Below are 72,089 nucleotides of genomic sequence, written 5' to 3'. Positions count from 1 at the left end.
GTGGCAGGGAGCCCACCAGTTAATGATCTGCCTTTCTGCTTTATACAGATCCATACTGCTCCTCATTGTCATTGCAATGACATATAGCCACACTCACTCATGTACACACAGTGAGCAGTGAGAGCTGCAGACATGGAGGTCAAAGAACACCTCACCAGTTTTTAAGAGAGCAACCATTCATTTTTCATTGAATGACGTGAGGATGTGAACAGCATAAGCACCTTCATGAAGTCCCCTTCAGTTTAATCAGCACCTGCTCCTTCATCCTGCAGGACGGGAAATGAGGACAAGCAGCTTTGACCTGTAGGAGCAGCTTTAAAGTGTTTCACCATGTACTCAGATAAATTCCACCTATAGGAAGACTAATATCAAAAGCAAGGGATTTGCTTCTTTTGTTTTTTCATTATAATTGAAATAAAAACTATGATGTTTGATTAAAAGAAAATAAAGAAGAATGACACACAGAAGAGTAAAGACATTTTTAGGCACCTTTGTTTCACCCTGAAAAGATTAAAAACAAACTCCTGCAAGCAAAACCGTTCTGGAGACTAATTGATGGTGACAGTTCATTGGGAAACTTTCCCAAGAACTAAATAAGATTAAGGCCTTTTTGTTCTTGCATTTGCACAACCAAGAAGAATTCTGAAGTGATGTAACAGCTTGCAAGCGAGTAGCATAAAGTCACATTTGAGTAGTGTTTGCTTCATTTCATTGAGGTTCAGCAGAACCTGGATCTTAGTGTCGGTTCATTAGCTTTTTTAATGGCAGATCCAAAGGGCTTTCTTCCATTGTTTGACAAATCTGTGTACACTCATGTCCAGACTATCATTGTACACAAGGTTACTGGTTACGCTTGTGCATATAGAGTACTTACTTTGAGATAGGAGCTAAATTAAGAACCACAATTTTCCTGATTCTTAGCAGTTCTCACAGAAAATATTGTGTTTTTATTCAAGGCCTTTCAAAAAAAGTTCTATTTTGGTCCAAATGTGCTTTATTATTGCCCAAGTTTGCAAAGTATAAATACAGAGAGGGCTCATGTGAGAAAGTGAGTGGGTATCCCTACCAAGATGAAATGTTGCTGAACTCCATCACCTTTTCACGCTTGAGCTGTCAATCTGGTTGCGCAGGAAAACATAATATTAGCAGTATGACTTCTCAAGACCCCATTATGTGGTGAACCCATCTAAAGTGTTATTATATGTCAGTGGCACAGGAATAAACAAGCTTCTTCTCCATGGACTTGGTTACCAGGCTGACAGATCCAGTCAAGAAGCAACAGTAAACACACCACCACTCCTGTGATTATGTTGGAGAGATCCAAAATGTATTTCTTTCTGGACATTATTAGGATTTCTTTCAAAGCTAAACCAAAGTATTTTTGTCTAAACACAAGCTGAATGTAAAATAAAATCTATTTACCTTGAGCGAACAAGGCAGCACTCAAATTATCTCAGAAAACATCTTGTAAAAGATTAAATTTAAAGGCAAAATCGGTTTTTCATCAAGCAGATTTAATGGAAAATATGTGTAAAAGACAACTTCGCCATCCCTCTAAATATGTAAACGAGGGTTATAGATGTAAGGTTAAAAACATCTACAAGAAAATGTCTATTGATGTCTAATGTGGTTGATGCTAAGGCATTAGCAGGCATTAGCAGACAGACCAACTGGTCCCGACACACCACTACATGTCCCCAAACACATGCTGCTTGGACCTCACCTCTGTGTACCAGTATTCATATTATTTTTGACTTAAAGATCTTATAAGAATCTCATAAGAGCAAATATGTGTTGTTTGGTCAACTATAAACTCAGGAAACAAGAAGAAAGCAACTAAAAAGGAGGATAAAGTGATTTCTCAGCGGGATATTTTTGCAATTTTTGTGTCCTGTGGTCACTAAAATATATATTGTCCCAAAATTATTTGTTAAAAAGCAAGTTTCCCCTTGAACCGCCACCTTAACGTGGTGGAGGGGTTTGAGTGCTCAAATGATCGTAGAGGCTATGTTGTCTGGGGCCTAATTGTCCCTGGTAGGGTCTCCCATGACAAACAGGCTCTAGGTGATGGGTCAGACAAAGAGTGGTTCAAGAATCCCTCATGCAGAACAAAATATCGAGGCACGTGACGTCGCCCGGTACGGTGGAGCCGGGGTCCCACCCTGGAGCCAGGCCTGGGGTCGGGACTCGTCGGAGAGCGCCTGGTGGCCGGGTTGCTCCTCGCGGGACCCGGCCGGGCCAAGCCCGAACGAGAGACGCGAGGCCATCCCCCAGTGGGCCCACCACCTGCAGGGGGAACCGTGAGGGACCAGTGCAAAGAGGATTGGGTGGCGGACGAAGGTGGAGACCTCAGCGGCCCGATCCCCGGATGCTTAGGCTGGCTCTAGGGACGTGGAATGTCACCTCGCTGGGGGGGAAGGAGCCTGAGCTTGTGCGGGAGGTCGAGAGATATCGACTAGAAATAGTTGGGCTCGCCTCCACGCACAGCGTGGGCTCTGGAACCCATCTCCTTGAAAGGGGTTGGACTTTCTTCTACTCTGGAGTGGCCCACGGGGAGAGGCGGTGGGCTGGTGTGGGTTTGCTTGTTGCCCCCAAGCTCAGCCGTCTCGTGTTGGGGTTTACCCCAGTGGATGAGAGGGTCGTATCCCTGCGCCTTCGGGTTGGGGAGAGGTCTCTGACTATCATTTCAGCCTACGGGCCGAGTGGTAGTGCAGAGTACCCGGCCTTCTTGGCGTTTCTGTCGGGGGTGCTGGATAGTGCCCTTCCCGGGGACTCCATTATTCTGCTGGGGGACTTCAACGCCCACGTGGGGAACAACAGTGACACCTGGAGAGGCGTGATCGGGAGGAATGGCCTCCCCGATATGAATCCGAGTGGTGTTTTGTTATTGGACTTCTGTGCTAGTCACGGATTGTCCATAATGAACACCATGTTCAAGCATAAGGGTGTTCATCAGTGCACTTGGCACCAGGACACCCTAGGCAGGAGGTCGATGATCGACTTTGTTGTCATATCATCAGACCTTCAGCCACATGTTTCGGACACTCGGGTGAAGAGAGGGGCTGAGCTGTCCACTGATCACCACCTGGTGGTGAGTTGGATCTGCTGGAGGAGGAGAAAGCCGGACAGACTTGGCAGGCCCAAGCGCATAGTGAGGGTCCGCTGGGAACGCCTGGCGGAGCCCTCGGCCAGGGATGTATTCAACTCCCACCTCCGGGAGAGCTTCGACCAGATCCCGGGGGATGTTGGAGAGATAGAGTCCGAGTGGACCATGTTCTCCGCATCTATTGTCGATGCTGCTGCCCGTAGCTGCGGCCGTAAGGTCTGCGGTGCCTGTTGCGGCGGCAATCCCAGAACCCGGTGGTGGACACCGGCAGTAAGGGATGCTGTCAAGCTGAAGAAGGAGTCCTATCGGCTGTGGTTGGCTTGTGGGACGCCTGAGGCGGCTGACGGGTACCGTGAGGCCAAGCGTGCTGCGGCCCGGGCTGTGGCAGAGGCAAAAACTCGGGCCTGCGAGGAGTTCGGTGAGGCCATGGAGAAGGACTACCGGTTGGCCTTGAAGCGATTCTAGCAAACCGCCCGGCGCCTCAGGAGGGGGAAGCAGTGCTTCGCCAACACTGTTTATAGTGGGGGCGGGAGACTGCTGACCTCGACTGAGGACATTATCGGGCGGTGGAAGGAGTACTTCGAGGATCTCCTCAATCCTGCCATCACGCATTCCGTGGTGGAAGCAGAGGCTGGGGACTCGGGGTTGGACTCTTTCATCACCCAGGCTGAAGTTACTGAGGTAGTTAAAAAGCTCCGTGGTGGCAAGGCTTCGGGGGTGGATGAGATCCGCCTTGAGTACCTCAAGTCTCTGGATGTTGTAGGGCTGTCATGGTTGACACGCCTCTTCAACATTGCGTGGCGGTCAGGGACAGTGTCTCTGGACTGGCAGACTGGGGTGGTGGTCCCCCTTCATAAGAAGGGGGACCGGAGGGTGTGTTCCAACTACAGGGGGATCACACTCCTCAGCCTCCCTGGTAAGGCCTACGCCAGGGTATTGGAGAGGAGAGTCCGACCGATAGTTGAACCTCGGCTTCAGGAGAAGCAGTGTGGTTTTCGTCCCGCCGTGGAACACTGGACCAGCTCTATACCCTCTACAGGGTACTCGAGGGTTCATGGGAGTTTGCCCAACCGGTTCACATGTTGTTTTGTGGACCTGGAGAAGGCATTCGACTGTGTCCCTCGTGATGCCCTGTGGGGGGTGCTCCAGGAGTATGGAATCGGGGGCCCTTTATTAGGGGCCATCCGGTCCCTGTACGAGCGGAGCAGGAGTTTGGTCCGCATTGCCGGGACTAAGTCGGACCTGTTCCCGGTGCATGTTGGACTGCGGCAGGGCTTCCCTTTGTCACCGGTCCTGTTCATAACTTTTATGGACAGGATTTCAAGACACAGCCAAGGGCCGGAGGGGGTCTGGTTTGGGGACCAGTGGATTTCGTCTCTTCTTTTTGCGGATGACGTGGTCCTGCTGACCCCCTCTAGCCAAGACCTACAGCATGCGCTGTGGCAGTTCGCAGCCGAGTGTGAAGCGGCTGGGATGAGGATCAGCTCCTCCAAGTCCGAGGCCATGGTACTCGACCGGAAAAGGGTGGCTTGTCCTCTTCAGGTTGGAGGGGAGTTCCTGCCTCAAGTGGAGGAGTTTAAGTATCTCGGGGTCTTGTTCACGAGTGAGGGAAGAATGGAGCGGGAGATCGACAGACGGATCAGTGCGGCTGCCACATTAATGGGGGCGCTGTGCCGGTCCATCGTGGTGAAGAGAGAGGTGAGCCGAAAAGCAAAGCTCTCAATTTACCGGTCGGTTTACGTTCCTACCCTCAACTATGGCCATGAACTTTGGGTCATGACCGAAAGAACGAGATCCCGGATACAAGCGGTTGAAATGAGCTTCCTCTGTAGGGTGGCCGAGCACTCCCTTAGAGATAGGGTGAGGAGCTCGGCCATCCGGGAGGGGCTCGGAGTAGAGCCGCTGCTCCTCCACATCGAGAGGAGCCAGTTGAGGTGGCTCGGGCATCTATACCGGATGCCTCCTGGACGCCTTCCTCGTGAGGTGTTCCAGGCACATCCCACCGGGAGGAGGCCCAGGGGATGGCCCAGGACACGCTGGAGGGACTATGTCTCTCGGCTGGCTTGGGAACGCCTTGGGCTCCCCCTGGAGGAACTGGAGGAGGTGTCTGGAGAGAGGGACGTCTGGGCGTCTCTGCGGAGTCCGCTGCCCCCGCAACCCGGTCCCGGATAAGCGGAAGACGACGAGTACGAGTACGAGTACGAGTACGAGCAAGTTTCATTGCAGTTTTTGGTGCCACTCGAATAAGCTACTGTATATTGTTCATGTCAGTGCACACAGTCCATCCAGTCACAAAAATCCAGACTACACATGGACAACTGTGGACTCTGGAGGTCAGGTTCACAGTTAACGAAATTTACTTTGCACTGTTTGGTGGTTGAATGGAGAGATGGGGGGTATGACTTCATCTTGAGACAGATTTTCATTGTCTAGTTTTGGTAGAGATACATGCTACACAAAGTCTAAAAACAGTTAGCCCAGGTCCTAAATAGTTTATTTTCATAAGATAAATTATTGTGAATCAAACAAACAAAGGTTTAAACAAAGGTTTAGTAATTTTACTTGGTTTTATTTTTTTTTGCTAGTAGTTTAAGTAAAGGATGGAGAGAAATGAAGTTTAAGATTGATAAAAAACATTTTGCTGAAGCAGATAATAACACATTTTGTAACATTTCAAAAAATCTGAATTTCTGCTCAGTCCATTTGGAAAAAGTTGTTCTTAAAGACGGAGAAAATGTGTTTACTCTTTTCTCATCTACGTAAATTAACTTTTTAAATTTTACACTCTCATCAAATTATTCTACTCCTGAGGCTAAATGGTCTTAATTTCTTACATTTCAAAAAGGAAACTGGTACAAAGTTTATTTTCATAAATCTTCGTAAATTGCTAGGATCCCAAAAACACACTTATTTATTTTAATTATGATGAAAGCTTTCCAAAGATTTTTCTAATTTTATTCTCTAAATATGTTCCTTCTTTCACGAACCTGTTCTGTTTTACTGCCATCTTTCCAGACCTTCATTCCACTTGGGCTTGCCAAAAATAATAAATAAGCTATTTTACCACATAACGTCTATTGTTCTCCACTGAGCATGTGAGTTTTCAGTGCCGTCTTTATTATTAAACACTTTCTGTAGAGAAAAAAAAGTGTTTAAAATATAACATGGAGCCTCATTCTGGACCCTTCTTGTGCTCTCATTTTTCTTCCTGTTATCAGTACTCATATTACAGCAATTAATAAATAAATATATACATAAAGTGGTATGTATGTATTAACTTGAGTAAAACTGTATCCTTGTTTTATCAGTTTAGTTTATGTATTATTACATACTACATGTATTATTTAGAAAAATAAAATACTTAACTAATTAATGGTACACTTGTGATTAATTGCTATGAATTATGTCTCATTAATACTGCAGCTTTAAACATGCCAGAGCTGTATGTTTAGAATCAGCACAGAAAATCTGAATTAGAAGATGGAGGCTTACTTTTGCACTTACTTTTGGTTTCTTGAGCAACACTTTTCTCTGTCTACATGTAGAACTGGACAGGCTGCAGCAATGAGATGCAATGTGTTGATCTGAAGGACTTTATAATACCTTTAGGATTTGCTTTAATTTTGATTAAAATAAAGGACTCGATATTTTTCACATCACGATTCAAATCCAGCTTAAAGCTCACAAAGAGGGTTGCTTTTGTTTCCTATCACACCCTGGCCATTTAAACTTAACTGTAGCTCAGGTGAAAGTCCTTCTACTCTATGTTCCTCATCATGACCCTGATGATGCTCATAAGTAAACCTCCACCTCATGTCTTGCTGGCTGGATAAGTGATTAGCTGTAATTTACAATTAGCTCATTCTAAGCCAGCATTCTGGGTTTACCACTAACTTCAGCCTGGTTATGTCGCTCTGCTTCCACCCATTCCTGTGCGTACACACACACCAGGCACGTGAACATTGTTGGCTCTGTGGCTGGTCTGAAATGGGCCGTGTCCCCAATTGTAGTTGTTTTTGAGGTGCTCAGTGTAACTTTACAGGTAATGAACGAAGCAGGCTGACGACTCTGGACTGAACAACCAGTCTGGACTTCTCCAGAATGGACAAACTGCCAGTCCGTCTCTGCATAGAGATGCGCAATCATGGTGCTGTGTTTGTGCAAACATTTTTTGTCTTCTTTTTCTTTAGACTCTTTGTCAGGTTAGGTGGAGTAAATATATGGAATACAGTAGAAATAAATATGATTATATTTAAATAAAAATGTGAAGTCTAATGTCATTTTGGGCCTTAATGCATCTTTTAACAGACATATGTACTTCTAAATGTTTTCTTTCATGAGATTCGGGACTGTTCAGAAAACATCTGGATCTTCAGCCCCGGAGGCCCAGGTGACTGGTTTAACAATGTAGCTCTGAGCTAGCCTAAACACATGCACCAGCATTTAAAACGTGTCTGCGTGTGCAGGCGTGTGAGAGTGGGGTAGAGTATAAGGTATAAGGGGTTGTTGTCGCCCAACAGTGAAAGGTGGCGCTCTTTTCATGTTTTCAAAGTATAGAGGCGGTGTTACGTTAACAGACTATTAAACATGATGGTTTTTTGCTTGCAAATGAAAATAAAGAAAGAAAGTCAACAAGTTATTCATGCATGATATTTTTGTAAATTGAATAAATGTGATTTTATTGAAAAAACTACAAAACATGCATTTTTCCCAACCTCACCTTTATGGACTACCTTGTATAGGTGTAATCACATAAAATCCAGATGACATACATTGAACTTTGTGATTATTATATGAAAAAATTTGAAAAAGTTCAAGAATACTTTAGAAAGGCATTTTATCCATGGAAAGATGTGAATTGATGCTCTGTCTGAAGGGAACGATGTAGCACTGAAAGTGAACCACTTCCTCAGTTTAACAAGTACAAGGATTTTGGTTTAATTGCGATTTTCTTATCTTTCATATTAGATGTACATGACATGGCAGTATTCACACAGTGATTGTGCATAGCTTTATACGTTTCAGCATTGTACCGGTTTTAGATTTCTGCCACCTCTTGGTGGTAGGAAAATATATATCGCAAACAACTTGAAATGTCGCCGGATTTCTATGGCTGTTCTGTTGTTGTTTGTCATTTTCCATGGTTAAGTACCCTGATGCAAGTCACATGCAAATAACAAATGCCAATGAGGCATTTCTTGCATGTGATGCACTTGTATAGTTTCTAATTCTTTGTAAATAGTTCACAAACTGACTTTTCAACCAGGCAGGCAGATAAAGCCCCTACTGCAATAGACATCTGTTTGATGTCTAAAAGCAATCAGTCAAGAAATCAGTTTTACGTTCAGCCAAATAAGTCATCCCAGAGTCTTGCCGTTTTCCCTCCAGACTAGCCTTTAACCACAATTAAATAATCAAAGAAATCCCTGATTCATTGCTGAATGCGCATCTGAGTCTCAGACAATCACCCTTTAAGCTGCACTGCTGTGTGTGCTGCCAGAGTCGATGCGAGTCTGGGGAAAAATTCAGGCTGAGACGAGCAAAGCACACCTCAGATCACTGAAGTGCCTTCCTTTCTCCAAACATTGATCTGATAAGATAGCAGCAAACCCCACCAGGAATTTATTTTCACCGATTTTGTAGTAAGGAGCTGATGATAGGAAAGACACATGGCAAAAGGGAGCTTCTTCAGCTCTGTCTCAAGACACAGCCAGAGAAATCCACCAGAGAGGAGACAGTTGGTTTTGGGCCTCCAGCCTGAGTCAGAGAAATCAAAACATCTGCTTCTCCTATTTGATGGGGAAGTAACAACATGGACCGGGCAGCAGCTGAGCACCTCATGACCCAAGGACAGACTTCAGAAAGATATTAGGACTGCTTCGATTCAACCACTCGTTGACGGGAGTGGATTCAATTAAACCCAGCTGAAGGTCAGGAGGGAATACAATGCGAGCGAGTCTGGGGCTTTGCTTCATGGCAGCTCTCTTGGCTCGGGTAATGTTTAATCCAGTAGCTCACTCTGACTACCCCTGTGTGACGGCCATTCATACACTCAAAGTGAACTGAAGCGAGCTGAGAAGGAGCAGAGAAGGAGGCCTGTTTGAGGAAGCTGCTGTCAGTCTGGAAAACAATTAAGTAAAGCAGTGGTTCTCTACCTTTTGAGCCCACTGTGCCCCCAGAATAAATACAGTACCAAGAGCCTATTTTCCAACAAAATCCCCTGGATTTACATCCCCAGGATTTAAAGGCCCAGGATTTGTTTTACCCAGATAATAGGAATTCTAGGGAATTCTGTACGTTCTTTTTCCATTGCCAGGGAGGCCACAAACTATTTATTTAAATCAATCGAATGACGTATGAGGAAAGAAGAAACTCGATGCACCTTCATTCCAGCAAATGGCATTACTCCTTTACTCCGTTTAGCTATTAGCTAAAAAATATATTTTTAGTTTTAACTGATAAATAATAGATGATGACCAACTTTAGAGTCATACAGTTGATTAATTAATTCAAACCCACCCCAGCGTCGGGCTCGGGTGGGGTGGGTTGTTGCCCCCCATCTCAGCCATCTCGTGTTGGAGTTTACCCTGGTGGATGAGAGGGTTGCATCCCTGCACCTTCTGGTTGGGGAGAGGTCTCTGACTGTCGTTTCGGCCTACGGGCCGAGTAGTGTTGCAGAGTACCGCCCTTCTTAGCATCCCTGTCAGGGGTGCTGGATAGTGCCCCTCCTGTGGACTCCATTATTCTGCTATGGGACTTCAATGCCTACGTGGGAAATGACAGAGACACCTAGAGAAGTGTGATCGGGAGGAATGGCCTCCCCAATCTGAATCCGAGTGGTGTTTCGTTATTGGACTTCCGTGCTAGTCACGGATTGTCCATAATGAACACCATGTTCAGGCATAAGGGTGTTCATCAGTGCACTTGGCACCAGGACACCCTAGGTAGGAGGTCGATGATCGACTTTGTTGTCATGTCGTCAGACCTTCAGCTGCATGTTTTGGACACTCGGGTGAAGAGAGGGGCTGAGCTGTCCACTGGTAGTACCTGGTGGTGAGTTGGATCCGCTGGGCCTGTCCGGCTTCCTCCTTTTCCAGCGGATCCAACTCACCACCAGGACGTGTTTGGTGAACAGCTCAGCCCCTCTCTTCACCCGAGTGTCCAAGACATGAGGCCGAAGGTCCAAAGAAACGACTACAAAGTCAATCATCAACCTCCTACCTATGGTGTCCTGGTGTCAAGTGCACTGATGAACACCCTTATGCTTGAACATGGTGTTCATTATGGACAATCCGTGACTAGCACAGAAGTCCAATAACGAAACAACACTCAGGTTCAGATCGGGGAGGCCATTTCTTCCAATCACACCCCTCCAGGTGTCACTGTCATTTGCCACATGGGCGTTTAAGTCCCCCAGCAGAATGACGGAGTCCCCGAAAGGGGCACTATCAAGCACCCCCGACAGGGATGCTAAGAAAGGGTGTACTCTGCACCACTACTCGGCCCATAGGCCGAAACGACAGTCAGAGACCTGTCCTCAACTCGAAAATGCAGTGATGTGACCCTCTCATCCATCGGGGTAAACCCCAACACAAAATGGCTGACCAGGGGGCGACAAGCAAACCCACCCACGTCCGCCGCCTCTCCCCATGGCCACTCCATGACTTATTTTCAGAACCTCATAGAGAATGAAAATAACTTTGATTTTTTCTTCACTCACTAACACATGGCAACCAAAGAGTATTGTTGTCCCCACAATCTGGCAGCCATTATAGTATGGTATATTTACCAACCAGCAAAAGACAGAATTTTCTGACTGCCCAATCAAGCTGAAAATCCTCTCTTTCTAACCATCAACAGATTTTTTTGAAATTATTATTGTTAGTTTTTTTCACTAATAGTAGTTGGTCTGGCAAAAATTATTTCTATTTCCTAAATGCCAGAATAATGCAGGCCAATTCTGTGTTACTGTTTTTCGGGTAATAGGTTTACATACACTGAAAAGGTGTGACTGAACAAGCAACGTAGAAACCTGATTCACCAGTTACACCGGTTCAGTCAGGAGTATATAAGAAAGCAAATGTATGTAAACTTCTGAATCCAAAGAAATGTTATAAACAACTGTTCTTTCTGAGCATTCTGGCATTTAGCAAATAGAAATAATTTTGATAACCGTAACTGAGCTGAAACAGAAGAAGTTTGCTCTGATCTGAGGTCAGACAGTGAGATAAAAATAGACACATCTTTTAATACAGTTCATGTAAATATGTGATTTCACATATAAGCAACCAACAATTGTTTGTGGCTAACTTTACTGGAAGTTCTCAAAGCTTTGTTGACTTTACTTCTCTTTTGAAAAGTTTGGCTGAAAAAAAGATATATGTGCTTTCACAACTCACCTTTGTGGCTGTTGGTGTTCATGAGCTCTAAATACTGACAGCATGCATCTGTACAACCCTGCAAAAAATGTACACCAAGAAGTACCACTGATGTAAACATTCAGAAACCATGGACGGAAAAAAGGCTACGTGACTTTAAGTTCTTGGTTAGAGGAACACAATTATTGTTGACAACCATCTGAGTGACAGAAACGAAAGAACAGATAAAGATCAAATAGTGAGGAAAATGACACTGGTGAAAGGGTATTAACGTACACTGGGCGGGGAATGAATGCTCTCAAAGGGAATGAAGGAAAACGGCACAGGAATTTGTAAGAGGAACTGAAAGCGGTAGAGGCCGGTTTAGAGAGGAGGAGCACTGCAGAGACAGGAAGGTTACAAATACAGAGGAATTACATAAAGCTCAGACAGAGCCAGGAAAGGAAAGGTTGGTTAGCTGAGCTCTTTTTTACCTTAGCTAATTACCACTTTGCTCTCACTGCAGCAACTGAAAGGCAGAGAGACAACAGCAATCAAAGAGGACAGAAAAGGGAGACAAGAAGCAGCCAAAGAGGGAGCAGTTGCAGCAGCTAAGAAGTCGAGTCAAGATTAATTGAGGAAGAGAAACAAAAAGCAGAGACTAGCCTCTGAGGAGCGGGGAAAAGTAAGAAAACAGCAGACATTCATTGACAAAGAGCTGGACTCAACTCCACGGACTCCTGACACCAGCAAAACAAGAGGGGCGGGGAAGAGCGACAGTAAAGAGGTCACTGTGGTCCATGTGCTTCGTGTCTGAACAGGTCTAATATGCAAGTGAGACAGCAGAGATAAAAAAAAAACAAACCCAAAAAGACACCCTTCCCTGAAGCAGCACGATGTTGATGAAAGAGTATCGCATATGTATGCCACTGACAACGGAGGAGGTAAGTGTTTGTCTTTCCCGCGCTCATGCACACACACACACACACACACACAAAACCATTACCCTCCCACAACTCTATACCTGTGAACTATAGAACAGGTTCATTTAGAATGTGCTGGTATAAAATCAACTTGCAATCTAGAAAAGTGTTAATGTGGTAATGTGTAACTTTGTCTTTGAGTGTTTCTGCACATTGGATCTTGAATCGTTCTTGGCTGGTCAATGCATGACACCTGGGCATTATCCTCACAAATTCAAGCTGCTATAATGTTAGTACTCTCCCTCTTGTGTGTGCAAACTTTACAAATGAGGGACTTGTGTAGCATACAGAGCAAACATAGAAACTAGTCAAACTGGTTAAAAATTGGCCTACAGTTTTATACACACAGAGATCCTATTATAGGAAAAAGAAGCGTTACTCCCTCAAGTGTCCTTCAAAAGGAATGTCCTCATCCTCACCTCCACTTCCCACCCCACCCCCATTGCTCACCTCTATCTGTTACCACAACAATGACAGTGACAAATAACAGTCCGGAATGGGATTTACAGTATCAGTGCAGTACACACATAAACTTCAGCTTGCAGCAAATCCTCTTTTGGCTGAGTGTAATGCAAGTTCAAATGCAGCTTTGCCTGAGGATGTAACAAATCAAAACGGCTACTTCATTTCATGCCATTTACGACATTTAAACCAACACTCCACATTAAAAAAGGTGGATTATGCTCATCTTTGATGTCCGTTACCACTTTTGTAACACAATACAGTGCTACCATGCCGAAAAATGCTGAGAGCTGCGTTCCGCTTGTTGAAAAGATTACAGGTGACAGTGGCTCAGGTAGTAGATTGAGTCAGTAAGGTTGTTGATACAGTATTTCCTTTTGGTTGAGGAAGACACTGATCCATATACACTTACTGGTCACTTTATTGGGTACACCTTGCTAGTGGAGTACATTTTTGCCTTCAGAACAGCCAGAATTCTTTGTCACAGACATTCATAACAGATTTTGGTCCACAATAATCTTCGCATAGCTGACGTAGATCTGTCAGCTGCACATCCATGATCTGAATCTCTCATTCCACCAGATCTCAAAGGTGCTCTACTGGATTGAGAGGTGATGTCAGTGGGGGCCATTTGAGTACAGTGAATTTATTGTTACGTATAAGAAATCAGGTTGAGATAATTTGAGCTTTGTGTCATGGTACATCCTCCTGCAGGATGAAGCCATTTTCACCATGTCTAGATTCCTAAATGCATTCACTTGAAGCCATATGATTGACGTGCAATGTCATTTGCTTCTGCTTGTGTGCAGTTACTGGCTGAATTTTTAAGCAACACTTTCTGCTTAATTATTTTCCCTCAATTTCTGTGATGCAGTGCAATAAGTTTAGCATAATTAGCATCTTCTGTCAAAAGTACTATTGTTAGAACTAACTTTTTGTGATTAACTGTGTTTAAACTTATGTTAGTCATTTATTGGTTATTAACTGTTTAAACTGATACTAGACATACACCGCTAGTTTGTGCATCTGTTTATGCATCAGTTTTATGGTATGTTACTTAGGCCTATGTTACTTTTCTTTACATATAATCTTGTTGGATCTGAGAAACAGAGGAGAATTGTATTCGCAAAGCCTTCTATCAGTAGGTCTGTTGCAATCAGATACACGCCTGAGAACAACACTCACACACTTTTATAGTACATTCCAGTGAGCTCACATGTGCAGAGGCTGGTCTGCTCACAGTATTAGCATTTGGCCAATTAAATCACGATGCATGCGTAAGTCTAGCCTATTGTACGGTGTGTGCATGCCCAAGAAGATAAATATGTATTGTACTCTAATTACTTTGCTGTTCCTGCAGATTGGGCCCAGAACTATGCATCTCTATATGTGGTCAAAAATAAATTAGGCTATGGCTTTTTGAGAACTTATAACAGACTCGAACTTCTTTTCTTGCTCCTTTCCTGGAGCTGTCAACAAAAGAACTGGCTAATAGAAAAAAAGTTAACACTTTTACGGTTGTCTGTGTGCTCTGGCCATTGTACATGCTGTCCTTCAATAGATAAAATATTTATATGTTTTTTCATGGTTAACGCAACAATTTAAGCACTTTTGTACCATTTGAAGTTTTATTGTGGGTAGTATGGTTAGACTTAAAGCGTGTTTCAGCTCTGGGTTACTGAAGTTTCATTCAACAGAACTTAATCTCCCTGAATCTTTTTAATTATCTAGACCATTTTGTTTCTGTTTTTCAAAGTAGTTTCAATTTATTACTCATTTGGAGTCACTCCAAACCTTATGGAAAAGTGTAACTAGTGCAAACTTTGAATGAATTTCACCGACACACACCTCCATGTTTACTTGCCTTTGGAGCCGAGCAGAGACACAGCAGCAGCAGCTCTCTGCGACTTTTAAACTTAAAATCAGTTAATGATCCATAATCCTGTAGAGTTTGATTGATTTTTTTTGTATTTAGGAACATAAACAATAACATTCTAGTTTAAACCATAAAAAAGGCCGACAATAGCATTAATCTCTTGGCCTCCAGTGAAGGTCTGTGTTTCTTTAATTCACTTAATTAATATGTTCACAAAGATTAGCTGTTTTTTATTAATATATTTGAAATGTAACACTTTAAACCACAGATACTGAACATTGGCAAGCTGTATTAAATATTGTGTGTGCAAACACGAATACCAATTACTCCTATCATATACTTTAAAGTTTAGAAATAATACGAACTGTAGAGGAATTAAAACTGAGAAGTGACAAAAATGGAGAATAGTCAGTGTTTAGCACAAGACTCCACCTCTGCTTCAGGGTCCATCCAAAGGACCACCTCCCTACCAGGGCCAGTTTTCTGGGGCAGATGTTTACCCACTTTGACTGATTTGGCCCTTATTGTAGCAGTGGAATGCCAGGGGAAATTTTAATTTACATTTGAATGCATCCTGGTGTTTCAGAGAGATGTAGATGTAGGTTCATCTTCAAACCAGTGTGTTTTCATAAAAGGTACCTTTAAAGTGCACTCGATTGTCGTTAGATTTTTTGCTCATGATCTAACAAGTACTTTCCACTGTTACAGAATTATGGCAGGTGTGACAGAAATAATAACAATAACCCGAATATAACTTTACTTAATCTCATACTATGCTATGCTATGGTGTCCAAGCTGATGAAGATTCACTCACATGGCATGCTGGATGCATAAAACTGAAAGTGACGGTATGACTTACTGATTAATTCAGCTAATAAATCCCTGACCTCTTAAAGGCACTCAGAATATAAAAATTGTATTCCCAAAAGATCGTTTGATCCATAAATATGAAACCCAAAAATGTAAATTAAAAAAAGACAGTGACATCATGACAAATATAACGTTCTTTATTTGGAGTGAAAAGATTGTGACAGCATGTTATGGACTAACTAACCCCCCAGCAAGACCTTCTCTTGAAATATATAATAAATGTCACAGAAAAAAATCCATGCCTTTACATTAATTAGTCTCTTAATTTTTATTATATATAATATTGTGTATATCTATTATTATTTAAATTAATAACAAGGAATTTCTACTTTGATTGGAAAATCCATTTGTACTACAAAAAAGTTGAAAATCTGTCAATAGAGTTATCAGCGTAAAACTACTTTACAGGACCCATCTTACATTCAAGGACATTACTCATTTGTTTCCAGATAGTTTTCATTAAATCTACTTTGATTTAAAATTTGATGCTGAAAAGCATTTAAAATAATATTACTTTTTATTGCCAACAAAACAGTAATAAAGGGCTAAGGGATTGCTGAAGCAAGGTGTTTTCTATTTAGCAAATTAAACACTGGAAATGGAAACTGAACATATTCATATGAGAGGTGTTAATCATAAGGAAACTATATATGTTTTCTCATTTACTTGCAGTCACATAGACACCATCAGGAGAGTTTCCATCCTGGTGTGACAAGCTATATTTACACCTTTCCAGAATTCATGACCATTGAATTGCTTTAAGACTAGTCTTAAAAAAAAAAACAACAGTAGGAGAAAACATGTAACAAAAACCTGTCAATTTGTAACACATGACAGCAGGTCAGTCCATGGGATTTAAGGACAGTAACGTCTTTTAAACTGTATCCTGAAAGGGTATTATTATTATAAGGTAAAAAGATCTATAACACGTCTAGAAGGAGCTCAGTGCTGCAGTGTTAAAGCACACATCACTATGATTAATTAAGTCCAATGAATACCCAATGAGCAAATATTGAATGTTGACATTCCACTGTAATTGGAACAAGAGGGTGTGTCACATGATGTCAGCAGTGAAAGATGGTATGTAGTCTTTCTTTCTTTCTTTCTTTCTTTCTTTTTCTGTGTGCTTTTAATTAAAACTCTGCTTTTGAGCAACACAAATGTAGGGCAACAAAATAAATTGCATCACAACGGCAACAGTGGAGCAGATTACGTTTAATAAACTGCTCCATTGTTGTCATTGTAATGGCATTAAAGCTTATTTGATTTTAGGGTATAATTCAACCATGATTTGCAATAAATTACAGAAATAGAGGAGCCACTGGTTAACACTTGAAGTAAGCATAAAACTGTATAACTTAGGCAGAAAGATATGACAAAAAAGGGACTGTAGATTTCTGAAAATAGTGATTCTATTAGGCTGAGCACAGTGAGGACCACTTCACATGCCCAAAGGAGCAGTAAAAGAAAATATTCCTTTCACAGTGCCTCATCAGCATCGGGCACAAACTGGTGCTGCAGCAGAGAACAAAGTCCCATCCTTCTCATTAGGACTGTATACATTCACCCTCCCTGGCCAAACTAAATTAAAAAAATTCTGAAATACACACTTCAGGGCAATATTTATACACACCAATGGCCTGGTAAAAAAACAAAATCTAAAGAGAAAGCTTGCACCGAAGAAGCCGTGATCAAGTGTCTGTCAAAACAAAACCTAACACAGCAGCTGTGGCCGTGGCCTGTTTTTCTTTCCTTCTTCTACTTCCTCATAATAGGAGATTTTTGCATCAATCCATGAAAGGAAATAAAAGCTTCCTAGTTTGATATACCAGACCTTTTATAGGTGAATTTTATGAAATACATTTTTACCTGTGTGATATTTTTGACATATTTTAGCTTCTGTTTCGTATTCCTACAGTGACTTGCAAAAGTACTCACCGCCCCTTGGGATTTTTCACGTTTTTTTTCCTCACAACCTGGAATTAAAATGGATTGTTTGAGAGTTTGCACCATTTCATTTACAGAACATGCCTACAACGTTTAAGATGTGTTATTTTGTATGCTGTAAAACAACAAATAGGACAAAATAACAAAACTTCAGTGTGCATAACTGTTCATCCCCCCCTAAAGTCTGTAATTTGTAGAGCCACCTTTTGCAGTAATTACAGCTGTAGGTCGCTTTGGATAAATCTCTGTGAGTTTGTCACATCTTGCTACTGGGATTTTTCTATATTCCTCAAGGCAAAGCTGCTCCAGCTCTTTCATGTTGGATGGTTTTCACTTCTGAACAGCGATCTTCAAGTCTAAACACAGATTCCAAATTGGATTTAGGTTTGCACTTTGTCTAGGCCATTCCAGCACATTTTAATGTTTCCCCTTAAACCACTCCAGTGTTGCTTTAGCAGCATGCTTCGGGTCATTGTCCTGCTGGAAGGTGAACCTCCATCCCAGTCTTAAATCAGACAGACTGACAGGTTTTGCTCAAGAATAACCCTGTATTTAGCACCATCCATCTTTCCTTTGATTCAGTTTCCCAGTCCCTGCTGCTAAAAAACATCCCCACAGCATAATCCTGCCACCACCATGTTTCACTGTGGGGTTGGTATTCTTGAGGTGATGGGATGAGTTGGGTTTTTGCCAGACATAGCTTGCCACTCTTCCAGAAAGCCCATCTCTATGGAATTTCCAGTCAATTGTGGTTCTATGGACAGCTACCCCAGTCTCTGCTGTGAAACTCTGCAACTCCTTTAGTCTTACCTTTTGTTTTAGTGCCGCTTCTCTGATTAATGCCCTCCTTGCCTGGTCTGTGAGTTTTAGTGGATGGCCTTCCTGTTGGCAGGTTTGTTGTGGTACCACATGCTTTTTATTTGAAGATGACAAATCTGATGATGCTCCAGGGGAACATCAAAGATTTGGATATGTTTTTATCACGACTTGACTTGTACTTCTCAACAACTTTGTTCCTGACTTGTTTGAAGAGCTCTTTGGTCTGCATGATGTGATGCCGCTTACTTGGTAGTGTTGCAGCCTCTGGGACCTTTCAGAAAAGGTGTGTTTATACTAACAGATCACGTGACACTTAGATTGCACACAGGTGGACTTCATTTCACCAATCATGTGACTTTTACGGGTAAATGGTTTTACCAGAACTTTTTAGGGGCTTCATAGCAATAGGGGGTAGATATATATGCACAAACAAAATTTCTGTTTTTTCTTTTTTTCCTTTGTTTATATATTTTTCCCATTTCACTTTATCAATTTAGACTATTGTGTGCAGATCCATCACATGAAATAAGATTTAAAAACATTTAAATCACAAGTTGGAGTGTAACAAAATAAGTAAAAAAACAAAGCCAACAGGGGGGTGAATATTTTTGCATTAGCCCAAAATTACAAAGATGCTTTAAGGGACTTCCCATTGTGTACTGCAATATTTTATGCTAGAAACCTTTATTCTGATTCTGATTTTGAGTGGTCAGAGCATCTGTTGGCTTAAAGGGTTAGAAAAATAGTAAAAAACAATAACTGTGCAACAGGAGCACAATCCTAAAATTAGGGGATCTTATTGGAATAACTTCTGCTGGAATAACCAGCTGACTAACAGTCATAGTAGTAGCAACACTAAAGGAGTACTGTCTGGCAGGCATAGCTTGCATAGCTGCTCCAACCCATTTACCATGCCAAGACACGTCTGAGGGTGTTCACTGCTTCCTGAGTATTTATACAGAATATCTTTAGGTTTTGTGGTGCTAAGTGCAAATTCCAATGAAGAATATTAGTGAGCTTTCTCACGCTTCTAATCAACCACTGTTGTGGTGTCGGGGAGAGGCTGCTATTTTCAGGAAATGGGTGTTATTATTAAGGGAGAATATGTCAATTCGCCAGAAATAGTAATTAGATGGGTGGTGTCAAGGAAAGATCTACAGAAATGGCAGGATCCACCGTTAGCCTGTAAACTTTTTGCACCATAAACAAAATGATGGTGTTCAAAGACAAAGAAACTAAAAACAAGGTAATTAAAAGTTGCAAAAGTGTGGTAAAGTGTCATTGCTGTAGGGTTTAGGGACTCAAGTGCAAATGAAAACTAGTGGAGTTCTTTAAAAAATTTAAATTAAAATGGAAACTTACAAAATGATGTGGCATAAGGAGAACAGGACATAAAAATGGGCAGAAAACCAAGCAAACTTGATGGAGAACCAGAGGACATGGCCGTAGAATTGAAGAACCTGGCAGTGAACATTGAGAAGTAAGGAACTTTAATACTAAAGGAGGTGTGGAGAATGACATAGGATGCAAGGGAGTCAATCAGGAGACAATGAAGAGCAGCTGAGGCAGAAGGAAAGCAAGGGAAACTGACGGATTCCCTTAGATAGAAGACATTTTTGCCAATTTGAATAATAAAGTGAACTTAACTGAATTGTTTAATAACTAGTATTCAACTGGAATGTAAATAATCAACTTTGAATCCTTCTTTATGATTGAATAGAATTTTTATTATTGTTATTTTTTTAAGTGCCTTGAGATAATATTAGTTATGAATTGGCCCTAGATAAATAAACTAAATTGAATTTCTGCCATAGTTTGACCAGCATAGTAAACCTGGTATAGAAGCAGGGAACCCAAGTAGTTGAAAGTAATACGTTTCCACACATAAATAGTCTGTTTTAACTGTAGTACAGTGATGTAGCTGTAAAAAGAGTTCTTCTGAGGTTGCCATTGGTTGCATTACTCAAACTCTGTATGTCCATGTACAGTTAGTTTTCTTACAAGAACATGTTGTTTGACCCAAAAAAGAACCCAGCATTTCAATCTAAAGCTAGCCCTGTGATGCTAAGAATGAAATATCTGGAAATACTAATTAACTGTCATTCATACACTGAGCTGCTGCAGCTAATTATCATGAGTAAACGTGCAGATTGAACATTTGGCTATCAATAACGCAATCTGCAGACATGAGCTAACTCTTTTTACCAAAGAGGACACATAAAAAGTAAATTAATTAACGCATTTTGTTAATTGAGAAGCTTAAAGCTAACAAACAACAGTCACTGTCTGGCACTGGCAACTGATGCCACTAGAGCTGTCATAGCAGTGTTGTGTCCTTGTCCCTCAGACTTGGGTTGCATTGAGTTGTTGACTTTGCAGCGCTGAGCAAACATGAGGTGACAGTGGAGAGGAACCGCCTTCTCCACATGGAGGAAAATTGCATCAGAATCAGGCTCAGTATTAGCAGCCATTTGTTGTGATAAGCTGGGTGTTGAGAGGACAGCCAGGAGACTGAAAAAGCACTGATCCAGGAGTATGTGAAAAAAAACAGTACATAAAGCTGAAGGCAGCACTAGCTCCTTCCAGGAAAGACACACAGCTAAACACAGAATCATTGTGCAAGGAGTACTTTCTACAGGGAAGAGAAACAAACTGTTAATTCTTGGAAAAGCTTAATCACTGGCTACATCAAGGAAAATACACTTCTAAACAGAGAAGTACTGAGCAAGGAGTACTCTCTACAGGGAGAAAAACAAATGGTACACAGTTAACGGGAGAACATGTCATACCCAGCCAGTGACTGAGCTTTGGGTTTGTGTTTTTGTTTATTATACCTTTAATTCTGTGTCTTGTCTTGTTAATTGGTTTCACTCCCTCTGTCTCCCAGTAGTGTCACCCACACTTGTTCTGTGTTTTCCTTGATTACCTGGTCTTGCCTTTCATTGGTTCTGACTGCATTTCCTGTTTGTTTTTAAGTGTCTTAGTTGTCTTAGTTCACCGCTGAATCCTTGTGTTGTTTACGTCATTGATATCCTTGTTGTTAATACCCTGTGTTGCACCTGGTTATACCTGGTTACTCTCAGTTCTGGTCTGTCTCTATTTCTGGATACTCCTGGTTTCCCTGTCTTGGCTCTGTGAGTAAGAGGAATATTAAGCTCTTCTTACCTTCATTCATCATGCTCCTGACCTCTTCTCTGCACTTTAGTCCTACCACAAACTGCGATTTATGACAGAAAAAGCTTGTTTATTTGCTTCATCTAGGAATAAGCTGCTGCCAAACACTTACCAGAAGGAATCAACTGAATAGAAAAAGAAATAGTGCACAGTCAATGATAGCAGGAGCTATTTTAATTGGTCTATCCAACAAAGAGTGACACACCTAAGCAAGAAAGCACTGAAGCCGGAGTATACAATATTAAACATAACAATAGCTCTGCTGAAGATTCTGTCCAGGAAAAAGAGAGATGCACTTCTGCAGGGGTACTTTCCATGGAAAAAAAAAAAAAGATTTTCAATAATGTTTGCTTTTTGTAACAAGTTTTCTAAATACAAATGTTTTTTTTGTTTTTTTTTTCTCTGTGTCTCACCACCATGAACATCATCCGGATCCATTCCCGGGTTCCAGTACAAGATTGGGCAGCTCTATATGATCAGTAAGCACAGCTGTGAGCAGAGCGATGGGGGTGAGGGAGTGGAGGTGGTGAGGAATGAGCCGGATACTCACCCTCAGCATGGCCCCGGACAGCTGACTGAGAAGAGAATCTACCTCAGCAGGTATGGGATCAAATCTTTAAAGATTGTGTTGCTGTACCAATAATCCTGTTTGCAACCCCAGTCCCAGCCTTAAGTTGTCAGTTCTATCATTCTGACAACAGATGCTGTTTCATCTGCAGTCTCTTGCCCTCCTGTAAAGCTTCACATCTTTTAGATCCAAGCTTCAGACAAGCAAAAAAAGCATAATTTCCACACAATAGCACTTGGTGTGGACTGTAACCTGTCTACATCCAAGGTCCAGGACTCATTTTGTCTGCAATAGGCTTACTGTGAGTTAAAGTGGAAGCTGTTATTATTCCCTGAGCTCATCATCCAGTAAACCTTTAAGTGTTCTAATTGTGTAAGTACAGGCCTCCAGCTGGGAGGAAAACGTCCACATCATCTTGATGGCTGTAATTGCAGGATCTGAAAGAAATTTAAGCCTCTCGTCATTTTCCTTCTTAGTGTCGGAAATGAAGCTGTCAAAAGCTTTAAAGCAAGTGAACTAAATGTGAAGATCATCAAAAAAAAAATATTAGCGTTACCAGTGGAGCTAATTTTTATCATCCCAATCATTAATCAGTAGCGTGTCTATTAATGAAGGTTTAAGTGGGAAAATTTTTTTGCTGAAAGCAGAAACGTTATATTTAACAGTTTGAAATAACTGTAGCTTTGGATAATTTAATTCATGTATACACATACACATATATAAGTACAGGTGAAGTTGTTGTCCTTAATTATTGATTTTGTTCTAAATTTGCAAATCCATTGCAGTAGGTTAATTAATAAGCTAGATTTTTCCTCCCGTTTCGTGTATTTTATTTGAGTTTACAGTCAGGAATAAACTCCCTTGGAGGCATACCCAAGGATACCACAGAAGTATAAATACATTAATTTATTACTTAAAATTTTGCCTTCAGGCAGCTTGGAGAACGCATTTCGCACATGTACCGCATCTCACGAAGAACGTGTTTCTGCCAACACTGTTTTCTTTTTTTTTCTGAGCAATTCACTACTAGTTTAAATGAGCTGAATTTAAGCTGCATAAAACTGATGGACATTTGTGTGAAAAGTGAAAGGCAATGTGAAAGTCTGTAAAATTTTAATGTCTCTAATAGCCACTAATTGCTTGTTCATTTTAATAGACTGCTGTTAAAAAATATATATATTCTTCTGTAATTGAATACTTAATACCAAAACATTTTTTTAAAACGTCTTTATTGCAGAAGTAATGAGATAATTTATTTATGATCCTTCCTCGTGATGTTAGACATAAAAAACTCCAATTAAATTAATGTTAAACCCTAAAAGCCTTACTCATGAATAACTCTTCATCTCTACGTTATTAATTTATTTTGTTTGAATATTTCTCAGTTCAAAACAAACATAACCTCAGGACAATTTAATTTAAAAAAGAAGCCCAACACTTATCCAAATACATACCTTCAAATTCAGAATAAATTGATTTAGTCTATTTTAGGAAACCACCAGATGAGATTAAACCATTGCTTCGCTGTAGTCACTTAGCCTGAGAAAGCATAGGCAGCAGGGGAGAAAAATGACACATTTGACAAGAAGAAACCTCCAGCAGAACCAGACCCAATATGAGCGACCATTTGCCATGATCTGGTGGATGAGAGGACATAAATAAGGGCTGAAGCACTGAACCAGGTGTACTTTCTATAGGAAAATTATAAACAGTAAAACTAGTGTGTGGTGGCAGACAGTCAGCATGTCCTTAAGCAAAAATAAGTTTTCAACGTTTATTCCTACTTCTTTCCCAAACTCCTACGCCATGCCAACGAGTATGGGTGTCCTAGCTGTTTTTGTAATGTACTTGGATGGCAAAGGGATAAGTCTTTTAGTTCCTACACAAGCTGCACTTGGAAGGAAAGTCCTGAATAATGGGTTTTCGTATTCTAATTTAAAAACATTTTATTGCCTCAGCAACTTTTACAATATCTAGTTTGAACAATCATTAATTAAATACAATTGTGTGCTGAAAACTGTTGCAAGCTGGGTAAGTATTTTCACATTTGTTTACATGAAAAGACTGGTAACTGATGTTGTTCACAGCATACAGACATAAAGTTTAAATATGTAAACTTTGGAGGGAATTAAAATAAGGATAAAAAGGAGCAGTATGTACAGGTATGTGTATGTACAGCCATTTTCAATGTAAAGAAAAAGAAAAATTAGAGGCCGGTGGTGATAGTGCAAATGCATTTATTTAGCTTCACAGCAGAGTGGCTGACTACTCAGGCTGTAAGGTGTTCACTGTGTTCATCAGAGAGACAGCCTGGGGGGGAGAAACTGTCTGTGGAGCCTGGTTTTAGCAAATAGAGCTCTGTAGCGCCGACCTGAAGGTAAAAACCTAAACAGTTTGTGTGCAGGGTGTGTGGGGTCTGCAGAGATTTTAGCTGCCCTTTTCCTGACCCTAGACCTGTATAAGTCCTGGATGGAGGGAAGGTCAGCTCTGATGATTCTCTCTGCAGACCTGATTGTTCATTACAGCCTGGATCTGTCCTGTTTTGTGGATGAGCCAAACCACACTGAGATGGACGAAGACAGGACAGACTGGATAATGGTAGTGTAGAAGATGACCAGCAGCTCCTGTGGAAGGTTGTTAGCTGAATTAATCAGAACGTATGTCAGGTTGCTGTCAGTTCAGGAGATCAGCATGCAGAAAGAGTGAATTTCTATCAGTGCAGACATGCATCTGCATAGGATTGCATGAGAATAAGTTATACTATTATTGGATCAATGCTGTGACTGGTGTAGCACTTATATAAATTTTATAGCAGTGGAGCAAGTTTGTGTATACATGTCCAAAGAATATGTGAAAGCCTGGCTGAGCTGGTGCATGCTATAACGCCAAATGTGCGTCGGGGTAACATCAGTTACCACTTGAGCAAAATCTGCTCAAGTGGTATTTTGAGTTAATCAGTTTTGGCTACCTTCTGGGCAACCGGTCCACCAAAGATAATGTTTATGATTTAGGTTAGAGATTACCGTTATGGCTATGCTTCATATTGAGCTTGGAGTGCTAAGGGTATACAATTATCTGATAGCTATGTCCTTTTTTACTGTGACAACTAAATACTTATAGGATAGCAAGTGAAGCAACGATTAGCCTAACACATGTCAATCAGGATTTCATACACAGTTTATTAGTAAGGCCTAACATAATTCCATTTAAAAACATGACAGTCTGTCAGGGTAAAATATCATACTAATTGATCAAATCAAACACGTACCATCACAAAGATTTTCCTCCAACTTTGTGCCCTTTTCATTCCTAAAGTGCTCACAGAGTTGATTAGCTGGATGTAAAACACTGATGATGACACGTTTGCACCTTGCTGCTACCTGATCATCTTCTTGTTGTTCTTTTTGGCATTCATGTGTTAAACACAGAGGCGGCAGTACAGCAGAATCTTGCTTGCTTGGTTCATTTCTGAATGATCTCTTGGGATAAGCCAGTAAAACAATACAAGGCAATTTAAAAAAAAAAGTTTTACAACAGACACCTTAATGTTATACATAACATGGTCCCACTATCAAAAGCAAAGCATACTTTCTGTATTTTTTGCATGATGGGACTCTTTCATGGCTTAATTTGTGACATGGTCTACCCTAATCAGTGGAGCATCTTGATTTCCATCCCATGGACTGCTTGCTTGTGTTCTTTGTTGTGGACCAGCATTGAACAACAGTCTTTTGGATCTCCTTTATGACCCAGAACTTGGAACATGCATCCTAGAAGGTATTTTCACCAGACCTGACCAATTCAATTCAGTTTATTTATATAGCGCCAATTCACAACACATGTTGTCTCAAGGCACTTCACAAAAGTCAGGTACATACATTCCAATTAATCCTAACCATTTAACAGTTCAGTCAGATTCAGTTATTTATTCAAATTGGATAAAATGTTTTTCTAGAGATTTACAGCATTCTCTCCTCCTGGATGAGCATGTAGAGACAGTGGACAGTCACTGGAGTTGACTTTGCAGCAATCCCTCATACTGAGCATGCATGTAGCGACAGTGGAGAGGAAAAACTCCCTTTAACAGGAAGAAACCTCCAGCAGAACCAGGCTCAGTGTGAGTGGCCATCTGCCACAACCGACTGGGGGTTTGAGAGAACAGAGCAGAGACACAAAGAGAACAAAGAAGCACTGATCCAGGAGTCCTTTCTATGGGAAGGAAAAATAAATGTTAATGGATGTAGCTCCTTTAGTCGTTTCATCTAGAAAGAAAGAACAGATCAACTCTGAGCCAGTTTTTAAGGTTAGAGTCTGAAAGAGAGCACATAGAGTTAGTCACAGTAAAAGCTCAGTCAATTGCCATGTCTAGGAGACAGAAAGGGTTAAACACTGAAAGACAGGGCCAAGTGGATCATCGGTAGAGGGTGAGCATTAAGTTGTTGCCAGCAGAAGCTTGGACGATGCCCCTCTCCAGAAAGGTGTCACAGGTAGACACAGTCAGGCCAGGTGTAGCTTCTAGGAAGAGAAAAGAGAGAGAACATAAAGTTAGAAGCTGAAATAACAGCAAATAATGCAAAATTGGAGAGTAGTGGGAGAATGTAGCTGAGAGACAGTGAAAGTGGTCATTATGTCCTCCAGCAGCCTAAGCCTATAGCAGCATAACTACAGAGATAGCTCAGGATAACCTAAGCCACTCTAACTATAAGCTTTATCAAAAAGGAAAGTTTTAAGCCTAGCCTTAAAAGTAGAAACCCAAAGTTCTGGAACTGGTCCATCTTCTTACATTTTTGGTCATCAGTGCAAATGATGCCATGCCTTTGCAGGCGACATTCAAAATATGTATTTTTTGCAGTGTTGATCCTTAGTCTATTTTTCTTTCAATTGAATCAAACACTAGTTTGGTGAATACAACATCTACCAGTTAAAGGAGTGTTCAGGGATGTGATTTTTGGAAGTCAGTTATTCATACAAAGGACAAAAAGACCATCAATTGAGTTTTTCCAGCAAAGCAGCTATAGTGCGAGAGAGATAGTGAGTCGAGTCTCACTTAAGGCACAAAAACATGATTTGTTTTGGACACATTCAAGACCTAAGTTAGAATCTTGGTCTGAGACGTGAACCATACAAAAGAAAAACACAACCAAACTGTGACATTTTATTATCTCACTGGTAGAATGACTGCCTCACTAATGATACACTTCTGGGTTATCAAAATAAAAGTACATCCTGTTCTGACCATTTAGATGTTTGACATTCTCTTATTAACTCACCACACTGCGCATCATTCATTTTATTGTATTTTGCAACATTTTTACTGCTTAGATTTGACAAGATTTAGGTTTAGACCATGGTTTTCCAAAAATACTAAACATGGCCTGACTCAGAGTGGGAAAAAATATCCCCTCCATACCATATATGGTAGACTAGTAAAGGAGTAGACAATATGAACAAAAGGATGAATAGGTATTAACTACATCATCACCAAGAAAAAAGAAAAAAACAGTTTGCTTGATTTATTCAGAAATTTACCATTAATCTCTGTGAAAGTAAATACATTTTTATATTTCTAATAAAGTTATTTTTCTATCAGTAAAACATAATACAAAGAAGCTCATAACAGTTGTTTTCATGTTACATTAAAAGATAAAAGATTACAAGATAATTCTTAAATGTTTGTGTCAAATTAAACCTAAGGACAAACAATACAGGTCTGAATTCATAATCTGCAAGAGTTCAGTGTTACTGGCAAACTAGATGGCCTGCATTTGATTAAAAATGTTCTTTTAGTTATTAGAGGCCTGAGATTTGAATTGGACTTCAGAAGAAATACTTGTTATGTGTTTAAATTTAAGTGTCCTTATTTATCTCTGTTGTTTATGTTCTCTTGTTGCTGCCCTTTTTTTCTCATTCTTTGTAGATCAGGGCTCCTATTCACAAAAATTCTCAGTGTCGTCTCGGAGAGCTCCTATCTTAGCTTAAAAATTCCAACTAAGGAGTTTCAGCAAGATTTTCAAATTGTCGGCTGATTTTTCAAAACCTGAGAGACCCACCCCACACGTGACGATAACAAATCTTAGATATAACAAGTTTGGTCCTACAGCGTGTTGTGTCAAGCCAAATGGGGAGCACAACACACCACATACGAACCGATTTCACTCACGAACATTCAGATGTCAGTCAGGAAATCTCATAAACGCTCTCAAGATCAAACGTTAGTTCAGAGTAATTCCCTTCTGTGTTTACGTCACCTCGCTTTCTGATTGGCTACACGTCACATTCAACAGGTTGCATGTCCTTGCATAACACCCCACACAGTAAGATAGCGGTCCCAACGTCCTCCCAAGCAGACTAGATCACTTTTGACACACCACACGCAGCAGAATTATATTTCATAAGATTATCTTAAGAGCCATCACGAGGATTGAGGTTTGTCAGAAGGGGAACATCGGATCAAAAATCAGCATAAAAATCCTGCCTTGTGAACCAGGCATTAGAGTAATTCAGTTCGCTGCTGAGAGCAACTCTGAGCAAGGAGACGACAGGAGGTGTGGTTGACCCCATTGCTAGGTATGACGCTGTCTTTTAAGAGCTTTCATTGGTTGTTAAAAAGAACAAAACGCTCATAGTAATCAGAGGAGAGAATATTTCTCCTTTCTCTCTGTCTTTATGCCATCTTCTCTGCTTAGGACAATCTTAGGCTCATTAAAGGTCCTCCTCACTACTCTTAACATTTGTTCACTTTAGGAGCTCTCTTGAGGCATAAAGTACTTTGCGAGTAACTTTTATTTTACCGAGGGAAAATTCTTAGAAAAATCTCATAATTCGAGAAATTCTAAGATTTTTCTAAGAATGACGTCACTAGAAGTTACTTTTAGTCGTAGGATTCTTTGTCAATACGGGCCCTGGTTCTTAGTTCCTTCTATGTTCATTTTGTATTCCTCTCTGTATCCTCCTGCTATCTTTCTCTTCTCCCTCAGCTCCCTCTCCCTTCATTGGTCTCAGCTGTTATTCATTCTCACCTGATTGCTCTGACTTTCTCTTCACTCTCTCCCTGTGTATATATACTGTTTGGTTGTCGTTGTTTTCTGCTGGGATCTTCCATTTGACTGCTCCGTCATCTTTACTCTGCTCCATGCTCCATTTCTCTGCCTGCCTATGTTCCAAGTTCATCTTTTGTCAGTTATTGTTTAATTTATTAAATCTGTTTACTCACCATGCTGCTCCTGAGTTCATTGCTGCCAGCAACCTCTTAAACATGATGAGACCTAACTTAAAGATGCCCTCAAAGACATCTGTTTTGACTTGGACTTCTGGAAAATAATATATTTGACCATTTCTGTCCAGCGCAAATGTCTGCACTAAACATTTGATCCTCTTGTTTTATTTCAGTATAACAGTTACAGTTCTGGGTAACAGTTTAACACATTCATCAAATTATTTATCTCCGTATCCCTGCAAACAGATGTCCCAAGTCCACCAGCCTAATTCAACCTAATTCATTAACGCTGTTTTAAACGACAGCCTGTGTTTGTGAATGTTCCTGCACTCCTAACCAGCTGCTCTTTGAACAGCCTTTACTAGAAATAAATGTTTTTATAAACAGATTTGGAAACATTTTTAACTGCAGTCAGCAATTCTAAGCAGAGCTCAATGTGGCATTTTGACCCACATAAAACTCCCTGATGGAAAGATATTTAATTAAACAGCAGAAAAATGACAGTGAGCTCATTCCAGTGCTAATTCTAGCTTTTATTAGTCTTTACTGTCTTTGTCTTAAATGTCGCCGAATAAAAACAAATGAAACTTCAGTGTTTTAAACGTTGCAATTGGCTGGTCTCCATGAGCATGCCTCCAGGTGGTTTCTCTGGCCCAGTAAAGTGCTGGTACTGAGACCGCACCAGTTTAACAGAGACAAACTTGATGCTTTTGGTGGTGGAAACATATTAAACTGGTGCTAAGCGAACACTTAAAGGGTTCAGACTCTGGTTAAGTATGCAAAAGAGAAAGCTGTGTCAATGTTTGAAAATAAAAGCAATTTTCATTACTTACAAGGTACAGATTTTATGGTTTAGAAGGGTTGGTTTTTATTTTTAATATTTTTAATCTACGATTTGTCAAACCTTAGGTTTCGGTCCAACTCATTAATTGTTTTGGATTTTGAATTACCAGCAGAAACCCAGATAACACACACTTATTCAAAAATCAAATAAAGGTTATTTCACCTTCTCTTTTTTTTGCCTAAAAAGTAAGTATTGTAGATTCTGAAATACTGTTGATGTAAGTTTGTCCAAATATCCCCCACCACTCCCCAAAAAAGAAATTGCTGTGTCAGGCTATGTGATTCATGGAATATACAGGAAATAGAAATTAAGTATGTACGCTTTCTACACAAATGTCATAGATGATGTAAAACTCTACTAGAACAAAATCTAGAAAACTCTGGAATTTCAAAATGAAAAATTTGTAGCACCACTGCCATTTAGCACTTGAAATAATATGGTGGGAAAACCCCTTCATTGCAAAACCTAAAACCCTGATGTAAGCAAATGAGAGTGTTATACTATCACATTGAAATGACATAATTTAGAGTGTTTTTATGTCTATGTGCTGCATGCCAAATTAATGTATAAGCATATTTTCTAAAAGGTGAAACTGCTCTTTTTAATGTATTTCCTTTACAAATCCCTTCATGGTTTATCAACCATGTATGCCATGTACTTGTTCTTTCTTGCAACTATACTGCAGCATAAATAAGCCATGGTCTGAATACCACACACTGTAATTGCCAGCAAAGTGCAGTTTAAACCAAATAAAAGAGCACTTTAATTTCCTTTAAGGTTGAATTTAAGCTACTGAATGAATGATTTCAAGATTTATTACACTGTGTTGTTTTATTTATTATGTTGTCATAATATATTTGTGTTTATAAAGAAAATCTGCTCTAAAAAACAACAAGAATTACTATGAGTTGTTCCCTAACCCAACTCATTACCCTAATGGAACCTCAAGCCTTATTCCAACCACTACTAGAAACTTAAGTTTTAATCCTTAAATAAACTCTCAAAAGAAACACTCTCGCTCAGAAGTACACTCATGCACATCGGTACAGTGACTGCACAACGAACTGAACTCCTGTTCTATTCCCACATGTGAGTTTGAAGCAATTAATCACCGCAGCTGTAATTGAGAATGAGTCATACAAATGAATACTGTGGTGGAAGTGGCATACAGGTAATCTAGCTCTAAATGTCCCCATAAAGCACTTGCATTTCTTTGTCTTCATCTTTAATCTCCCTCTTCCCATCCTTAAATCATTATGAGATTGTGATTCTTTCCTTTGTTTCTGATTTCAGTAAACTGCCTTCCTGGATTAAAGCTTTTGTCCCACGATTCTTCTATGTGACAGAAAAGGCCTGGAACTTCTATCCCTTCACCATCACAGGTGGAAATTTCTTACTTGGAGAAATGCTCAGCAACAGTTATCGATAGATAAATCATTGGTGAATTCCTTACTTGAAAGTTGTCCTGCTGACTGTTATTTGCATGCTCCACAAGAAGGTTAAACCAACAAAATGATCATTACTAATAAAGCTGGGTGTTCAGAGTGCTGTATCGCAACATATTAATGGAACTTGAGTGGGAAGAAAACAGCGTTGAGAGGATTGTTAGGCCAAGCCCATTCAAGAGTTTGGGGGAGTTTAATAAGGGATGGACTGTGGCTGGAGTCAGTGCTTCAAGGGTCACCACACCCAGACGTGTCCACGACAGGGGCTACAACTGCCGGATTACATATGTTAAGCTACTCCTAAACCCAGACACATCAGATGCTTGTTATACGGGGAGGAGAAAACAGACTGGACTGTTACTCAGTAGTCCAAAGTCCCCTTTTCAAATAAGTACATTTTGAATTTCATTTTAGAAATCAAGGTCTCATAGTCTAGAGGAGTGGAGAGGCACAGATTCAAATTGTTTGAGGTCCAGTGTGATGTTTCCAAAGTCTGTAAAGATTTGGGGAGCCATTTTATCTGCTGGTGTTGGTCCACTTTGTTTTATCAAGTCAGCACAGTTGTCTAACAGGAGTTTTTAAAGCCCTTAACTTGGTTCCCTTAGCTGACAAGTTTTATGGAGATGCTGATTTAATTTTTCAGCAGTACCTTGGTAATTTTGGCAGTGTTGGCAAATACCAAAATTACCAATACCTGCTTTAATTACCATGGCATCACTGTGCTAGACTGCCCTAACCTAAACCCCATGAAGAATGTGTGAAGTATTGTCAACAAGGACATTAGTGACATCAGATCCAATAATGCAGAGAAGTCGAAGGCTGCTATTAAAGTAACCTGGGCTTCCTTAACACCTCAGCAGAACCAGACTGATCGCCTCCATGCCATGCTGCGTTGATGCAGTTATTCATGCAAAAGAAGCCCTGACCAAATATTGAATACATATACTTTACAGTACACAGACATACATTTTAGTAGGCTGATGTTTTTGTATTAAAAATACTTGTTTTTTTATTGGTCTTATGTTTTATTTTAATTTTCCTTTAAACTAAGTAAGGTTTCATTGGATGTAAGCTATAATAATCAAATTATAAATTTTTTGAATTACATTGTAATTAACTGAGATGCATATGTATGCATGCATTGCATGCAGTTGTTTGTGGCATACGTGTGTTGCTAATTTTTTATGGTAATTCATTTGGTATTTCTTTCTATCTATATTAAATGTCGCTGCTGTTGCAGAGTACTCCGTAAGTATTCTCACACATAATCTCTTTAACATGAACACAATTGTGCTCATTTATTTTTAGAGATCTCTGGATTTAATCTGCTGCCTGCCTTCACCCTCTGTATGTTTCCCATGTCTACCTCATGTAGGTATCATTCGTTCCCAGGTTCAGCATTTGCATTGAGACAAGGTTTGAAAACAACAACGGCAGTAATGACAATGTGAGTATAGGCCTAACAGAGAGGAAGCAAGAAAGATGGAGTGATAGAACTGAGGGAAGAGAGAGAGAGAGAGAGACAAAAGGGGAATGAGAGGAATTGCAATTTTCTTTGCAGCGCCACAAAAACGTTCATCAAATTGATGTGGCCATTACAAGGAAAACAAGCAAAGCACAAAATGCACTATTGGCAGATCTATTAACCAGACGTGCAGTGTGCTGATCATGGCTGCCATGCTGCATTTTGTCCATCGGCAATGCACATCAACACACTTGGACAGAAATCCACAAGCAATTACATCTCTGCCTGGCCCCTTGTTTCTGCTCCTAATGAAAGTAAAAAACAAGACCCAACCTGCCACAATTTAGATACTTCTGCTTATTGAGAGGAGTGATCTAAATCTTATTTTTACAGCTCTCTTATGTATGTATTGGTACCCCTGGCAAAGATGTTGAAAAGGCTTGAAAATAAATTAGGCTTTGATTGCAGTCGCATAATCTCTCAATGATTAATAATTAGATTTTTTTTAAATCCTTGGTGCCACAATTACTTGCACCCCATGAAATTACTATAAACCTAAATTACCTGGTGATTTATTTTCTTATTTATAATTTACCTTAATAAGTCAGCATGTCAAGGAACTTTTAATTAGTAACTGATGCCTTCCGTTTCCCATTGAAGTATAAATATGCAGCAACACATATAAAAAACCCTTTAATTAGCGACTCTTCAAAATGGGCAAGACAAGAGAACATATCATTCAAATAAAGTACAAGTGTGTAACCTAATCCTAAATCAAGAAATTTGGGGTGGGGAGTGGTGTAATGGCTGCTCACCAATACATGCTCATTTGACAAAGTTATTTTTATAGCATTTGAGTAACGAGACAATTCAAAGTGCTTTAGATGATGAAAACATGACAAAAGAAAACATAAAAAAATATTTAGCAGTGGCACAAAAGAGGCAAGTAAAGAAAAGTTAGACTACAGACTAAAATTAATAATGATTCAGTTAATAAAAATAATTTTAAAAATAGTGATGAACTTGTACTCGTCATCTTCCGCTTTATCCGGGACCGGGTCGCGGGGGCAGCAGAGACGCCCAGACGTCCCTCTCCCCAGACACCTCCTCCAGCTCCTCCGGGTGGAGTCCAAGGTGTTCCCAGGCCAGCCAAGAGACATAGTCCCTCCAGCGTGTCCTGGGCCTCCTCCCGGTGGGACGTGCCTGGAACACCTCCCGAGGAAGGCGTCCAGGAGGCATCCGATATAGATGCCCGAGCCACCTCAACTGGCTCCTCTTGATGTGATGAACAAGGCTACACCCAAATTTGTTCTGTCACCACATACTGCAATAAAGATAAATTAATTTAAGGCTTTTGGTACATCTCTACCAAGGGTCTCAATAAGCATGGATTGGGCTTTATATCATTGGAGGTTTGCAATGACCTCTAGGACAACATAAAATACCACATAATTGTGCAGTGGAAAGAGCATGAGACATGGTGTAAGTCTGAGCCATTCTAACGCAAATATGCTTTTAGCTCATCACATGTTTAAGGTTTGTCTTCCAGAAGGAAGTTGTAGTCTTTTGCAGCCTTGAACAGGTTTTCTTCCAGTATTCTCTTTGCATTTTGTCCCATCCCTTTTCCCTATGATTTAAGTGAAGCCTCTTCACAACATGATCCTCGCACTGCCCATTATTCACTTCGGGTTTTTTGCCACAAGTAGCATTTTGCATGTTGGTCAGAAGTTAGATTCTTGTTTCATTTGACCAGTCCACCTTTTACAGGTTTGCTGTGTCCCCTATATTGGTGGCAAACTGCAGAGGGGAACCCTTTTGGCTTTCTTTCAACAATTGAACATCCATGTCACTGCGATAAACGCCATAATTGTGGAGACTAAAAGCTGTCCTGCCAACAGATTCTCCCACCTGAGCAGTTGATCTTTGCAGCTCCTCCATTGCTCTTTTACCCTTTTCAAGCCAGCTCAGAAATCCCACACTGAGCAATATTGCGTCTACACGATAAAAAACATGGGGAGACAATACAAAGCAGATTGAGTTTTGTAACAAGAACAGACTGAATAAGGAAACTGAACACCTCCAGCTACTGCAACACATTCCATGAGAATGAGCAGGCCCTTGGGTAGACCCATAAGTACAACACAGTAACAGGAGCATAGAGCAGTGTTAGTTCACATTTTACTACTTGTTAGTTTTGTGAAATAAACAATGTCAGTGCAGCATTCTAAGAAATGTTACATGAGGTCACGGAAATGTGCAGGTTCTTCTTGCTCCTCATCCAAGTTTGCTCCTCACTTTCTCAAGAAAACTGTATTCTGCTCTCTTAACACTTCTGTTTCCATTGCTTTAATATCCCGCATACAGCCTTGTGTTTTCCCATATCCCCTTCTGTGCTTTTTTTCTCTATCTGTTTTCTCATCTGTTTGCTCCAGTGTGATTTCCTCCAAGGGCCTCAGGGTGGGATATACAGTAGTGAGGGGTGTTGTGGTGTGTGACCTCTGTTTTCTACACAGTTACTTATCTACTCTTATCCCCGCTCTGTGCTGAGTGAGTAATGCAAGTGTTTATGTTGTGTAAGAGTGTTTGTGCATTTGCAGTCATTTCACTGTCACCTCCTCCCATCTGTTTGGATGTAGGTGTTTGGAGACATGCCAACCCCAGCGGATGACGTTTGCTTCCTTGACATCCTCACTGACCCCAACCTGGAGAGGCACTACAATGAATCAGAGGTGCGTAATTTTACATTTTTAAACAAAACAAAGATAAACAAAATGAAATAATTATAAAACAAAATTATAAATAACCACTAAGATTTTGGGCTGCACGGTGGCGCAGTTGGTAGCAGCAAGAAGGTCCTGGGTTCAATTCCCGGCCGGTCTTTCTGCATGGAGTTTGCATGTTCTCCCCGTGCATGCGTGGGTTCTCACCGGGTACTCCGGCTTCCTCCCACAGTCCAAAGACATGCCTGTCAGGTTAATTGGTCTCTCTAAATTGCCCTTAGGTGTATGAATGAGTGTGTGCATGGTTGTTTGTGTGTTGCCCTGCGATTGACTGGCGACCTGTCCAGGGTGTACCCTGCCTTCTGCCCATAGACTGCTGGAGATAGGCACCTGCTTCCCCGCGACCCACTATGGAATAAGCGTTAGAAATGACTGACTGACACTAAGATTTCCAAAAATACTTGCACCTGCATTTATAATCCTTACTGCCCAAAGTTTGCTGTATTTTCCTTTGTTTTGCATGTACCATACAACTAAATGCAGCAGGTTGTCGTTTTATAAGGTGCTTTAAAGTTATAATTAATACGTTCATGCAAAACAGTTCAAACTTATTTTATTTTTGGCCATTTGTAATGTTACAGCAACAAATTTCATTGTATGTTTGTGTATGTTATGTGATAGGCCAACACAAGGTAGGGTGGTATCATTGTGAACTAAAAGGAAACAGGTTTTTACATTTTTGTTGAAGTAAAAATCTAAACAATGTGTATTTGTATTTAACCTCCTTTACTCTGACAACCCTAAATAAAATCCAGTGTAACCATCTGCCTTAATTTACACTTCATAATAACCACAAGAGCTGTTCTGGAAGCATCAGCTGTTTTTAGAGAATCGTAGTTAAACAGAATTATGAAAACCAAGGAAGAGAGCAGACAGTACAGCGATAAAGTTTAGGAGAAAATCCCACAGAGCACTCTTCAATCCATCGTCTGATAATAGAAAGAGCATAGTGTAGCTGTTGATCTCCCATTTAAGGGACATCCGCTTGAAATGACAGGCAGCCAAGAGGCGCGTTGTAACTCTTGAGGAGCTACAGAGATCCACAGTTCACAAGGAAAAAACACATAGTCGTGCCTTTTAGCAAGAGGAAAGCCAGAGGTCCTTTTGCAGTTTGGCAAAACCCATGTAGTGTACACAGCAAACATACAGAAGAAGGTGCTCTGGTTAGATGAGATCAAAATTGTACATACATGCACAATACATGTAAAACACTCCTCATAAACACACCATATGAGCAGTGAAACATGGTGGTGGTGGCAGCATGATTCCTTTCTTTAACAAAGACAAAGAAGCTGATTGGTTTTGATGGGATGATGGATTAAGGTTAATTCAGGGCAACCCTGAAAGAAAACCTTTAAGAGGCTGCAAAAGGCTTGATACTGGAGCAGCGGTACAGTTTCCAGTAGAACCTCGATGCTTAACATTCACCCAGAGCTACAGTTGAATAGTTTAGATTAGAGCATGTTCATGCATTAGAATGGCCTAGTCAAATAAAAACAACCTAAAGCCAATTGAGAATCTATTGCAAGTCTTGAAACATACTGTGAATTTTTTACAAATGCTCTCCATCTAATCTGAATGTGCTTTTATCTGTACAACATTTTGAAAATTATGTACCATTTTAATATTATACATTTCTTTGTGTAGTTATATCACAAATCACAATAAAATAAAAGTCTGTGGTTATTTGACAAAATACAAAAATGTACATGAGGTTTGAATTCCCCTTGTCCTTTATATTGGCTGCACACGCTACACATTTGTGTGTTTAAAGGCTTAAAAATCTTTTAGGTGGACATAAATTATAATCCATTAAACCAAAATAAAATTGTAACTGGCTTTAGGTTTTTCCCCTGTAAAGTGACTTGGCTTTTCAGCTCTTCTTCATTCCCCCTTTTGTGAGATTTCCCACCTCTTTAGTGCCTGCGAGCCCTTAGCAACACAAGAGACTTTACAGGTTAGTGTGCAAACAAGCATGCAGAAAAGCTTCTAGAACAAATACATGCAAACACGTACGACCAACAAAACAATGTCTCGAATATACCAGCGGATTGGATTAAACAACATTGTGAGAACATAAAATCCCAACAATCCTCTGGTCACAGGTGCATAATATCTGGTATCACTTTTTCTTCCTCAGGGCTGTGTTGAGCAACAACCTGCTTACACCGCCACACAACTATCATTCATCCACACACGTGCAGAAGCTTAAAAGCACATTCACAGACATTCACAGTTCCCTCTGAGAACACCAAACAATTGCAAGGTTTGTGCAGATTCAGCATAAACCCCAATATCTTTTGCTCTGTGCAGGATCTAAGTCGCTGGCGGTCAAATAAAACTAACCGAGGACCTCTGGAGAAAGGCTGGAGGGACAACCACAACCCGATTATGTGCTCCTATAAGAGAGTGAAGTGCAGCTTCGAGGTCTATGGCTTCCAGACCAGGACGGAGGACTTCTTACATAACGTGAGACAAGGTTTTATGACAGCACCAAATGACAATCCTCATTTGGTGCTGATTGGATTTTATTATCGAAGTTTGCCTTTTGTGGCATGTTGACACAAATAAATCATCGCCACATTAATTTCCAGACATTAGCTTAATTACAGTCACCAAGAGGACAGGCAGTCTCAAGTGACCTCTGCACTACGTCTCATGTAATTCAGTTGAGCTAACTCTGCTGCTTCAGTTCTCCTCCACAATGAGGCAAAGCATTGAAGTATAAACCTAAGCACCAAGTGTTTGTTTATTGATATTCATGACATTTTCAGGTAATGCTGTTGATGTAAGTTCCAACATAGCCAATTTTGTCAAATTGATTGAACCAAAAGAGGCTGTGACTGTGACAGTAATGTGCCGCACAACAGTATTAATAGTAAAATTTAGCAGGATAGTAGCAGAATTCACAACTGAGTAATTTTCTTTCAGATTCTTTTGTTGACACAATCCTATTTAAATTGTCTTTTCAGCTTATTAAGGACGTTCTTCTGGTCGGCCACAGGCAGGCTGTCGCATGGGTTGACGAGTGGCACGGTTGGTCAAAAACACACTAATGTCACTAATAATGCAATAATGCCTTAGTAAGTAAGTAAAGTTTATTTATAAAGAACCTTTCACAGACACAAAATCACAAAGCACTGCACAAGAAAATCAAGATCTACATAAAAACGCAATAAAATCATGACATAAAAGCCTGGCAGAACAGAACAGACAATTTTAGTACTTTTTGTAAAAAATCCCTTTAGCCCCTACACAAAGCCATGCAAAAGTATTGGCACACAGGAAACGTTTACACATTTTGCCAACATAAATTTTAATGTATTTTATTGGAAAATGTATTTAATCGGACAACAAAAAGTAGAGTACAGTTGTAATGTGGAAGTAAAAGAATACATGCTTTTATTTTTTACAAATAAAAAGTGTTGAATTAAACCCTCCTAGTCAAGAACTTACTTTTACACAAGAATATAGGTTTGGACTTTGGCTCAGCCATTCTAACAGATAAGTGTGCTTTGATTAATCTAAATAATTCCATTTAAGTTCTGGCCATATGTTTAGTTTTGTTGTCCTGCTGGAGGGTGAACCTCTGCCTCAGTCTTGTCTTTTTCAGCCTCATAGCAGGTTTTCTTCCAGAATCAGCCCATGTTTAGCACCATGCATCCTACCATGAACTTTGACCAGCTTCTCTGTTCGTCGGACTGTTTATTCAGGGTGATGTGCTGCGTTTTATGCCACCAATAGCTTTATTTGCACGTTAAAGTTCAAGTTCAGTTTTGGTCTTTTGTTTTATTCTAGCATATTCTTTCATTTTCAATGGATCAGAGTCACAGGGGTAACAGGTCGAGGTAATTCCTGACATTTCTCTCTGCGGCACCACTCTCCAATTTATTATGTGAGATCCCAAAGCATTACCAGGCTACAAGGAACATATAGTCCCCACCAAGCAAGTTCTAGGACCTGCCTTGAGAATCTCAAACGGGTCAGATGCCCAAACTACTTCTGAGGGCCAAACTTTATATATTTAGTTGTAAAAATGTTTTAAAATATATCCAATTCCTTCTACACACATTATGCACCACGTTGTGTCAAATAAAATCCTAAGTCTTTAAGTTTCTGGTTATGCCATGACAAAACATGTTAAAGTAGAAGGGGTATGAATCCTTTTTCAAGGAACTGTTTGTGTTCTGTAAAAATAAATGAATATTTTATACTGTTTTACCACTGTATACATGCCATCTCCCTGCAGGGCTCAGTTTGGAAGAGGTGAGGGAGTACGAGAAGACAATGCAAGAGAAGACCAACAACAAAGTCAAATCTAACCAGAACAACTCAGGTGAGGTTGCTGCAGCCGACCTGCACTGTGTTGAAATACCTCCGAGGATAGAAGGGGAGATTGTCCAGCTGCATGTGAGAGCAGTGCAGGCAGAGACTGGGGGAGGTGAGAAAAGAGATTGCAATGAGAAGCGGATGAAGAGAACAGTAGCTCTGAAACATGCATTTGAGCTCTGTGGCAATTATTGCTGCATTCAGCAGGAGAGTAAGACAGAAATATAAAACACATTGATTCTCATTTAGTTCTCTCCTAGATAGATGCTTTTCTGTCTTTTTTTTATCTGCTTGTTTTTTGTTGCAATCAACAAACTCCAAATTGGTATGAATTGTTCGCTGTGTAACGCTGACATGCCTGATGAGAGCAGGTTAGTGCCTTCGCTGTGCCCTACAAGTGTCCAGATGGTGTGAGTACATCTGTGGGAGAAAGGCGGAAAGGGAGCGGCAAGAAGGGAGTGTGGGAAGAACAGAACGACAGACAGATTTAGAGTGTGTGTGCATGTTTGTCAGTTAGGTTTAGGACGGTTCATGAAGGGATAATGCCACCTCGTCGCTCTTATGAACAGCATAACACAGCCACCTGCTGCACTCCCCTCATCATGAACCCTCTCAACATAAATAACCAGCCGTTGCAGTACTTAGCTGTAAATGTCAGACCTGGTAGGGGGTATATGTACGGGCATATAAGAGAAATCAGTGTGTGTACGTGCATGTACATATGTGTGTGTGGTCACCCTGCCCCCTGCTGGTTCATCTGGAGAACCTCAGGAGCATGTGTGAAAAATCAAAGGTAGAATACCCAATATGGACCGAACCATCTTGTGCCAGCTCACTCTCTCTCTCACTGCCTCTGTTTCTCCCCTACTGCGTGTGATGATGAGAGACATCTAGCTGCAACCAATCTGCAGTCATTGCTCAACCTGCTGCAGGTCCGCTGCACTACTACAGGCCCCTACAGGCCATAAGTAGCTACAGCATTCAGTCAGTGTGCACTAAGAATTCTGTAGGTTTCATTTCATTCATCTGCCGTAATAAAGGTAAATGGATGTCATTTACTAGAGAGAATCTAATAAGACGTTGAGCTCACGAGCTGAATACTAATAGGGGATTAAACTAATGGGAGCAGGAGTGTTTGGCACAGATCTTCAGAATACTTTATTCATTAGAAACTCAAATATGGGGGAAATATTAATTTTTTTGTCTTTCAATTTACTCAATGTTTTAATTTATGAGTTTCCCTTCTGGTTTCAGTTTGCATCATAAGTACGACATGAAGTACACTTTTTTTGTCGAAACATCAAGTAAACATCTGTCCATCCATCTCAGGCCCACAGGGTGCCACCCGTCCCGTGACCCATCGTTCCATCTCCGTGACAGACGAACCTTCCCTGAGGAGGATGGGAGTGACGACAGTGAACATGTCTAGCACATCAGCCTCCTCTTTGCCGCACATTCCTGTTCGCCTTAACTCAACCCCTTTGCCCAGTGACAACACAGAAAGCAGAACGTCTTAGTGTCAACGCAAGCAAGGGTTATGTTATTTTTCAAAAAGCAACAACAGCGACGGAATTCCTCAAAACAATGTTAAAATATTTGGGGTACATGTGTATAGAAAGCCAGAAGTGCCAAAATCCAATAAATAAATGAATTATTTTGAAAATATTTACATATGTTGTAAATGTCAAAATTGTACACATAATTAATAATTAATTTCTACATACATTTATATATTTTTTATATTTTATGAAGCATAATCCAGTGATTTCATTTGGATCCATACATTCCATCCGTCCATCCTTTTTCTATACCCCTTTTCGTCAGTACAGGGTCAAGGGGGGAGCTGGTGCCTATTTCCAGTGGTTTACGGGTGAGAGGTGGGGTACACCCCGGACAGGTTGCCAGTTCATTGCAGATCCAAACATTCATCCATCCACTCTCCAGGTCATTCTTGGAGATCCCAAAGAGTTCCCAAGCTAGAAGGGATATGCAGTCCCTAGACTGAGTTCTGGGTCTTTCCCAGGCCTCTGCCCAGTTGAACATCCCCCTGGAAAACGCCAAAAGAAGGATGCTCTGGAGGCATCCTGATCAAACCATCTCAAATGACTCCTTTTATTTCGGAGGAGCGGCGGCTCTACTTAGACCATCCCCAGGATGATGGAGCACCTTACTCTACCTCTTAAGATTGAGTCGGAACTGACTGGCCATAAAGGTTAGGGTCTATTTGATGAGCCACAGTGACACTTTGACTTATTTCATGGTGCACTGCAAAACAGGAACCATTCAATTACCAAACAAAAATATGAAAAAAACAATCAATAACCTGAATAAAAACTGAGTTTCATGTGTATTTTTCTCAACACATTTAGTACATTTAGATAAATATTGCTAAATTTATTGATTCGGTTTTCAATTAATTTTCAGTTAATTTTATTTTTATCTTTAATTTGCAAGATATGTAAACCCAGAAGGTCCTTGGTTATCCCAGATGGGGCCTTTCCACATAGACTTTGAATTTCTCCCTGTGCATGGGCCCAAAACATGCATATTAGGTTCAATGGCTGCTCTTAGATGTGGGTGCATGGTTGTGTCTTGATGAGGAATGTAGGCGCCAGCCACCTTGTGAGTATACAAGGACTGAGCAAAAATAGAAAATGAATGAATTTATTGGACTGTGGCACTTTTGAACATAAGAAAGTCAGTGCAATTTTCATTGAAAGTCTGCAAAATGCTTTTGAAAAAATTGTTAAAAGTTGATAGTTGTGAACTTCTGTTTTTAAATGAGAAACCTTAGCAGTTAACATATTGTGCATTCTTTCTTAAATCTACACAAAAATATTTAGGTGTCTTATCAGGTGGGCTTTTTGGTGCCTTTTAAAATAAAGATTAGTTTCTTCCTGAGGTCAAACACTGCTTTGCAAGGATCAAACTCGGTGTTGGTACAATTCTTACATTATGACAGAATCTAAATAACTAATGAATTTTTAAAGCTGAACTAAGCTGCACATTGCTCTAAAAAAGTAGTATTGATCCTCTTGTGTAATTGCTTGCCAGAGAGCCCAAAATGTTGAATCATTCTTTTAATACCATCACATTATTGTATAACTATGTTTATGACTTTCTATTCGAGTGCACTTGTTTCTTCCTGATAGTGCATGGTAATATATGGTGCACAGATACTTTAAGAACAAACTACTGCCTTTTTCTGCAAAAAAGAATGTGTCCAAGTGTCTTTATTAGCCTCCAAACATGCATGTCAGCACTTTCCATCAGTTCTTTAGCCGTTGTGAAGCATGCCAACCACCTGAAGGGATCTACAATTGTTTCCAAGATGCAGTCTACAGACGGATGCAGAAGGAGTTTAACAGAGTAGATCTAATGAGAGCACAGGGGAGATAGGAGGAGGCATTCCATGCAATGGATCGGCTCCCCCTTCCACCTCAGCCAATAAGGTCACACCAGGTGTATGGGCAGAGGGCAGTGAGGTGTGGTATTGGCTCCCTGATCGCTTTGCAGCTGTGAATGGGTCAAGCCACAGCTAAACTTCAATTATGGGTCAAATGCTGCAAATATTTGTGATACATGGGTTATTAGGTAATCACAATAAAAAATAGCACATTCAAAAAATGAATGTTTATAGTAAATAAATTGTCCAGTATAATGTTTTAATTTTATTGTACTTTTATTTTGAATAAGTTGGAAATGTGCAAATAAATACCAGTGTACATTCAGTTTTGTGGGATTTATATCAATAAATACCTTTTCTTTCTAAAAATGATTGAATTATGTCATATTTTCTCCGTTAAGTAGCACTGTCAGCTATGTTGGATCATGTTGGACCCATAGAAATGGACTGGCTCCTGGCCTCTTATCACTGACCTGCAGTGCTTTGTCTTTTTATACCTCCTAGACTTTCCACATATTATGTTACAACCACAGTTTTAAATGTATTTTATAGGGATTTCATGTAATAGAATACAAAGTAGCAAATAACTGTCAAAGGGAAGGATATTGTAGGGTTTGAATTTTTTCTCAACAAATAAAAATATGAAAATGTGGCACTCATACATTCGAAACAAAATATTCACTGTATAAATGAACACATGACCTTTGCTTCTCACTGTCTTCAATCAGACCAAACCTTGAGTCCTTCAGGTCAGTTAGCATGACCAAAATAATTTCTGTTTTGTTAATGTCAGAATAATAAGAGAAAATTCTTGATTATTTATTTTTCAAAATCAGTAGTTTACATACCCTTAAATTAATCCGCCTTTAAATACTTTGGGAAAAACCAGAGAATATGTCATGGCTTTGTAGGCTTTTTATCAGTGGATTCCTATTTTAAGCAAAACTCCTCAAATACATTGTTTCCTTGTGTGACATAATGAAAAAAATCAAAAGAAATTAACATCTCAAGACATCAGCCAGAAAGTTAAAGCTTGGACAGAAATGGTTCTTCCAAATGGACAATAACCCCAATAATAACACCAAATCAATTACAAAGGGGCTTAAGGACAGCAAAGTCAATGTTTTGGAGTGTTCATCAAAAAGCTGTAATCCCAGTCTATTAGACATGTTGGTGGCAGATCTGAAATGGTGTGTCTGAACAAGGCATCCTTCAACCCTTAGCTACAACAGTTCTAGCAGGAGGAATGGACCAAGATTCCAGCAAACGGCTGTGAGAAGTTTGTGGAAGGAAACCCAAAAACATTTCATCCAAAAACATTTAAAAAGCAGTGTAAGGTTTGGAAAATTCTTAATTGTAATAAAATTAAAGTTCTCTAAAAATTATTTCAGACATTACAGGTCCTTCTCAAAATATTAGCATATTGTGATAAAGTTCATTATTTTCCATAATGTAATGATGAAAATTTAACATTCATATATTTTAGATTCATTGCACACTGACTGAAATATTTCAGGTCTTTTGTTGTCTTAATACGGATGATTTTGGCATACAGCTCATGAAAACCCAAAATTCCTATCTCACAAAATTAGCATATCATTAAAAGGGTCTCTAAACGAGCTATGAACCTAATCATCTGAATCAACGAGTTAACTCTAAACACCTGCAAAAGATTCCTGAGGCCTTTAAAACTCCCAGCCTGGTTCATCACTCAAAACCCCAATCATGGGTAAGACTGCCGACCTGACTGCTGTCCAGAAGGCCACTATTGACACCCTCAAGCAAGAGGGTAAGACACAGAAATAAATTTCTGAACGAATAGGCTGTTCCCAGAGTGCTGTATCAAGGCATCTCAATGGGAAGTCTGTGGGAAGGAAAAAGTGTGGCAGAAAACGCTGCACAACGAGAAGAGGTGACCGGACCCTGAGGAAGATTGTGGAGAAGGGCCGATTCCAGACCTTGGGGGACCTGCGGAAGCAGTGGACTGAGTCTGGAGTAGAAACATCCAGAGCCACCGTGCACAGGCGTGTGCAGGAAATGGGCTACAGGTGCCGCATTCCCCAGGTCAAGCCACTTTTGAACCAGAAACAGCGGCAGAAGCGCCTGACCTGGGCTACAGAGAAGCAGCACTGGACTGTTGCTCAGTGGTCCAAAGTACTTTTTTCGGATGAAAGCAAATTCTGCATGTCATTCAGAAATCAAGGTGCCAGAGTCTGGAGGAAGACTGGGGAGAAGGAAATGCCAAAATGCCAGAGGTCCAGTGTCAAGTACCCACAGTCAGTGATGGTCTGGGGTGCCGTGTCAGCTGCTGGTGTTGGTCCACTGTGTTTTATCAAGGGCAGGGTCAATGCAGCTAGCTATCAGGAGATTTTGGAGCACTTCATGCTTCCATCTGCTGAAAAGCTTTATGGAGATGAAGATTTCATTTTTCAGCACGACCTGGCACCTGCTCACAGTGCCAAAACCACTGGTAAATGGTTTACTGACCATGGTATCACTGTGCTCAATTGGCCTGCCAACTCTCCTGACCTGAACCCCGTAGAGAATCTGTGGGATATTGTGAAGAGAACGTTGAGAGACTCAAGACCCAACACTCTGGATGAGCTAAAGGCCGCTATCGAAGCATCCTGGGCCTCCATAAGACCTCAGCAGTGCCACAGGCTGATTGCCTCCATGCCACGCCGCATTGAAGCAGTCATTTCTGCAAAAGGATTCCCGACCAAGTATTGAGTGCATAACTGTACATGATTATTTGAAGGTTGACATTTTTTGTATTAAAAACACTTTTCTTTTATTGGTCGGATGAAATATGCTAATTTTGTGAGATAGGAATTTTGGGTTTTTATGAGCTGTATGCCAAAATCATCCGTATTAAGACAATAAAAGACCTGAAATATTTCAGTTAGTGTGCAATGAATCTAAAATATATGAATGTTAAATTTTCATCATGACATTATGGAAAATAATGAACTTTATCACAATATGCTAATATTTTGAGAAGGACCTGTATACTGGCATTTATCAACTGAATTTAAATTGGTAATCTTTACTGATTTAAAATTACTCCGAGTTAATATTGTCCAATCAAATTTACTTTGACTTATTTTGCAAAGAAGAATAAGCAACAATTTCCCTAGAAGTGCAAAGCTGATAGAAACATACCCCCAAAGACCTGCAGCTGCATTTACAGAAAAAAAGTAGTTCTATAAAGTATTGAATCCGACAGGGCTGAATAAAATTTATTTAAACAATGTATTGTTTTTCTTCGACTTCCCAACTATGCAATACGTTTTGTTGATCTATTACACAAAACCCCAATAAAACAATGTGACAAATGTGGAAAAGATCAAGGGGTATGCATATTTTTGAAACACACTGTTATCTACTCAACAACTTGTGGAAACAGTTTTGACAGCCTGCAAACTGCAAGAAATTATATAACTGGGTAATATGTAAACAGAACTAAGGATTGGTAGTTGGACACAAGTGCATGTCTGTCAGCAAAGTGTCAATTTAGCTCAAGATGTCTTCATGACAAAAGCTCTAATTGTTACAAAGAGACAAGAAAACTTCCTTTGATTGACAGACATGACAGCCCCACTTTGAATGGCATGTTAAATAGCTCTCGGTATGGGGCTCATCATTATGACTTCTTTTACCCACATAAATCAGGAGCCAGCATGACAGATTGTTGTAAGCTTCCACACAAAAGGGGGCTGCGGACAGGCATACACATATGCAGACAAAAAAAACATAAATACCTTCCCACAGTGTCTCTTTTTACAGTAGCAGCGGGAGGTTGATATAAAAGAGCAAGTGCTCACCTCAGCCAGGAGTGTTCACAAGTGGTGCAGAGGGGAGCACAACCTGCAGGCTGCACTGCATTAACATTACCTCCTTCTGTCTTACTCCTTTGTCTCTCCCATTAAATTTTCTCTCTTATTATTGCAACCTCCGCCACTATCCTCCACTCCCCTTATACTGTCTCTCATTCCTCCTCCTTCATCCTCGTAGTCTCATTCTTAAAATCTGCCTTGATCTTCTTTTCCTTCTTCCCACTTTATCTGTGTGTCCTCATCTGCGTTCCTCAAGAGGGGTTCTAAAGAAGATGTAGTGTGTTCATTATGTGGAAATGTTCCCCCTCCTATATTATCATGCATTCCAACCCTGTGGAGCTTGCTTTACCCAGCTAGCAGGACTTTATCCATAAAACCCCACAAATAGGTCGGTGGAGGAAGGAGTTGAACTTCTCCAGACCTCCGTCAGTCAGCTGCATTCGTACTGTGCGACAAATTTAGAGTGGAAACTGGAGATAAAAACCATCAGTCATGTAGTGGAAAAAAAGCTTCAATTACTTCTGGCCAGAGATGGCGCAAGGTTATATAAGGCCCTAAGCAGAATTTTATTTGGGGGCCTGCTTAAGTCCAGGGGTGGGTAATTATTTTTCTCCAAAGACCACATAAGCAATCATGGCTCTTGTCAAGGGCCACAGCACTGGCTGAACACAATTTGTGGAATTTTGGTATAATTGATAATAAACTGTATAATAACAATACAAATTTGTATGTTTTTTTTTTTTTATTGCTAGAATACATTTCTGGAAACCATCTTTCGTTTTTGTCAAAATTGTGAATGCAAAACCCAGTTTTTAAAATCTTGTTGCAAAACTGAACAGTTACCTCAAAACACTTTTAACTGCTTAAAAGCAACCAAAGTCCTCAACTCATTCACAATAGTCACAGTGAAAATACAGACAGAGCCGTGACTACGCACTACACCATATAACTGAAAACACAAGCTTCACGACAGGGCATTTAGCTCCTGGAGAAATGTTTATTTATTAAAATATACTTAAAAGTATTTTGCATGGCTGACAAAAATGAGCACAAAAACAGAAGAAATGGAAACAGCAATGAAAGAATTTTCAAAAATGCAAATTGAAAGTTTTCTTGCCTTACTGTTATCTCTAGCATGGAATCAAAAGACTGATCACTGGGCTTCATTTCATTGCTCTTTGTCCTCCTTTTCTTTCTCTGTCTACTCTTTCTCCTACCTGTCCCCATCTTCTTCCTTGGAGTATCCCTCCTCTGACACACACATGCCCCCTTGCCTGAGAATACGTTTAGACTCCTGTAATAATCTCAAACAAATATTGGCTTTACTGTTTTAGCAATTAGGAAAAATGTATTAAATAACCATAACCAATATAATGTGACGTACCAAACTGACAACTGTACTTTACTTTAAAAATAAAATATTTTCCAAAGAAATGATAAACAAGATCTCATATTTTACTGTAAGCCTTTATATTCAAGTTGTAATTCCCAGAAAAGGCCTTTACTTGTTTTACACAAACTGAGCCAAAAACTTTAATACTAACTTCTGTAAATAAATGCTTAGATAAATGTTGTGTGCTACAAATGATGCATGCTGTAACAATCTCTCTTTATTTTAATATGAGATGAAATTTCTTAGAGAAACACGCCACGCTCTCTGTGTACAGGTTCAGAGCCCGCTGGAGATGGAGCTCTGCTGGAAGAATACTTGAGGGTGCTATGGATATCAAGCAACAAAAGAATCCTTCAAAATAAAAGTCAGCTTTTCAGAATAAAATCAGTGCATTCTAATTTGCTAGCAGAACGTGTACTTAATTTTAGATCCAATTTTCACATGGTCTAGTTGAGGACATCTAAAGGGCAAAAAAAAAAAAAAAAAGTCCCAGGTCTGGTTAGGCCCATCAGAAATCACAGCCCTACTGAACATCCTTTTACATTGCTCATGCTTGATCACTTTTGCATTCGACAATAAACACAACTTACTTTGAGCATGACAAATGAGCCAAAAATTTATAAATAATATATATAATGAAGTCATCGTAGATTGTGTTTTGCTTTAGTCACATCACATTGTTTTTTGATTAAAACAGAGCTTGGATTAAAGCTCTCATCTTAAAAATCTTTATTGTTTAATATCAAACTTCCAAGCTAATTCTTACAAGCATCCTTAAAAACTTAACATAGGGTGTACAACACAGGGGGAAAATGATGATGATGATGATGAGAAAATGATGGGATAGGATGAGATAGGATAGTCCCACTGGTGGGCAAAACTATCATATATGATATCAGCACTAAGAACCCTTAGGCAATTATTGCTTATTGACAGACGGTGTTGCTTTTCAAAGATATTGTAATAAACTCCTTATGCAATTTTGTTGGATCCATATGAAATCCAAAGAAAGTACTCAAAAGATACGATCAGCTCATGGAAAAATGATTTGCCTCCAGACATGTCAATACTTTATCCAGAACCCAAAACTTCTAAAAACATACAAGTCTTTAGACGGTTCAATTATTTTTACTCATGGACTGTATTTTAAGATCTCCCAGAAACGCTTGGTTCTGAAAATTACTGCTCAGGGAATCAGACAACATTAAAAAATGGTTAGTTTACAGATTAGATAAGCAATGTTTTATATAATTTTCAACCAATTAACAAATAGCCCCCTACCAACTTAGTTTTAGCATTTTCCTCTGAATGAATGTTTCAGTTCTAATAAGCTGCTGCCATCTTAACATGCATGCTGGCATAGTGAAAATTCAGCATTGCATAAGTTAAAATGTGAGAAATTTAAGGAGATTTTGTGGAACAGCAAGTCCTGCCTGTTCATTGAATCATGTGTCACATCTAATTATGTTGCATTCAGAGTACTGCATGTTTATTAGGATCAAGGGTGTAGATTTCACAGTGTTCTGCTTCATCCTAACCTGGTAAATGGAGTTTAGACAAAAATTCAGACTGAAAGGCTCACCTTCACTGCCCGCTCCTTCCCATGATTCTTCTGTGCGTCTCCCAGCCTCCAATCAGCATCCTGTCCACCTGATTCTCCATCCAATCACCTTCCGACGCCTTGTTTTTAAAGGATCTTCAGCGGTGTTCATCCTTGCTTGTCAGCTGAGCTCATCCCTCCTCCACCCCACCTCCACCATCTTCCTTCACATCTACTCCTGGCTTCCTCGCTCCCTGGCCGCCAATCCACCACCAGTGTCGGATCAAGGGGAACACATCTCTAAATCTAAACCTTTCAAATGTTCATTTTAGCTCATGTCATTCTCAGCATTCATGTCTTCCTCCCAGGTCCGAGCACCAAAGAAATAACCATGTAATTTCACATCATTAAAACTTTTCTAATTGCCATCCCTTTTCCTTGTGAGTCTTTTCAGATTGAAATCACTTTTGCCTTGATTTCAATGTCTCTCTTTTTTCCTACTAATCAACCTGGGAGTGAAATTTCTGTGATCAATAAGTGTCCCCAAGTGTTCGGATGATTAGCCGAATAAATCAGAAATGTTTCGTAAGCTGTCAGTTTGGATTTCAAGCGTATTGCCTGCCAATAGCATTTCATAGCATGAAATTAAGTGACACATTATTATATGGTCATTGCTCTGAAATTGGACTTTCAGTTGGATTGATTAAAAAGCAGTGGTGCACATGTATGGTAAACTTTTTGACATGTCAAAAGAATCTGTGGCAGCCTGTCTTATCCACTGTATGCTACAGTTCCAAAGGCCTAGAATGTTGATACTATAATGGTTTTTTTTTTCTATTTCATTGTGTCTTTCTATGCCATTAAAACAAAAGGCAGATATGCAAAACTGTGACAGAAGTAAAAAAAAAAAAAGGATGATGCAAGGGAATGAGTCTTTGCGACTGAATGAGAAAAATAATACATTATTTTCTAAAAGCTCTTTCACAAGAAGCCAATATGAAAGATCTGCCAAGCAAGAGATGTGTTTATCAGCCTTTCAGTAACCCAACACTGAGCAGAAAAAATACATTTTATAGACTATGAAAAACCAAAACAGGTTAACCTTTAAAAGAGAGGTCCTTTATAACTACCTGTAAAAGGGAATAAGTTAACTTTGTGACATTCACATGCTTTAAAAAATAGTTTCCTTGATAAAATAACAATTATGACAATAAATAGTGACAATTTAAAAAAGGCTAAAGCAATCCAAAAATCATTATAGTACACCTTGGAGAGAATCAGAATAGTAAACACAAATAAAAATTTGATAAGTATGTCATTAAATCCACATGCAGTACAATAGAGTGTTTGTTCAGGTATACTTGTTAAAGCATGAACCTGTTTCCTCCCTGATGCTGTTATCTATGTACTTCCTGTATTCCTGTACATTTAAAGTTTCATTAGATTCCTTCCTATGTTTCTGTATTCCTACTCATTGGCCTCCCTCCTTCAGTTGCTCTGCATTTTCCCTGCCACCAGCTGCTCCACATCTTCTTGTTCATTGGTCATCTCTCCACCCTGCCTCTATTATACTTTTTGGCTTTCATTTCTCGCCACTGAATCCTACTGTTTGTCATGCCCGGCCTGTTAGTTACTTGCTCCATGTCACTGCTTTCTACCTTGCTCTGTGCCTATGATCTGCCGGTATTCCACGTCCTGCTACCACTTGTAAGTCTACTGGATTGATTATTAAAATACTGGTAAATTGACCATGCGGCTCCAACGCTCCTGTTCACATATTAGTCCTTCAAAACCCCAGCATCATATGACAACGGGGGTCCTAAGCAGTCACAAAGATGTTGGGTCAACCCTGGTTTTGGCAAAGAAAACAGTACATGTGTGTGTTTGTGTGTGTATGTGTGTGTTTGTGTGTGTACACAATTTCTGATTCCCCCTTAATGTTATTTTTGCTTAACTGCATTGATGAATGAGCTTTTGTTCCAGATCAATACATGCTCTCCATTCACTTGACAGACAGTTAAGCAACAGCCTCATTTGTTTGACGATCTGGTGTGTGTGTGTGTGTGTGTGTGTGTGTTCCTGTCTTGGCATCAGAGTGAGAACCATTTTCCCGATTTCACCATCAAATTGAGGACCGTTTGTACCAAAGTGAGGACATTTTGCTGGTCCTCACGACCTATTTTGCTAACGGTTAGGTTTAGGACTAAGATGTGAATTGAGTTTAGGTTAAGGTTAGGGTTAGACATGTACTGGTAATGGTTAGGTTTAGGGTTATTGTCAGGGTTAGGGTTGAAGGGGTTGAAGGGTTGAAAATGACTGAAAATCAATGGAAGTCAATGGGAGTCAACACATGGGTCTCACTACATATAGCAAAACAAGAGTGTGTGTGTGTGTGTGTGTGTGTGTGTGTGTGTGTGTGTGTGTGTGTGTGTGTGTGTGGGTGTGTGTGTGTGTGTGTGTGTGTGTGTGTGTGCCCAGTGATCATTTCCTGACCATGCAGTAACTTAATCTCTTGGTCCAGATGCCGACATTGATTGCATAAAGGATTACTATGGCTGTGAGCTTTTAGTGCATGTTAAGAAAATTAAAGGGCAACTTAGTCAACACAAACATGTTAATATTCTTGGAGTATTTAAATGCCTTGCAAAAATACTCAAACCCATTGAACCTTTCCACATTTTGTCACATTATATAATCACAAACTTTAATGCATTTTATTCAGGTTTTATGAAAAACACAGATGTAAAGTAATGCATACGGTAATTGAAGCATGGAAGGAAAATAATATTTGGTTATTAAAGTTTTTTTTACAAATAAAAATCTGTGCTCAGTCCCTGAGAGTGGGTACTTTGTAGAACCACTTTTGTGCATTTTCACCAGAAAATGTTTTGGTGTGTCTTGACCACTGTGGACATCTAGAGACTGGACTATTTGCCCACTCTTTCAGCACACGCTCAGTCAGAATGAATGAAAAGCATCTGTTAACATAGGTTAACTTAGGTCTGGACTTTGAATGGGCCATTCTAACGCATAAATATGCTTTGATGTAAACCTTTCCATTGTGGCTCTGGCTGTATGTTTACTGTTGTTTCCCATTCCAAGCCTAAGTTGAATGTCCGCTCCAAGTCTTTTGCAGTCTCTTGTTTTCTTCAAGGATTGCACCACATTAGGCTCTGCCCATCTTCGTATCTGCTCCAACCAGCTTCTCTATCAGCACAATGCTGCCACCACACTTTGTTCCATTGTGGGAATGGTATAGTCAGGGTGATGTGCAGTGTTTGCATTCCACCACACAGTGGTCCAAAAACCTTTAATACTTTTGTATTAGACATTCAGGACATTTTGTGGACTTCTGTCCTGTCCCTTTTTTTCTGTTAACAGATTCTCACACCTAAGCTGTGGGTCTCTGCAGCTTTTCTAAAGTCACATAAGGCCTTACACACATTTGGACTCTAATTAGTGATTAGGTGACTTCTGAATGCAATTGGTTGCGCTAGATTTTATGTAGCGGCATCATAGTAAAGGGACCTGAAAAGAATGTTTGCCACACTTTTTAAATATTTGTTAGTTTTGCCACTTCACAATTAAGCACTACTCTGCAATGGTCTACCACAACGATCTTCAACATGTGACTCCATAACCTCGTGACTTTTTGGGTCCTTCACAGTGGCTCTCAATAACTTTGGTAAAAAATTATAAAATATTACACTGTTTTTATTTAGAAAAATAAAAATAAAAGATAGTTTTTCAGTTCTTCTGTTTTTCCAACAAAATTACACTAATAGTACAAGCCATTTGGCTGCAGGAGATTTGCATTATTTATTTATTTAGTTAGTTATTTATTTATCAATGTTCATGTTTTTCTTAAATTTTGTTTAATATGTGTGATGGAAATTCTTGCAGTAAGCATTCCACAGTGTATGACCTTTGGTTTACTTCACTCCAGTGAACATCTGTGTTAGAGGAGGAAGCTGTAAAAGCCATTATCAGAAGTTTAATGGTTAAGGGCATTTGTTAGGGTGATGCCTCAGGGAGAGTAGATGGTTGTTCCTAGGTAACCTAGTCACCTCTGAACCCGAGAAGGGTCTGGGGTCATAAAACACAGACTCTTTGAAGTGTTGAGATAACACTGTCATGTTCTGGTATAAATACTGTGTGTAAATGTTGATCGGGGCTCTGTTTCACTGACTAACCTCAGTGTCAGGGTCTTCAAACGCTGAATGCCTTTGAATAAAACTTATAAAGACAAAGTCCGGATTTTCTCTTGTTATGAGTCAACTTCTACCCACTTTGATAAGAAAATTCCACAACATATGAAAAGGACCAACTTGGCCTCGTTTAACTCAAGAACTGCATTTTAGTCAATAGTTTGGGTGCTTTATTGTTCTGAAACCTAAAAATTTAAATAAATTGTTCATTAAATCCACCAAGACATGAACAGATGTCATGTCAATTTTTCTGCACTTGGCAAATTCTTTTTACTAGGTATGAGCACAAAAATGTCCCTTTGGATCCTAAAGGTTGTTGACCTCTGGAAAAGTTCAAAGCTTAAAAATACTGCTGTAATGCACTGTACTCTCATTGTGAATGCGTCCATGTACGTGCTTCTGTGTGTGAATTCTCGCAAGTATGAGTCTAAACAGTGAGGCCGAGTTGCTTCTGTTCCCTCATTACAGTGTCAGTGATACAGTTTTTTGCCCACTCAACCAGATAAATGACTTTAAATCCAATGTGTATTAAGCTTCACCACTGGGAACACAATTTGTAACCTCTGCCCAGTAATATATTAACTGGACTTTATCTGGGGACAGACAGAGTGTAAAAATTCATACAGTATCTGAGAGAACTAATTGAAGCAATTAACAATGTGAATGTGGATTACTGTGGGCCCGTGAACACACACACTCCCTCCTGAATAAAGTTGCAGACCACTGCTTTCACGCGATAATGGCTGTAACTGCAAACGTTTGCTAGTGCAGGGGTCTCAGCGTGGAACACAGCGACACATTACCCGAATCTCTTTGCTTTCCATGCACACTGATGTGTTTTCATTCCAGCAGCAGCTGATCCCAGGGCCACGGTTCCAGGCGGTAATTAATTGCGTGCGGGTAAAGGATAAGTCAAGGATAAGTGTTAAAGCTGTTCCTCGCCTTGTACACACTCTCACGTTGCACACAAAAGGCAGCGCTTATTTTTCATATGAGCACGCATTTGCTGGAGGCGGGACAAAAGACAAACAAGTATAAACAAGAAGAATTGCAGAAACCTGCAAAAAAATAAGAGCCTTGGGTTCTTCGTGCTTTAAATATCTTAATCAGCAAGCCCATAAAGCTTCCAAATTTTAATTGCCCCACCATGACTATTAATTACATAACGGCTATTGCAGTCAACAAGCCCATATGTTTGTTAATGGGAAAGGATGGATTAGAATAGTAAATGGAATACATTGGAATACAATGGATTTTATTGATCTACAAAGGTTGAATTACATTCCCCTCAAGGATGTACAATCAAACAGCAGCATTATTTTTTTTTGTGAGCTCCAGAGAATGGCATTAAATAAATGGCAGCAGGCTCTTAATATTACTAAAGGAACAATGTGGCATGTTATTGTCAAGAAGCTTCATTAGACAACATTACTATCAAGCCAAATATACTTCAGAGACTGCAAGGACAAAGCACCACATTATCGTAAAACAAAAGATGCCCCACAGGCTGCAGGAACCATTGTTCTACAGCTAAAATGCTGTCCCTCTGACAAACATCAATGTGGGGGAAAAATAGAGTTAAGCCCGTTTTTAAGATCAACATTTCTGCAGGAAATATATTGTATGTGCCATATTTGTGGCAGTTTCTGTCCCGGGCAACACAAACACCCAACAAAAATCATGGTGTGTTTTCTTCAGTTGGAGAGCGGTATCTGTTTACTGATCCTAACCTACAGCTAACTTGGCTTTTTGTTTCTCTTCCAGCCTGGAGACACATTAACAGTGGATATCACCTGATGAATTTACATATACAGTGTTAAATATTTTAAAATTTAGCAACCCGGCAAGGATTTCCTGTTTAGTGTGCTGGCTTGTGTTTCCAATTAGAATTAAAATATAAAAGTAAACTTAAAAAGTATTCGTTTTCTCCTTGTGGAGACTCTGTTTGCACATAACTAACTCCTGCTGGACTATGAAGCAAGTAAGAAAGTCAGAGGCGCCTTACAAATATTGGGTCGGCCATTACCTCCTCTGTATCCCAAATTGTTCTAGAGTCCTTCAGTCTAATTGCTTCCAAATATAACTTAATCAGATTTGCTTTATAATTTTGATTTCTGCTCCATATTATCACAAAAAACAATGCAATCAATAAAACAGTTATTATTAAAATAATTTTGCCCCAATTCCCCTATTACTTCCAGACAACACGGGCGATAGAATGCACTGGTGTGCAATTTATTAACATGCATGTGATCAAATTAATCTTGATTTTCCCCAGTTTTTCTAACTTTAACAACATTGTTAATAACAGACGAGTGAGGTATAAATACTGTAGTCATGGCTGCAGACTAACATTATACACGTGTTTCAGTCATCAGTTAACATTTGCAGGTGCGCCCAAATTTTTCACAATTTCCTTCTCACCACAATATTCCATTAAGTCACAATTTCACCAGCTCCCAAGCAGATTAACAGTAATGTAAATACACTAAAAGATATCTTTGCAGAAGATACTGTTGAAAAATCATAACAAGCAGTCCAACAACTGCTCCATATGAAATAAAATAAAACAATGCTATGGGGCATCTTACAACATATTCTACACTCTAGTTCACACAATTTGACAACCATGTAAACCCTAAAGACTAGAAGGATGACGAAGAGGCCTTTCAACCTCAGGGACCTGGAGGTCACCAAATTATGTGTAGCAGCATGCAAAACACTGGTCAGCAATTATTAGAATTGATTAGCTTTGATTCATTTAATGCCAATAAGGAGTTCTCCATTGATTTAAAAAAAAATGTTATAAATAATATTTCACATGCCTTTTTTAACAAAATATAAACAGATATAAACAGCTTGTTTTTTGCAGCACTGGTACTCCTTAACATTTTCCGGTTGTCTTTTAAGAGATGCTTGTATCATTTACTATCAGAGAAATACTTATTGGCTGGATTCAGATAATTTAAAATCTAAATCTGCCATATAAACAATTTTAGGCTGATGTTTGTCTTCATCTTTCTGCAGGTCTTACAGAAAAAAAGGCAATTCCTTGTTCACAGCAGTAGCAGCCAAGACAGAAAATGATTGCATTTGAGGGATTTCTAGTTGCATGTGTGATCAAATTGGTGTACATAAGTCATATGGATAGACAAATAATTTTTATAGTTCGATTCTTCCTTCAAAATGATGTAGGGAGTGAAATTTCCCCCTCACAGTGTGTGATTGTCATTGTTAAACAAAGCATTGCTTTATCAGATAATTGGAATTTGCATTATAGATGGTTTTTTTTTATTAATGGCTTTTATCCCTTCCTATCAGGATATGTGTTTATTTCTAACAGCTGAGCTAAATTAGGTAATGATATCAGAATCTGATGAGATGTGTACCAGGTTGTGTGGATTTTTTGCGATTGAACATATCTGTGCTGCACTGAGTTAATAAACTGGAAGAGTGGATGAGCAGGATTTTGTCTTGCCCCTTTGGATACCTCCTCAGATTGTAAATATGCAAATATCATCAGTATCATCTGCTTGTGATAAGTGGACTCTGTAAATTGCGTCTGGAAGAAAACACCTGAGCAGCGTTGTACTCTCAACCTCTTTCTCACTGCCTTTTGTCTATCCTGCTAAGAGACCAACAGGTCTTGAAATTGCACAGCCATAAAACGTATTTGTGTTTAGGTTTGAATAAACTCAACAAATTGCATGTTAAAGTTTTTGTTGCATTTGGAAAATTTTCCAACTTTTGTGGAAAGGGGGCTTGAACATGGTTTCTTTCATATTTCTGCTAACGTCTGTCAGACTCTCATGCAGGCCTCGCTGACAGGTTTCTCATGACTGACAAAGCAGTGGGAAATGGGCAGAAAAGTGGCAGCTGGTGACTGACTTTCCAGCGACACATTTAATTTTCCCAAGCCCACCTGTCACTTTTGCTCCTGTAAGCCAACAGCTGCAGTTGCACTTTCATAGCCTCAAAGACTTTGTTCTTCATACTTTGTCAGACTTTAACTATAGGTTTGTGGTGGTGCTTTGATGAAGTGTGAAAGCTTAAGGGGTATAAATATATTGCAGTATTGTATAAGATCCTCCAGCAGAAAGTAGTGCATAAATGTAAAGTGGAAAGAAACTTTTTAATGGATTTCAATATTTTTCACATATGACAACCAGACAAATGTAGTCAGCATTTGTATTTAGCTCCCCTGAGCCAATACTTGGAACAACCACCCTTCACTACAAATACTACTGGATATATTTTGAAGCAGGCGTCTAACAGCTTTTTACTTAACATTTAGAGACTGAAATCTTTGCCCATTCTTTTTTGCAAAACAGCTCAAGCTCTGTCAGGTTGGATGGAAAACATCTATGTGAATACACTTCCTGGCCCAAAAAAAAGTCGCCACCTGGATTTAACTAAGCAAATGGGTACTAGCCTCCCATTGGATAATTACTGCATGGGCGATTATGTTTCAGCTGGCAACAATTTATTTAACCCCAACTGCTGCAATGAGTTGCTTCTCCTTAAACAACCATGTCGAAAGACACATCCCGTGGTCGTCGAAAAGATGTCAATCTATTCAGAAGGGTCAAATCATTGGCATGCATCAAGCAGAGAAAACATCTAAGGAGATTGCAGAAACTACCAAAATTGGATTACGAACTGTTTAACACATTATTAAAATCACTTAAAAGTTTGGTGAAATCAAATTGAAGAAAAACAACAATAGAACTCTGGGCTATGTTTAATAGTGAAAGTAAAAGCATTTCCACACGTACAATGCAAGGGGAACTGAAGGGATTGGGACTGAAAAGCTGTGAAGCCTTAAGAAAACCACTAATTAGTTAGGCTAACTGGAAAAAAAGGATTCAATTTGATAGGGAGCATAAAGATGTCGGGGTTTGGGAGTATCTGTTTGTTTTCTGTGTCTTGCCTACTATTTACTCTGCTTAGTCCATAGGTGGCGTGGGAGCTCATGGGTGCACAGGTGACAGGTGTGGCTGATCTATGGGGTAAGAACGTTGTCAAAAACAATGTGTATGTAAAGACGGAAATGTTATCTTGGTGCTAGTGCTGCTGCTGCTTCTTCTTCTCTTCTTCTGCTGGCGGTTCGCAACAAATTCAGAGGTGCATACCGCCACCTACTGTACATCATTGTATAACTCCACCCACTATATTCTGAGCCTGAGATCACGTGACACCAAGTCGCTGATGTAAATTCGTATTCTCAAAGAAAAGAAATCGTTTTCACAAACTGTTATAGCATATTGTATTCATAAAGAATAAACCACAACTGTAAACTTGAACTTTGTGTTTGCAATTTCTTGAAGCTGTAACATTTTATTTTATATTCTTATAGAGAAAATATACAATACCTCTTTTGGATTTTACTTATGCACAACTATTGACTAATATGCACACATTTCCGTCTTTACATACACATTGTTTTTGACAGCGTTCTTACCCCATACTGATCCTGCTGATTGCTGCTGGGAGCATTTAAGCAGGAGGCTGGCAGCACTTCGACGCCTGAGTGTTCGCCAGCAATGGTAACAGACTCTCGCCAGACTTTACACAGCTTTCATGTTTTCTTAGAGTTTCGATTAACCTTCATGTGTCCTCCTTCCCAGGTTAGCCCTGGCTCTGTTTCCAGTTCATTTCCTGACTTCTGGATCCAAGATTCAATCCTCCAGTTCCTTCTCTAGGCAAACTCCAAGCTTCCTGGCTCTGCGATCAACCGGCCACAATCATAAACGAACCGTGTTCACCCTCCAACGAGCTCCCGTGTAAGCCCCACCAGCCAGCGCACCATGCCACCTTCTTCATACCATGGACCAAGCTTAACTGGACACCCCGGAAACTTCCTTCAGGCATCCCTAGACCAACTTACCTTGGATATTACCCTCCTCGGTTTCCTCTAGTCTCGTGCTCTCAGACTCCACATCTCTTTCCCCCTGGTGGTTCAATCATCTCCTCCTCTTATTTATTTAACTATTATAGTCATCCCATCACTCTGTACTTACCTGTTCTCCCCTTCTCTGTGCAGTTGGTGATCAGCCGGTCATGGTTCTCTCACCACTACTCATTATTGTGAAAATAAATCTCTTAAACATCTGTGATATTCTCCTGAGTGTATTCCTGCATGTGGGTCAGATCCATTTCTAGAATCATAACCAAAGAGAGGAGTCTGGAGCAATGGAAGAAGGTTATATTGTCTGTGTCCAGATTTACCCTGTTCCAGCGTGATGGGTGCATCAGGGTAAGAAGAGAGGCAGGAGAAGTGATGCACCCATCATGCCTAGTGCCTACTGTACCAGCCTGTGGGGACAGTGCTATGATCTGGGGTTGCTGCAGTTGGTCAGGTCTGGGTTCAGCAACAGTATGTGTTCAAAGACTGAGGTCAGCTGACTATCTGAATATACTGAATAACCAGGTTGGTCCATCAATGGATTTTTTCTTCCGTGATGGTACAGGCATATTCCACGATAACAATGCCAGGATTCATCAGGCTCAAATTGTGAAAGAGTGGTTCAGGGAGCATGAGACATTATTCTCACACATGGGTTGGCCACCACCGAGTCCAGACCTTAACCCCATTGAGAATCTTTGGGATGTGCTGGAGAAGCATAATCAATGCAAGATGTTGGTGAAAAATTAATGCATCACTGGGTGGAAATTAATCTTGTGACATTGCAGAAGCTTATCGAAACAACGCCACAGCGAATGCATGCCGTAATCAAAGCTAAAGGCGGTCCAACGAAATATTAGAGTTTGTGAAAAAATTTTTTTTGTTGGCGACTTTTGTTTTGGCCAGGCAGTGTACATTTTTAAGTCTTTCCACAGATTCTAAATTGTATTTAGGTCTGGACTTTGACTGGGCCATTAAAACACATTGTTGTACTTAATTGTAAATCATTCCATTGTAGCTTTGGTGGTATGTCAGGTTTTCTTCCAGGGTTGCCCTGTACTTATCTCCATCTTACCATGAACTCTTATAAGTTTTTTCGTCCTTGCTGAGAAAAGGAATCCCCACAACATGGTGCTACCACCACCATGTTAAATGATAGATGTAAAGTGTTCAGGGTGATAAGCAGTATTAATATTTTGCATGATGGTGCAGGAGTTGATGTTGATATTCTTTCACACTCATGGCAAACTGCAAGTGGGACTTTGTAAGACTTTCTTCTTGCCACAATCCCACAAAGTTCGGATTTGTGAAGTTCTGAAATAATAGATATCTCTTCAGCGGATTTTCCCATCTGAGCTGTGGATCTCTGCTTTTGGTTGCTTATTTGATTACTAAGCTCCTCGCCTGGGTTGTCAGTTTAGATGGACAGCCATGTCTTGGTAGATTTGCAGCGGTTGTGTTGTATTCTATCAATGTTCAGATGATGTATTGATCAGTGCTCGGTGAGAGGATTAACGTTTAGGATACTGTTTTATAACCTAACTCGGCATTAAATTATTCCACAATGTTGAACATCAACATCCTGACCCTTCTGTTGTGATCCTTGGTCTCCCTATGAGAATAAATCATACATGGGTGGACTCTGTTTAGTAATTAGGTGACTTCTGAACTGGATTTTTTTTAGGGTTTAGGGGACTGAATACAAATGCACCCCACACTTTTCATAATTTTCTTTCTACTTAATACTTTGCGTTGGTCTATTGCCGTTTTTATTAAGTATTTTTGTTATACGGTACATTTCTTCCTTCTACTAAAATGTATATCTATGTTCATTGTTTGGAAGCACAACTTAAATAAGAACAATGCAGCCTTCAGAAACCTGCAGCTGAAAGGGCTTATGTTAATGAGCACCAAAGTCTTAATTCCATATAAACGCCTACATGTTCTTATTTTCCTGGTGCTCACATAACATCTATTATAACTTTCCATAGCTCCAGGCCAAGCTTTGCTCCTTTTCTTCCTTAGCCTTTCTCTCCATCTCATTTCCAACTTTGCTGTCGCTCTGTGTTTTATTTCCAAATTAAAGTAATAAAATGGATTGTCTCTGAGGTAAATTTGCGGCAAGTGAACAGGAGGCTGTCATTACTGTGTCATGTGGAGGGGATGATGAGCAAAAATGGAAAGAGGATGAAAGCAGAGGGCCAAATCAAATAGAGGTGCCTGCCTGACATAGCTTTGTTTCAGATTTTAACAAGATCTGCAGCTTCTGCCTTAAGGAAAAAAGTCTATCCTTGAATACTCTTACACTGACTCACCAAACGCTAGTAGATTTCATGAGTTCATTTGTCATGAAGTGTTGACATTTTTACTCTACTTTGCATTTTGCCTCTGTGACTGGGGAGCAATGGTGCAATGGTACACTTTCCTTCGCAGGAAGGGATTTTCTTCTTGTTTTTACCCATGTCGATGTTCAGTAGTGGACAGTGGCAATATCTGCCATTCTACATAATGCTCACCAATGGTGCTGAAAGGCCGAAGTTTCATCTCATGAACTTTACATTTCTTTTAGGTGAAGATTAAACACAAAGTGCAGGTAGAGATTTAGGGAAAGGATGGGTCATAGACTATTTTTATTAAACAACAAGAGATCAGAATATTTAAGTTTCTAGAAAGCAAGGTGAGTTTATGCCATTCATACACAGATTTAAATTGCTTCACAGGAAAATAAAGGAACAGGGATAAGTCAAAATACATTGAAAACACAAAATGCTCAATAAAACACAAAGCATCACATAAAAAGAAAGAACCATTCAAATATAAATGTAGACACCCAGGCAAACACTTTTTTCAGGGAGTTTGTTTCACATCTGAGGAGCATAAAACTACATACTGCATCCACTTCTTTAGTGCTGATCATTTGAACCCTGAGAGAATTGGTCTCTGATAGCCTGAAGGTTCTACATGGTTCATACCTGAAAAGAAACTCTGAAATGTATTTATTCCCAAGACCAGTCAGTGCTTTATGGGCCATCAGCAGGATTTTAAATTCTGTCTTTTGACAAATAGGGAGCCACTGCTGTGATTTAAGGAGTGTTGTGATATGATGCCTTTTCATGGTGGTGGCTGAGATTTTTTAAAGATCTGTATAGAAATCATTGCAACAAACTAACCCAGTAGTTCTCAATTCTGGTCCTCAGCACCCACTATCCTACATGTTTTAGGAGCTTCCCTGCAGCCATATACATAACATAGATGAATGGGCCTTCTCCTGCACCTGATAGCATGCTGAGGATGTAATGCAATCATTTGAAACAGGTGTGGTGAAGAAGAGAAACATAAAGGACTGCTGGCCCTGAGGAACACTGACTGGCCTAAAAAGGTTCTTTTTAAGAAGCAAAATTGACCCAACATATTGTACATGTTTATGGAGGTTTTTGAGGTCCTTTTGCAAAACACTGAACATATCCCAGGTTTTCTGTACTAAGATAATACACAAGTCCTGTCTGGCATTAACATAACTGAGTTGCATATTTTAGAGACAGACTTAGCTCTGCATTTTTTTTCTAGAGCCCCACCACCCCACAGCAGGGGACTGATGGCCATTTTATGCTCACCGCTGTTCGCCTCACAAACATCATCTTTCGACTAAAACACCAGGGTACCCCCATAAACACTGTAAAAAATACTATAAAGACAGTATAAATACTGTATAGACATAGTTGAAACACACAAGGGCGTGTTCTGTTGTTTCCGCTCATCATGCACAATGTAATTTAATGCAAACCTGTCATGCATAGCACAGCTGGTGCTCAGCAAACAAAAAAACAGCAGGGTAAAGTGTTAAAGTCTGTTCCTTTTTGTAGACATAGTTACGGATGAAGATAACCTGCCTCTAGAAAGTATAAAATAGATGTGTCCTGTTCCAGGCCCACAAGAGCCATTGTTGTTTTAGATGTGTCTTTGCTTCATCATAACTACTTTAATTCAATAATTACCAGGCCTTTGCACTTGACAACAATGCAGAGGATGAAATTTCACCATTCGAATCATCTAGAATGAAGAAGGGACTTAACCAAAACAGAACATTTCTCAATTCAATCCTAACTACACATTTTTACCTTATAAGTGTTTCTTTCAGAAGGTTTTTGAAGTTTATGTAATAAACCTTTGTGAACAATTTTTCAGCGGTTATACCCAGCTGTACATTTGCCTTTCAAAATTAACATGCTTTCAAACTCTACCTGCAGCTGTGGTGAACACAATTTGCGCCATTTGTAGCAACCTTCGAAAAATAGGGATGGTCAAACTACGAGCAGAGAATCACCATGAACATTTGGGGAGAATGTTCTGGTTTAGCTGAGCTAAATACAGTCTGTATATGACTTTGTGCGCTTTGGCAAGGTCCCAGTGGTTTGCACATGCAGATGTAGAAAAACATAGGCTCTACTTTGGCTGGCTCCACTCTACTCATTACTGGCTCTTTTGGACAGGTAGTGGCTTTATTTTTACCTGCTTAGAAGCAGGTCCCATCGGGGCTGAGCAGGACCAATATGTGAGGTGAACAGACTGCTGTTCATGGTTGACCATTTCTGTGGTCTGCCATATGAGTCTGACTGCAATATTCAGTGACACCTGATTGGGGCAAGGAGAAATGAGAAGGTGTTCGCCAAGGTAGCGGAGAGAATGACAAGCCACGCATTTTACCGCACACCTCAGTGCTGGGATATCTCAAAAAAACTCAAGAGCCACTACAAAAATATTAAGGGCCACAAAGGCTGGAGTGGGTCAAACCAAAAGCCGTGGCAGTGGTTCGAAATCATGGACGAGTGGTCATCCAGCAAGTTCTGTAGAGGAGGGTGGTCTGGACTTCGCAACCTCACTGTTTTAAGAGAACATGATGAGTGAGTATTTATTTTAAGTTGCACAGGACACAACACACAAGCCCCACCTCCACCTCAATGGAGGTTTTGTGCTGCTGAGTGGAGCCGTGTGGTGCTGGAGCCATGAATGGAAAAGAGGCATAATGCAGTGCAGACTATTGTCTGTTACTCTAACCACAGTAATGATGGTGGCAGTGATGCGTGCAAAATAAAAGAAGCTGCTGACTAAAAGTACTACACACACAAAACTCAATATGCTGGTTTATTTTCTACAGAATCCAACAATGTAACAGAGAATATCTCACTGACATAACCAGCTTACCTGCAAAGTATAAAGTAGCTCAGTTTAGGTTTAGAGTGGCTACACAGCGCTCATACACGTCCATGTTGGAAACAGAGGTCTCACTATCTGATTTGATTAAATACTTTTTAACTGAGACCTCCGTTTCTCTATCATTTGTGTAGCGAGACTGACTTATACCTGTGAATTACTGACACACTTCATAAACAATGACAACTAATAAATAACAAGATACCTTCTGTTTTTAACCAGAATCAGCTTTTATGCTTTAACACAAAAAATATGACATAAAGCACACAGATTATACTTGATATAAACTAGGTGCCACACTAAGAATGTTCTTCCTTTGTATTTTGATTTGGTAAATGCAAACATTAACGATTCCTACTGGCCTGGAATGAGGATTTTCCGAGTGAAAGGAATATATCCAGAACATAGTTAATGCATTCAAATGCCAAACCATTTTGGTTTCACCAGAGCAAAAGGCATGCATTGTTTCACCAAAGTCAGAGGGTTCTGTGTACAGGAAATAAAACTTTTTCAAATACTTTATGTTTGTCAGAGAAAGTGCAAACTTTTGCTTGAGGAAGAAGCTGAAAATCCAGGTAATATTAAAGGTCAATTGGATTCATCCCCTGGAGACGAAAAAAGTCATGGCAATCTAGCAATTGGTTTATCCAATACGCAGTCTGCTGAAATATCTCGACAGGTGCTCTATAGACCAAAACTGTTCTGCAGACACACTGAGGGCTACAAGCCTCTCAGGAATTGCTGTACAGCTACATATATTCACAGGATTTCTTTTTTCAGTTTGTTTCCACAGTGCCAGTGGGATTGCTGGCATCTGTCATGTTAGGTGACATATTAGTCACTTGCATTGTGAATGCCACTCAACAAACAGCAACAATAATGAGGCAGGGGACACAGTGAAACCGTCCACCCAAAATAAAGCCTGGACCTTACCGTCTCCCTTATTCTCATTATTTATTTATTTATTTTTTAAAGGTTTATGTGAAGAACACAAAGAATCTTTTAATTTTAAAATTGCTGGTGTGGAGTGAAGTCAGAATATGTCTTCTACTGGAAGAATTTGGTACCCAAAGAAGCAGCTAGAAATATAGTTATACATTACACCAGCATATACCTGTACACTACTTGTTCATGCTGCTTTAAAACAATTTTTTTACATTGCACATTTCTTTTCTATATTATAGGAGTAATACAGTTCCAAACAGAAGGTTACATTTCCTTATAACAGCCATGAATGTAATGTTTTAATGATTTATTTGAACCAGTCTTTCTCCAGGGTGAAATGTGTGAAATTATGCAACATATGAAACTATGCAACTTTAACAATTAATAGAAAGATGAACTAGCTGCGCACATTTGAATTTTTTGGGAAGTTTCTCTAACCAGCGTAATTTTGTTTTTTATTTTACCAACATGTCACTTCTGACCGGAAGCAATTGTTTACATTTTGTAGAGGACCAGCCAGAGTCCAGTCTTGAATTTGAAAGATAATCTGTGGAGGGAGCTAAGGATTAGGGTGATGGCAAGGTCTTTCCCATCTCAATTACATTGTGCTAACTGTATAAAATGGAAACATGCTACATTTGTCATTTGATAGTTGTAAAGTTGATTAGGACTAATCACGAAATATTCATACATGTAGAAAAAACACTTTTTCCTGTATCTTTATTTTTTTTACTGGCCAAATGTGGTAAACTGTATTAGCATAAACTGGATATTGAACTCAACTCAATTCCTCCCACTCACTCTCCGTTTAAGCAAGTAGGGAAAACAAGTGGGTGTAAATGTCAAAAGTCAGTTTTATTTGTCCCTCATGCTACTGTAATAACAAAGTGAACAACATGGAACAGAAATGGTTTCAGAAAAGTTACACTAATTAAAACAGAATCGTGAATAGTTGTGCATGTGCCAAAAAATCTTCTAAATTACTGTAAATCTGAGAAAAAGAAAAAGGTAAGTGGAAGTGCTCTGAGACTTGAATCAGCTGTTTATGCTTGATTTGATTTGATTTTTGTTTAGGAAAAAAACATGTTTTAAATATTGTTGGAAAAATGTATATACGCCATCATTGTTTAGTTTAAATAATGTTTATGTCTGAATTTCTACTATAGTTAAGATGATTCCTATGATTGCTTATTTAGTGTGAAAAAGTCTTTATGGAAGGTTAAGGAATGCAGTCTGGAGTGGATCACTCCCTGGACACCATATATGGGAATGACTACTCTTTTAGGTTGAAATCTCTGTAAGAATTGGCTGAACCAATTCCTGCTTTTTGCTTGTAGGAATGTAAGTTGTAAATAAAAGGCTGGTTCAAGGATATTTCCCTTTGTGAGAAGGAAGTTGCTGTTCTGGCAGAGGACTGTCTCACTCTTGCAAGTCAAACTTACTTGGTTCACCTTGTGTCTTATTTTACACTTGTCTGTGTTTTTCAGCTTTCTAACTCTAACAATAATAAATAATAAATAAATATGAAAGAAATAAAAGTGGTAGGAAAAATAAAACAGTAAGAAATTCCCTTGTATTAAATAAATGAAGAAAAACTATAGAATTCACGAAAAAAGTATGATTTAAAAATTAGTGGTTTAAAAAAATAGTGGTTTAAAATAGAAATATATATTTATATCTGATTAGTTGATCAATTATTAAATGCATCTCTTCTTTTTATTTATTTATTTATTTTTTGCTTTAAATGGCTCAATAATTTATATTTATAGCTACTTTTTGGCCCAGTAGTTATTTTACTGAGTCATTTATTTATTTTTGTATGTATTCTTAATTATGGCAGAATGGGTCCTCCATAGGGACTGCTGTTTACAGTTAGTAAATAAAATATAAGATTCTAAAGATAGTTTGAAATGTCAACTCTGTCAACATGTTGTCTTATTTACATTACTATTCATTTAGCCATAATTTAAGTTTAGCTCAGCATTAAGTCTCAACAAAAGTCATTTCATCGGACTTTATCAAAGACATTTCACTCCAAACCACACATAAATCAAAACAAAATTCCAACTGGGGTCTTATTTTATTTTATTTGCAGTTATACTTAATCAAAATTTAGGTTGCAAAATCCATCTGTAGCTACATTTTTCTTCGAAATGCTGAAAACTCTTTGTTTCTTCCTGTTTGATTATCTGATATTTCTGTGAATTCCTCAAAATAATCAGAATGAAATGAAACCTGAGTGCACCTGAGCACCTCTGTTTCTGCAGGTCGCTTCATTTTGCCTCCGTGTCTACCTGCCTTAAAGGCCTATTATAGAGACATCAGGGGAGTAACAGAGGCCCGAAAGAGACTAACAGGTCACCCTTACTTGGGCGCCTGGACAAACAATTCCCCCTGCTGCCTCTGCCACTGCTCTGCCCTGCTTATTTTCTCCATGCCCCATCCATCCCAACCCAGCATCATAAACCCTCCTCTCCTGGTCTCAACCTGTCTTTCCCAACCTGACTGCTTCTTTCAAACCTCACTCTCCTGTTTTATTCCATCTCAGCCTGATTTGTGTTCTTCACATTTTTCTAAGCCACAGAATCTGTATTAAAGGGTTGAGAGCGGATGCATATGAATAAGGGGAAGGTTGTGATGCAATGACCTTACTCCATAAAGGTTGCCTGATTAGCAGCAACCATGTCCTTCTTGCAACACCATAATAGTTCTGAGACCCAGACCTCAACACACCAACACAAGCCTTAGTACGCTGACTGTATTTCTGCAGGATTGCAGTCTCTTTATCCACCTTAAAAATTCTGTTTATTTGTGTGAACAGAAAGTAAAGCTGCTATTCCACCGTGGTAGTAAAGAGCTGCTGCAGACTGTAGCTTTACTGATTTGTCAGGTGGACAAAGCAGGAAAAATGTGCTCCCTCCCTGTTCCACTTTAAGTGTCATAGAAAGGGACAAATGATGTCAGACTCTGCTGCTTCAAAGATGCATGAGTTCTTTTAAAAAAGCCCTCAAGCCAAGGCATTTAACTCTAACACAGGACAGGTGCTGTCACGCATTCAGCTGGGTGTCACTGGCAGGTCTTAGCGTCGTTATGCATGCAGGCACTGAAGTGCTGTCGCATGCATAAAGCGTGGACGCATGCATAGCTGCGTGTAGGTGTGAGACTGTGCTACGGTGGCATAAATCACTGGACCTGAGAAGGGGGCTGGTGCTGCTCCCTCCATCTGTCTCTGTCTGCAGGGGTGATGTATTTTACACAATGATAGGGCAAATGTGGGGAGGTGAGAAAAAGTGAGCCATGTTTGAGCTGTGTCAGTTGGAGAGAAAAATAAATACCACAAATACCGCAGTTTTGAATGTGTGCATCATGTAAGAATATGTAGAGACCTGGGGGAGCAGAGACGTCAAAGCTCTCTGTACAAGTAATCCGCATCTCTGCAGGGTTTCTTAATCTGTATCTATATCTGATTTTGAGAAACAGACTGTTTCAGCAGTCAGAAATAATCTTCCCAAATTATTTATCTGTATGCAGCACTCTTTCTCAATAAATATGAATGAATGCAGCTTAAAGCTTAAAATGTAGCATGTTTTTTCCTAACAGTACCTTTCTATCAGTGCTATGAACATTTCATCCTAATTTCTTTGTTAAAAATTGCTTATTTAATCCACCTGTAGCATACTGTCGACTAGCTACCTCCAATAATCAATGCACTTGAGCTTCGCTAAATGGGATAAAGCCCAGCAGAATAGCTCCTGACCAAATGTATACAGTACATTCCTAACAGGCAGACACAGTGAAGAGGGAAAACACCTTTTGACTTTACTGCGGCGAACAGTTTCAGGATACTCCATACAGTTTGTTTGACTAAAATAAACCTACTCTGCTGTTTACTTGCAGAAACAGTCCAGTTTTGTGCAATGCACTTAAAACGTCTACACACTCCAGTTAAAATGAGGTTTTTGTTATGTAAATTTAAAAAACTGGGATAAATAATTTCACAACATTTTCCACCTGTAATGTGAAGAATAACCTGTATAACTTAACCTAAAACAACCAGAAATGTTATGGGGGGAAATAAAACAAGCTAAATTCAATTCAATTCAGTTTTATTTATATAGCGCCAATTCACAACACATGTTGCCTCAAGGCACTTCACAACAGTCAGGTACATACATTCCAATTAATCCTAACTATTGAACAGTGCAGTCGGAGTTAGTTATTTATTCAAATTGGATAAAAAGTTTTTCTGCAGGAAACCCAGCAGATTGCATCCAGTCAGTGACTTGCAGCATTCCCTCCTCCCGGATGAGCATGTAGAGACAGTGGACAGTCACTGGTGTTGACTTTGCAGCAATCCCTCTACATCCTCTTAATACCTGTGTAGAGTCTTAACCACCAAATTTAAACTCATTTTAAACGGATTACATTACAGATTGAAAAGTTTAGCCGTTCTGGAAGACTTTTCCTGACGTTTTCCTACTTGCATCTCACTGCAAAAGTCATGGTCCACAGAGAGCTTCCAAAGCATCAGAGACAGATCTCACTGGCAAAAGGTATCGGTCAGGAAAAGAAGACAAAAGATAAGCTAAGTCATTAGATATATCATGGGAGCCAGTGAATGCAGTCATCAACTGGACAAAATGTGGCACAACAGTAACATTACAGAGAACTGGATGTACCACTGTTGGAATTATGAATGTGACAATATTATTTAATATTTAATATTAATATTTTATCAAATAATGTTTCGGTCTGTTAAGGGTTGTCCTGTGAATACCAGCCCAGTAAGGCGATGGTATTAGGACAAAATCAAAAGGGTGAGACAAGCTCTGACATTATTGAACAGCATAAACTCTGCACATATATGGAATGAATTCACACAATTTCCTAAAATAGAAGAATTTATTAACAAAAATAAGTCAACTCAAAGTCAAACATATTTCAATCAACAAACTCTTTACTATGCTAAAACAATCCAACTAAACTACCAAGCAGAATTAAAGAATAATGAAGACTAATGGACTATGTACAATATAAACAAGTTGATTAAAGATGATTGGAAACCATGACCAAAAGAGTGATGCAACATTACCATGCAATGTTTATGTTTGAGAACCAAGGATTATCTTGAAGAATCTGGAAATGAAGGTAAGTTAGTCTTGGAACCAACTTAGGAAATAATCAGCATACCTTTAGAAAACCCTTCACAATGCAAGATCAGATAAAATATTATTTTAATAAAATAATGTTTTAAATAATGATCTGCTGAATAAAACCAACCTTCTGGATGACCATTTCTCAACGGTGTCTAATTAGCTGCCTTTATTTATTGAAATAATATTTCAAGAAATATTATTAAGGGAGTATTTTGGAAACGAGCCAAATCTTTCTGGAGAAATGGGCT

The 72,089-nt window shown here is 39.7% G+C and overlaps 1 protein-coding gene across 1 annotated transcript; it reads left to right on the top strand.

Moving 5' to 3' along the window:
• The first annotated feature begins 11,858 nt into the window (after positions 1-11,858).
• Positions 11,859-44,019, top strand: pitpnc1b (phosphatidylinositol transfer protein cytoplasmic 1b). Its single transcript, XM_047361000.1, has 10 exons — positions 11,859-12,407; positions 22,046-22,194; positions 31,516-31,604; positions 32,908-32,915; positions 33,043-33,114; positions 35,769-35,861; positions 38,226-38,381; positions 38,885-38,948; positions 40,162-40,248; positions 41,571-44,019. Exons 1-10 carry the CDS (start codon positions 12,360-12,362, stop codon positions 41,756-41,758), a joined length of 954 nt encoding a protein of 317 aa, XP_047216956.1. The 5' UTR covers positions 11,859-12,359; the 3' UTR covers positions 41,759-44,019.
• Positions 44,020-72,089: the final 28,070 nt, after the last annotated feature.

This window comes from Girardinichthys multiradiatus, chromosome 3, assembly GCF_021462225.1.
Source record: "Girardinichthys multiradiatus isolate DD_20200921_A chromosome 3, DD_fGirMul_XY1, whole genome shotgun sequence".
Lineage (NCBI taxonomy): Eukaryota > Metazoa > Chordata > Actinopteri > Cyprinodontiformes > Goodeidae > Girardinichthys > Girardinichthys multiradiatus.
This window is presented reverse-complemented; position numbering and strand designations above follow the sequence as displayed.

Excerpts from the sequence above, each read along its gene's own strand:
- pitpnc1b (XM_047361000.1), top strand. The coding sequence starts at position 12,360 with ATGTTGATGAAAGAGTATCGCATATGTATGCCACTGACAACGGAGGAG. Across the intron at positions 12,408-22,045 it reads TGCCACTGACAACGGAGGAG|TACAAGATTGGGCAGCTCTA; the intron begins GTAAGTGTTTGT and ends CCCGGGTTCCAG. Across the intron at positions 22,195-31,515 it reads AAGAGAATCTACCTCAGCAG|TAAACTGCCTTCCTGGATTA; the intron begins GTATGGGATCAA and ends TTCTGATTTCAG.